Raw genomic sequence first — 72,089 nt, forward strand, 5'->3', positions numbered from 1 at the left:
CTCACGTATAATGACTGTAGTGTGACACTATATTGGGGACTGACCCAAAGCCCATGGTAGGCAATAAGAAGACTCCCAGTGACTTCAGTAGGCTTTGGATCAGGCCCTTAACCCGCCATCTTCCATTCAAACTGGATCATCTCAAAATACAAACATCCATCTTTAAATGACTGTGGAGATACAATAGTGGTGGGCAGCAGTACAAACCCTAAGAGAGAATGGGTTGAAGCTATTGCCCAGGACCTGGCTGAAAGCACAGTGGCAAAGTACCAGAGCAGGGGTCATCTCTGTGATAGTGGAAGGAGGAAGCACCCCGTGGCAGAGGGGAGAGAAGGAACATGGTTTTCATATTAACTGATAACATTCAGCGCATCAATTAAGGAGTGAAGCTCGTCCCTCACATTCTCCAGAGAGTGGTGGATCTTCTGCGAGTTGTCCAGAAGCTCAATGCTGTGGGTGTACGGATCGTATTTCACCGAGAAGGGTCGCTTGATGCGTGCAGCATAGCTTCTGTAGGGAGAGGGTAAAAGCAAATGTAGTGAGTAGAAAGGGGCTGTGAGTGGGTTGAAAACAATGGGGGGGGATCGCGTATGCTGCCATGAAATATCTTCAAAACGCTCTCTCTGCTTTCAATCACTTTCCATTTTAACATTTTATCAACTTCAAAAAAAAAAAAATCTGCGCTTGTCCCAACATCAAGTTTATCCCCAATGACAGTGGCAGAGATGTAGTCTCGATATATCCCTAGTGTATTTCCATGTATTGGAGTCACACCCGGGATGAATTTGTTCCTGTGGACCATTTGTGGACCACGGGGGCAGAGAGGCTTTGTTCTCAGAGCTCTGCGGGCAAAGGGGAAGTTTGCATGGCTTCTCTGTACAGTGTCCTGACTCAAGTCAGTACTTCACTCTCAATTAGTAACCCTGCACCTGACTCAGCATTAACCCATTGACTTCAGTTGTAGGTGTAAACGCTCAGCACCTCTCAAAAATCAGGACCATAGCCATTTGGGATAAAGATCACAGGGTAAGTTAAAAAACAAAGGCCAAGATTGTCAGAACTGGGTGTCTGACATTAGGTTCCTACGACAATATTAAGCACCTAAATAAGTGACATGATTTTCCACTACTGAATAAATATGGACTTAGGATCCTGACATTAGACATCCAGATTTGAAAACCGAAAAAAGCTTACAAAGATGGGGGAACAAGTTTGTTCTACTAAAGAGAGTATTTTTGATGAACCCCAGTTACATGAGTCATTATTTCTGATGGCAATAATTGATACTAGTAAACAGGTAACAGCAGGTTCACGTGGATAGAGGTGGACAGGGGAATGACTGAGTGGGATGATGATCACCCAAAGCATAAGAGAACTAGAATAACCAACAGTGTTAAACAATATCCTGCACATTTCACCTTGCTGCCAATATTGGACAGATCTGTAATACCTGGTTCACCTGCATCCTTTACTGATAGTCTTTATAGTATCAAGTAACATTTGTCTTTCCTTAGGTTCTGGCACCCTCTTGTGGTCTTTAAAATGCCATTCACTTACAGTTAAAATAGGGAAATGTATGATCTTCCAGACCTGGTTGAAAATTTTTCTACAAATCCGTATTTTCCAACAAGAAATATCTGCCTGAATCAGAACAGTGACTTGAACCTGGGTGTCTCACCCTCCCAGTGACGGCCATAATCACTAAGCTATTGGTTACACTGGCATGGATGGTCTCTCTTGGGTTTTTTTTTTTTTTCACAAAAATATTTTTTCTCAAAAAAGTTCTAGTTTTGTTCCAACGTGGAACGCAACCATTTGTCGAAATTTTTCATGAAATGGAGTTCTTGTTTTCTGGCCAGATGTACTGCCTTCCTTTCCCTCCTAACTATGCCTCTATTGATCACTAAAACCACAAGGAGTCCGGTGACACCTTAAAGACTAACAGATTTATTTGGGCATAAGATTTCGTGGGTAAAAAAACTACTTCTTCAAATGCATGGAGTGAAGAAGTGAGGTTTTTTACCCGTGAAAGCTTATGCCCAAATAAATCTGTTAGTCTTTAAGGTGCCACCGGACTCCTTGTTGTTTTTGTGGATACAGACTAACACAGCTACCCCCTGATACTGTCTATTGATGACTGTTTTTCATTGTTACTCGGATTAGAATGAATAGCTCTTTGAATGGTGGCTCAAAAGATAAAAGAAGCTCTGACAGGGCACTGAAAGAGTTAACATTACTGACAATGGTGGTCTTATTGGAACTGCAGTGGTCTGCTGCAAATTGGGATGTGGAGAATCCTGGGGGAAAACATTAATAATTAGAAATGTGGGCCCTTTGAGGATCCATATCTCAGAACTCCTTGGAGATCTTGCTTCTCTTGGTGCATAGGAACACAACATCCCCTCTGTAGGTAGCTTCATGGATAACTAAATAAGTGCCAGATTGTAAGCTCCTGGGGGCAGGGACTAACTTTTAGTTCAGCACCTACCACAATGGGGTCCTACTCCATAACTGGTGTGGTGCTGGGGAGTTCATTTCAGGGCTGAGCTTCCCAGACAGTATGGACGGGGCACTGTGAAGCTCTTGTTATGCAAGGCTAGTTGGAACCGGCACATAATAAAGCAAATTTCTTGCAAACCTGATGCTTAGGCTCCTAAAAACCTTTGTGGACCTGGGCCTGAGCGATCCCTGAGCACCACAAGTGAGGCTCCTAGATGCTAAGGTAATAATAATACTAGTGAAGTAACCTCATGTTCAACTCTTGTGTAATTCCTAAATGGCCTTTAAATAGGATCAGGCCTTGGGGTATCTTCCATCAGTGAGAGACATTCTAAGCAATCCTCTGTCCACACATGCAGCACAGTGGGTTTCTCAAAACTGCAGATGGCTAATTAATTATCTGTCAGTAAGAAAAGAAGCTTCATTTCTTAAGGAGGGCAGCCTGAGAGTGCTTACATCTTGGTAATCGAGTCCCAAAGGCCTGGAAGTGATGCTAGTGAATTTTAACATATTCAGGGGTTCCCTAAAGATTCTGGTTTAAACATTGCAGGTTCTTAACACATTATTTAAAATGGAGCATTCCACCGTCAAGATGCCCTGGGCCTGTACATTGTGTGATATTAAAAAAAACACCTTTTCTTTGCTAATGGCTAAAGGAAGCATACATTATTTCCCCCTGACACTAGAGAGTAAAATGATTGCGTATAAGTGTGTTCTCCTGGGCACAGTTTTTTGCATGGTCCAATAGACTAATCAGAGCAGTCCCCTACAGAGAAAGGTATAAAGTAAACAAGTCCTGCAGCCATATTCTCCTGCCCATCATGAGTGCTCACTACTCACACAGTTGTATGTTAGAGCTGCCGGCCAACAGTGTGGTAAGGATAGGGGACATGAGCCTGGAGATCAAGGGGAAAATTGGGCCACAGACCTTGGGATCCCCAACCAGCCATGAGTCTGGTCTCTGCCATACTCTGCAATAACGGCATGGCTGGCAGATGTGCCATGTCACCACTAAGTGTGGAGCTGGGGTTCCACTCTGTGACCCTTCTGATAGGAGTCCAGTAGTAGAGATAGAAGTGTCCATTCCTTTAGCTCATTCAGTCTGCCCTCCAGCTCACTGCAATTGACAGGTCTAATGCCTATGAACGATTAAGGGTTGGACGGGTGGGCACTGTGGCCTAGTGCTTAGAGCAGAGGTTTAGGAGTGAGAATTCCTGAGGGTTGATCTTGGCCCTGCTGTGTGAGCTTTGCAGAGTTGCTTTAACCTCATCTTGCCTTAGTTTTCCTACCTAAAACTGAGGCTAATATGCTTACCTGCCTGTAGGGCCTTGTGAGCCTAATTAATTATGGTTTCTAATGTGCTTTGAGGTCATAAATGGGGACTTTCAGTTAAAGTGCCATATATACTCGTTCATAAGCCGAATTTTTTTAGTAAAAAAGGGAAGCACAAGAGAAGGGGGTCAGCTTATGAACGGGTATAGAGAGGGAGAGGTGGGACACAGCCCCTCCCCCCAACAAAGGGGGCAAGGAGAGGCAGCACAGCCAACAGAGACAGAAGGGAAGAGGTGGGGCCAGAGTCTCTCCACTTCTCCAGTCTCCAAAGCAGCTGCAGCTCCGGGGCTGGCAGGCTGCGGCCATGCCGTCCGGCCCTGCCTGCCCACTGGAGCATGCTGCAGCTACGCCGCCCAGCCCTGCCCGCCGGAGCACGCTGCGGCCACGCCACTCAGCCCCGCCTGCCGGAGCACGCTGCGGCCACGCCACTCAGCCTTGCCCACCAGAGCAGGCTGTGGCCGCGCCACCTGGCCCGCCAGAACATGCTGCGGCCGCACTGCCCAGTCTGGCCCGCCGGAGCAGGCTGCGGCCGCGCTGCCCAGCCTGCCGGAGCAGCTCCAGCCAGGCCAGAGACATCCTCCCCTGGCCCGCCCCAGATAAGGTGAAAAGGGATGGGATGGGGAGAGTGTGAGGGTCCTGGGCTAGGGGTGGGGTCATGTGGGGGGTGGTCACAGGGGTTACTCCCCTGACGTCCAGCTTCTCTCCCCGCAAAAAATTTCCCCACCAGTTGCTGTCTCGGCCCATCAGGGTAAACAGTTGGCATGCCGGGACACTTTGTTTACTTAGGTTTACCTCCGTGCCTGTGGATGCTCAAGGTAAACAAACCATCTCGGCCCACCAGCGACTTATCCTGATGGCCAAAAGTTTGCCGACCCCTGAATTATAGGGTCGGCTTATGAATGGGTCATACACATTTTCCATTTTTACTTATCCATCTTGGCTTATAAACGAACCGGCTTATGATCGAGTATATACGGTACCAAGTATTGTTTTGAATGATGCAAGGAGGAAGGCAGGCCATGATATAATTAACTGTCTGTATTTAGTTGCCCTGGTGGCATTTCCATTCTGGATCCTACCTGAGTTTGTCTTTGGCATCATTGAAGCTTTCGGATACAAAATACACTGGCTGGTAGTTCTGATCCTGGTAGGGCTGAACAGCGGCAGCATCTGGGTCAAAGTTCCGGACCTCCGGCTCGTCCGACAAGGAGTGCTGAGGAAAGTACGAATAAAAGCCAATACTTAAAGGAGGGGAAGGAAGTTTGTGTGCATGAGAGAGAGAAATGCGGAAAGTGGATTCGCTAAAGAAACTGGAGGTGTGCAGAGGGGAAAGGGGCCCTTTGCCTCAATGTGTCTGAGCAGAGAAGGACAAGGTAGGTCGAGACTTACTATTAGCTCCCCATAGGAGGATAGGAGCCCAGCTCCATAAGCTTTGATTATTCCATTCTGTTTGCAGAGCCCAAACTCCACTGTAAACCAATAAAGCTGTGAAGGGAAGAGAAAAACAAGCAAGGAGTCACTCCTCCTCCTCTTCATTTTCCTTTCACCTCCCCGCAGACCGTTCAGATCAGAGAACAGGCTTCCCGGGGCTGTTAGATGGGCTTGAAAGGAACCAGAGAGGTCACTGGCCACAAACCCAGATCAGATCACTCATATATGCTTTGGAACAACTTGCATCTCTCTAGCCTGTCTGCCTATACTGTGCCCATCACTGTCATATCTGACTTGCATTGACTAATTGAGACCTTCTCAAGAATAAATCCCTCCTTCGTAGCTGGTGATGAGCTGCCTCTTCCCTCCCTCCTCCCTTTGGAAGATCTGGGGGCATGGTGCTGTCTGGTTTCACTGCTGGAAGGAGTGAGACAGACAGCAAGTTAGTAGTTTTATTGGGGTCCCCAATAGCATGGGGCTCGAAGCATTTGCTTGTGTTGCAGGTGCTCAAGGCCAGCTAGTCCCAATGTGGTTCACGCATCTCTCTGGATAATGTACTAAATAATCTGGTTATATCACTGAGTATTCAGTGTCAACAAAATACCTTTGTGAATGGGCCTTGAAGCTGAACTTGGTTAGGCAGACTCAAAGGAAAGGGATATAACTTAATCCAGCTCCAAAGATTCCTTTCAATGCTATGCAGTAAATCCCACATCTTTGACAGCGTGATGCCAGATGATAAAGAACTGTGAGTGCCATTGTCCATGAAACTTAATGTGTGGCCGGGTGAGCTCTGCTCAACCTTAGTCTTTTGTAATTGACCTCTATCCCTGTGAGTGAGGTAGACTGTGTTCCCAGCATGCACTTCAACAGACGCTGCAGAGCCCCATGATGAGGCCCTGTGTTTCATTAGTGGTATGTGACGCTCTGGAGAAGGCCACCTAAGAAGGGAACCAGAACTCTGTGTTCTCCACTCACATGCTCCAGTGGTGTAATGCAGCATGCTGTGTGGGAAACAAGCCAACAGAGGTTCCCCAGTGACACATCTGCTGATTGGACAGAGAGAACGTGAGGGGAGAGACAATGAAGACATTTGGAGACAGGACATTAGTGACTGATCTTAATGCCTTTACTGAACCTGTATGTATGTAACTCAGGAAAAACTGCCCCATTTCCTAACTAAACCACATCCTCCTGAATCATCCCAGCCACTAATACCCAAGGAGGAGAAGGAGCTCACCAGTTCTGCTAGGGTAACAGGGATCCCTTCAGAGTAAAGGAAAACTTACCGTTGCAAGTTTCTCAATCTCTTCCTCAGTGGCTCCCAACGATGCCAGTCCAATATCCTAGGAAGAGAAGGAAGAAGGTTAACACATAAACACGGGTTGCACCCAGAGCCATTTCAATCCAGTCAGTTTTGCTAATGGGTTTGGCTTCTAGCCTGCTCAGATGTCACTCATTTTATGGACTTCTCACACCACCCCTTAGTTAGCATCCCAGAAACCAGCAGCCAGGCGGCACTATGCTAATTCTGAGCTTGGTGTGTAGCAGCTGCTTCGGTATCATTTCCTCTAACACCTTGTGCCACGGAGGCTGAAAGTGCAGGAGGAAGAAGGATGATCTTGTGGTTAAATCACCAGGCTGGGATTCAGGAGATCTGGTTCTATTTCTTGGTTTGCCACAGACTCCTTGGGCAAGTCACTTAATCTTTTGGTCCTCGGTCCCCCGTCTGTAAAAGAGGGATAATACTTCCTCTCTCTCTGTCTTGTCCATTCAGTCTATAAACAAAGAAATGATACCACACCTCACATTTAAGGCCCTTGATGGCCTATCTCCACCTCCCTATCATCTCTCATTCAGTATCAAGATGTCAATTTCTGCCTCCAATCAGCAAATGTCAGCCTGTGTCACTCGTCTGTTACATTTTCAAACAAGGACCTTCATGCTTTCTTCTAAGCTGACCCTCCTGCTCGGGAAGAGCTCCCCATAAACATCCATAAAGCTGCCTCATTATTTTCCTTGAAATCCCTCTTTAGAATTTTCCTTTTCCATGATGCCTACCAGAAACTTGAAAACAGTTTGGCTACTAGTGCACTGAGAACACAGCCTATGTTAGTCATGTCAATAGTAATAAAAATACTACTACACCTCTACCCCAATATAACATGAATTCAGATATAATGCGGTAAAGCAGCGCTCTGAGGGGGCGGGGCTGCGCACTCCGGTGGGTCAAAGCAAGTTCGATATAACGCGGTTTCACCTATAACGCGGTAAGATTTTTTGGCTCCCGAGGACAGCATTCTATCGGGGTAGAGGTGTATTACTAATGATGTAGGTGGGCAGTCACCCATCAGAAATGAACGAAGAGTAAAAAGCACAGCTCGAAGCAGAGAGGGCACAAACAACCTGTGGGCTGAAATACATACACACCATGTATTTGAGGAACAGTTACTAAGAATGACTACGTTCATAAAATGCAAAGTTTGATCTGTGGATAATTTGGGGGGGGAGGTGGGAAAGGCCTAAATCCATTGGATAAATTATTTGCTGTGGTTGATACTCTGTCCAGCTCTAGTCCATGATCCTATAGCATGCCATACAACAGGGGTCGGCAACCTTTCAGAAGTGGTGTGCCAAGTCTTCATTTATTCACTCTAATTTAAGGTTTTGCGTGCCGGTAATACATTTTAACGTTTTTAGATGGTCTCTTTCTATAAGTCTATAATATAGAACTAAACTATTGTTGTATGTAGATTAAATAAGGTTTTTAAAATATTTAGGAAGCTTCATTTAAAATTAAATTAAAATGCAGAGCCCCCCGGACCGGTGGCCAGGACCTGGGCAGTGTGAGTGCCACTGAAAATCAGCTCACGTGCCGCCTTCAGCACGCGTGCCATAGGTTGCCTACCCCTGCCCTACAATAACTCCTGCTAGGGCAGTGCTAGGAGTAAGCTCCCACACAGCTACTATTTCCATGCCATTCCCAACCATACTGCTGGGGAAAATTGGAAGTGAAGTTGCTTCCCTATAGCCAACATAACTACGCAGATCCCTAAGTAATCCCTGGTGGGATAAATTGGGATTGGAATTTGAGTTCTCACACCATTCCCTAAAATGGCTTCTGAGCATCAGGACCCATTGCTGGGCTTTCAGTGCAAGGACCAATCTGCCCCAATTACCTGGGAGAACTGTGCGAACGTCCTGTCAGCCAGCATTGGTACGTGCCCCAGAAGTTCGTGACAACAGTCCCTTCCATTGGAAAGAAAAGAGAAAGGATGGATTAGTCACTGCTAGAGGGTTGAATCCCATTTCCTGGTTTTACACTGTGTCAGGAGCAGTGTGAGGACAGAGAGGATTCTGCATTGTACCCGGCCATACTCACGGCTCTGGGGAGTGCATGGGTGAGGATGCATGGCGGATGTACTGCGTGCACTGGAATACCCTGAAGGCCAAGCTGGATAGGAAGTCACGTGCAGACAGCAGGCCAGCCACAGGTCGGAGCTGGAACCCAGTTCTCTCTGAAATAATCCAAACAACCACTTATCTATAGGGCCCTACCAAATTCATGGCCATGAAAAACTTGTCACGGACTGTGAAATCTGGTCTCCCACCGTGAAATCTGGTCTTTCTTGTGCTTTTACCCTATATTATACAGATTTCATGGGGGAGACCAGCATATCTCAAACTGGGGGTCCCAACCCAAAAGGGAGTTGCAGGGTGGGGTCACAAGGTTATTTGAGGGGGGTTGCGGTATTGCCACCCTTACTTCTGCGCTGCCTTCAGAGCTGGGTGGCTGGAGAGCAGCGACTGTTGGCTGGGCGCCCAGCTCTGAAGGCAGCAGCGCAGAAGTAAGGGTGGCAATACCATACCATGCCATCCTTACTTCTGCGCTGCTGCTGGTGGCAGCTCTGCCTTCAGAGCTGGGCTCCCGGCCAGCAGCCACCACTCTCCAGCTGCCCAGCTCTGAAGGCAGTGCCACCTCCTGCAGCAGTGCAGAAGTAAGGGTAGCAGTACCCCCACTCCCTAATAATCTTGTGACCCCTCCCCCCCACACACACAACACTCCTTTTTGGGTCAGGACCCCTACAATTACAATGCCATGAAATTTCAGATTTAAATAGCTGAAATCATGAAATTTACTATTTTTAAAATCCTATGACCATGAAATTGACCATGAATTTGGTAGGGCCCTACTTATATAGTGAAAGTCCTTTGAGCCGAGTCTCAGGGTGGGGTGTTCATTAGTCATGATAGTATTATCAGCACTTACAGCAAAAGCTATGGTACTGAAAGTGAATGTCTTCAGTTTTACCTTGGCAGACCTAGCATCTCTACTTGCAATAGACAATAAATTCCCTGCAAGCCAAGAGGACATGGTGACTGGGCAAATGCTGAAATTCACCACTAGGTACAATGGGGTCCATACACGAATATATCAGTGCTTGGGCTCTCCATCCCAGCCCACACACCTTCCACACTAGCCCCTACATTCCTTGAGTTGATTCTCACTCCTGTGCTTGGAACACACATTTCCACTCTAGACTGCCCCCCTCACCCAATCCTTCTTTGCACTTCTGACCTGGAAGCCCATGCTTCAATGCACTGACTCCTGCCACCACCCTGAATTCTCAGACTGGGGCCCAGAATGCTCGCTGGCTCCCTCCCTTTCTCTATAGTCACTCTCAGACTCCCCAGAGGAGTACACTCTTGCACGCGCCCCTCCCCCCCCGCCCACTTCCCTCCTGGAGCACACTAGACCTCTCCCTTGTTTGTACTACCCTACAATACAGTTCATGCTGTCGGCCCCCATAGCAAGCACTTCTTTACCCTAACCTCCAGTTCCCTCCTGCAGATTCACATTCTGCCTTGCAATGCACCCCAGCCATTCCACGGATTCACATGTCTACATGCTGATACCCACGACCCTGTAATCCCACTCCTGGCCCTGGAATGTGCCCACACCCACCTTTCAGGAAGCAGGAGACATCCTCCAGTTGAGGAATGTTGTTCTCGCTGTAGCCGCAGAATCTCTCTAGCAGGTGAAAGGCTTCCAGGTGCTCTTTGCAGGCATGAGTCGGGTACAGACTCTTCAGTGTGGTGTAAACCTCCCTCCTTCAGAGTGACAGATAGGAGAGAGGGTGTGAATTCAGGATCTAGCCCTGCCAGCCTTTGTTGTGCCTCTCATCAGGACAGACAACACCCAGTACGCTTCCTGCTGGAGTTCCTCTCCCTGTTTTTTTTATTTTATTTTATTTTTTAAACCATTGATTTTCGATCTGTTTACACATACATGCTCGAGCACATGTGCACACGCACACACTCTCCACCCAAATGCTTCTTGCTGACTGTGAGAGTGGAGAATTCAGAGGCCACCTTCACAGGGACAATTCGTGTATCTGGAGATAACTAACTCAAGGTCAAGGTGCATCAAGAGAGTTCATTCTAACTGGGAACAAAAATCCAGTCCCAGTGGCTTTATCTGTTAAAAAAGTCACACTAGTGAGAGATAATTAAGAGAGACAGCAGATGGATAATCCAGAAATACACCTCAGCAGCTCCCCTGATAAGTCATCTTCTCATTAGTGGTCCTACCCACCAAAGGTAAGTCTACACGGCAAACAGAAACCTGCAGGTGTGAGTCTCAGAGCCCAGGTCTACAGACTCAGGCTCATGGGGCTCACGTCATGGCTCAGGCTCTGAAGCCCGACCCTGTCCCTAGGCTTGGAGGCTCGCTGCTGTGGGTCTTAAAACAGTTTAGACGTACCCTAAGAGGAGCCTCTGGAGACAATAAGAAGTGGAACTGTAATGGACTTTAGATACAGCCCTTTATAGGGTGACCAGACAGCAAGTGTGAAAAATCGGGACGGGGGTGGGGGGTAATAGGAGCCTGTATAAGAAAAAGACCCAAAAATTGGGACTGTCCCTATAAAATCAGGACATCTGGTCACCCTAAGCGAGGAGGAGCAGCAGAAATTGATTTATGGTACTAAAGGGTCTCGGATGTGCCTTAGACCTTGTTAGGTGACTGAGCAGTTAGCAAGCAGAGTGGCAGTACAGGGTCAGATTTCCTCACATGCTGCACCTCTTTCTCTGAGTTACGAACATTAGCATCATCTGACATTCTTGTTCTTTAGGGATGGGTCTCCTGGACCCTCCCACTTAGAATTCCCTTAGCTCCCAAAAAGAATGAGGAGTACTTGTGGCACCTTAGAGACTAACAAATTTTAGTCTCTAAGGTGCCACAAGTACTTCTCATTCTTTTTGCTGATACAGACTAACGCGGCTACCACTCTGAAACTTAGCCCCCATGGAAACTCTTGCAAACAGTCAGAGCTCTTTACAGAGAGGCAATTAGGCAACATCCACACCTTCGTGATACATTTTTTAAGACACTCCACCACAACCATTCAGTTCTCAACTTCCAGTATTGGCCCCAGTATAAACCCACTACTGTTTTCTGATTTCTCTATTTGCCCAAGGCACACTCCCCCACAGCTGGTCAATGGGACAAAATCTTTTATTTCTTTCATGGTTCCTAATTCAGCTGGATGGAGTCAGAAAGGATTTTGCATTAAATCAACACTCACCATGTAGCTATCTCATCTGCCCGGTACTCCACTCTAGGGATTGGCTCCCCGCTGCAAGGCAAACATGGGGTTAGGGACGATAGGAGATGGGGAAACACAATAACAACATGCTATACACTCTGGGGCCCCAACCTTAAGAAAGCTCCCCCACCCTTTAAGAAAAGAGCACTACGTTTAACGATGCACAATATCAGCACAGTATAATATGGATCAGACAACTTTAAACCTAACACATGGCTAGCATATGGGGCACAGGGTTAGCACAGATCTAGTAGGAAACATATGGGTCATAAATAGAGTTGGGCCAAATTTTTTGATCAAAACTTCTTTTCGGCCAAAAATGCAGATTCAGTGACACCAAAACTTTTAGTGAATTTCTGTCAAGATTGTTCAGTTGTTTGGGTCAAAATGAAAGCTAAAAAAAAATCTAGAAAAATGGAAACTTTGTTTCAAAGGTTCCTTTCATTTTATTTATCATTTTTTGTAATATATTAAAAATGCTCAAAATCAAAACAAAAGGTTTTATGGTGCGCCCAACAAAACAATGTTTTACAAATATTTTGATTCACTGAACCTGTCAAAAAAACCCTTCATTTTTGTCCCTACCAGAAATTAATTTTTTCTTTAATTTTTCAGACTTGCCAGCAAAAACTGAAAATGCTATTAGTTGCCCAGCTCTGGTCATAAGGCTAATTAGACCCATGCTAGCCCCTTCTTCATATACTAGCTGTGTCTCTAACTGGAGACATTGGGCTTAGAACTGAACATAGGGTTAGGAGGGCTTTAAACTAGCAGCTATTGGGGTGAGTGCTAAAGAGTCAAACCCTGCACATATGCTCAAAACATGTAACTGAGACTCAACGTAGCTTGAAGGTAAAGAATCAAGGCATCAAGGGCCGTAAGGAGAAGCAATTCTTCTATTGCCTGTACACCAATGCTAGAAAGCTGGGAAATAAACAGGAGGAATTAGAATGCTCATTTTATAGAAAAAAAGTGATGACTGGTATTACTGAAACCTGGTGGGAGGAGTCACATGACTAGAATGTTAAAATCACTGGATAGCCTATATTTCCTTGATAGGGTATATGTCTACACTTTGAGCTAGGGGTGTGATTCCCAGCTTGTATACACATACTCACACTAGCTCGATGAGAGCTAGAGTATAAATACTATTGTAGCTGTGGTAATATGGACAATGGCAGCATGGCTAAGCTGTGCTGAGTACATGCCCACAGGGCTCAGATGGGTTTGATCTTGGCATAGCTAGGCTGTGCCTCCACTGTCACTGCCTATGCTCCCACAGCTACATTGCTATTTATACTCATGCTAATGCTCATCAAGCTAGTGTGAGTATGTGTATGTGAGCTGGGAATCACAACCCTAGCTCATAGGGTAGGCTTAGCAAGAAGGGAAGGGAGTGACACACTACATTAAAGATACTATTGCCTACTTTAGAGTTACTGACAATTCAGAAGGACAGGAACAGGAATGATTATGGATCAATGTTCTAAGTGATAAATCACAAGAATTATATACATAGACAGACAGACAAACACACACACACACACACACACACACACACTTGGTGCTTTAAGACGGACAGTTCCCCAAAGCTGACAATTGAGTAAAACTGAGTGGGAGGGGAGGAAAAATTTAAATATCAAAATGTGAGTGATCATTGACATATGTTTAATAATGCTTTATTCAATGACCCCAACAAACCCACAATTCCACAAGAAGTCTTTTTTTATTAAAAAAAACATCCTGGTAAAAAGGAAAAAGAAAAGTAGCCATATGTAGATATGTATATATGGCTATTTTTCTTTTATATATATATATACACACACACACACGGGGACAATGGAAAAGTTGATAGCAATGAATACAAATGGATAGTTAGGAAATGCAGATGATTGATAAGGGAAGCTCAAGGTATCAATGAAAAATGTATGGCCAGTAGAGGTAAATATTTCCTTCTTATTGTCCTTAAATATACTAAAACAAACAAAATCCTAACATTGGGATAGACCTGGTGATAGAGAAGGATGATAAAATTGTCAATTATGATGTAGAAAAGGCAGAAGTATTCCATAAATAACTTTGCTCTGTATTTGGAAAGAAGCAAGATGATGCATTCATGCCTTACAGAGATAATGAAATACTTTCTATTCCATCAGTAACTAGGGAGGATGTTAAACAGCAATTATTAAAGTTAAATGGTTAACCGATGGATCTAAAAGTAATTGTAAATGGGGAATCATCATCTTGTTAGGGGAAGTGGGATCCCCAAGGGATCTGTTCTTTGCCCCATGGTATTCAATATCTTTGTCAATGGTTTGGAAGAAAATACAAAATTATTGCTGATAAAATTTGTAGCTGACACAAAAATTGGAGGAGTGATAAAAAATAATGATGTGGTCAAGTCAGTTCTAAAGACCAGTCTGGATTGCTTGGTAAAATGAGCTCCAAGTGCAATACTATAACTAAGTGGGCGGGATGGGGTGGGGAAGGGAATGCATTCCTTGGATACATAAGCAGAGGAATATTAAGTAGGGACAGAGAAGGTGGTATTACATCTGTATCCAGCATTAGTGAGACCATTACTGGAAAACAAAAAGAACGTTGAAAAATTGGAAAAGGTTTAGAAAAGAACTACAAGAGTGATTTAAGGTCTGGTAAACATACCTTATAACGAACTAATTAAGAAGCTCAATCTATTTATCTTATCCAAGAGAAAGTTTAGAGGTGACCTGTTTGCAGTTTACAAGTACCTTTATGGGGAAGGGAATTCTGATAGTAGATGGTTCTTTAATCTAGCAGAAAAAGGTCTAACAAGATCCAGTGGTTGAAAGCTTATTTCTAGATTGAATTTGTTTAGCTTTAAACACACATTTTTAACAGTGAGAGTAATTAACCATTGGATCAATTTACCTAGGGATGGGGGTGGTTTCTCCATTTCTTGAAGTCTTTAAATCAAGACTGGCTATCTTTCTAACAGAGATGCTCTAGCTCAGACTAAAGTTATGGGCTTGATGCAGAAATTACTACATGAAGTTCTATGGCCTGTATTATGCAGCAAGTTTGTTCTGGCCTTAACATCTATGAATTAATGAACATGCAGATTTTTAAACATGGGAGGAAGCTGAAATGAGTGCAGGGAGCAGAGGACCTGAGAAAAGAAATTGGAAAGGGAGAATGGAAGGGCAAAATAATGAATAGAGAAGAAGATAAGTTGATAGAAGACAGATTTATGGAAGTAGCATAATGAGTTCCCAGCAGGTGGCACTGTGGTATGAAATTGCTCCTGCACATACGTTTGGAAAGTGTCTTACTGCTTATAGTGGAAGGCAATTTCTGCTATCATTTTCCTTCGCTGCCGGTATGCTTGGTCAGAGAATCCCTGTGACAAAAGGGAACAGAGAACAAGTGTTTAAGTTAGTTAACATTTCATACAGGAAAGTTTTCTCATTTCCCGCACCACCACACACACACTTAATATAGGCCCAATGGTGAGGGAGATATACACACCCACACATTAACAGCTAGCAACTGCCCCTCATTACAACAGAGGCCCCTCCTTTCATACCCATAGGTAACTCCATTCCCCATCTCAAAGTGAGAGCTTTGTATTCTCCTTCTAGGTGGAGGAATTGGGCCCTGCCCCAATCCAGTGTATGTCCTGTCTATTCATTTTCTGAGAAGCCAGGTCCATCAAGCCAAACACAAGACATCTCTACTCCATCTCTGGGAAACCAATTCTGAAACAGAACCAGTTAAAATTTAGGCTGGATAGCCATGAAAATTTCCTCAGAAGTGAGATCTTTTGGACTGAGGAATAATCTCCTTAGGAATGTAGTAGAAGCCCCATCTCTTGATCAAACTAGACTAGACAAAGCACTGAGGAATACAGTATCCTGCAAGAACTAAACCTGTACTGGCTACAGGGCGATAGACAAAGTGGGATTACAGGTAGAGCTAGGCCAGAAATGGTTTTCCCATCCTAGGAAAATGGTTGACGTTTTAAAAAGCTTTCCTTTCCCAATTTGGATGAAAAGTCAGAATCTCAAAAATATTCATGACCCTGACTATCCCACGAAAGTTTTGGTTCAAGTCTATCAAAACAGTTCCTTTTGATTTTGATCTTTTTGTATTTTAACATTTTTTTTAAATGAAAAATTAGTCCAAATGGACCCTTTCCTGAAAACAGTTATGGTTTTGCAGAATCAACATTTTCTGATGGAAAAACATTTTGTCAAAAAATTCCCAACCAGTTCCAATCACCGGTGCTTTCCATTTCCCTGTTTCTGTTGGAAGACACGAGGCTGGAAAGTGAGAATATGTCTGAACACACCAACTCACCGGATGATCCAAATCCAAGTCTGGGTCAAACTTGGTGACCAAGTGGTGACACTTGTCCAGTTCAGAGATTTTTCTTGGAAACCAGTAAACTGTAAAGAGAAATAAGACCATAGAAGTGAATGTTGAGCTAAGTATATCTCATGCCAAGTGGAGGAGATAAGGTCATAGCTCACACATGACCTGATGTGGCACATGCATAAACAATTCCAAATGATTTAATTGCACATGACACCACTGTGCTTCAATGGCTATGCTCCATGACTGCCCATGATCCCTTCCTATGGTACATCTATCCCACAGCCAGACATAATAAAGTGACCTCCATCACATGAGCAAACATGACTTCCCTTTCAACCTCCCAGCACAATGACATTTTCTGATACTAGGAAACCACTAGGAAAAAATGTGGCTTTCACTCATAGCAGCTTCACCCTCCCCAGGGTAAAATAATATATGATCACTGTAAGACACCTAGGATCCTGCATGACCCCCACACACCTCTCACCGCTTCTGTTGATGAAGCTTAGGTACATCAAGGATTAGGTGGTAAGGGAACAAATCCATTTTACCAGCCTTCCCAGGCTTGTATATACATAGGGAACCATCATCCAATGACTTGGACCAGGCTATTCACCTGCATCGCTAGGTCAGAGAGAGATGATGCAGCACTGATCAGCTAACACTGAAGGGACGGAATTACAAGGAATGCAGGGAGATAATAATGGCCCCAGATTAGCAGGGTGATACCCAGGACCCCAGGCACATGATCTTCGGATGCCAGGTATAGTAAGGAAAGCCCACATGACTGATCACTTTCCCATCATCCCCATCTTCTGCTCTCCTTTCTGTTTGTATCTGTTGGGCACATTTAGCCAGAGTTGTTCCCTATCTAGCCCAAATATTGCCTCAGCCTTTATATCATGTTTAAATCACTTGCCAATTCTTGGAGTGCTGGCATCTCGCCAGGAAAAAATTAAAGCTCTTATTGACTTTTTCTGATGAACCTCCACCCTTACCCTTACCACCCACCTAATGGCTGCTCCAGGAATCAAAATGGGAGGAAGAGAGAAATCCTCTGACCTTAGTGATGTATCAAAGTAGAATTCTTGCTCAACTAACATTCATGTTACTAATCCGTAGAGACAAGCAATTGGTCACTGGTGTCTCACTGGTGTAGAAAGAGCACCCTCCAAACACATGTGGGGTTACTGACACATGGGTAGAAAGGTCAGAAATGTAAAACAGACAACTGGCTAGAATAAGCAGGGTGGAAGCTGTACAGTACTAGGTATTGGGCATTACATTTCTAATCCTGTTGCTATTTGGACCTGGAAGAAGGAATCTGACACTTCTTGAAAGGGGAGAAGGTGAGAGAGAAAAGATGGGATCTGAGGAGCTTGCTGGGAGGAGTAGTCTAGTCTAGTCTAGTCTATTCAGATTCCTGGCATGTGAGTGCTGAAATCCCCGTGCCACAGTTTCTAAAGTTCAATCTTTATGTTAGACTTGGGGGGAAAAAAAACAGCTGCAAGTTCCTTACACTTGTCTTCCTTAGTGCTCCTCACATCTTCTGACACCCTTCTGATGGAGCTCATGAGAGTGCTGACATCGGAGCTATGGACTTCACACCGTACAAAATATTCCAGCTCAGTGGTCCCTGCCCGAGGTTTCCTGCTGGGCCTTGTCTCCAGGTGGTGAATTTTAGCTTCAAATGTCTTTAGAGGGTGGAAGAGGGGAAAGATATAATATAAAAATACAGGCTCTGATAACATTGCATTGCAAACTTTCCAACGGGTGAAATTAAAGTGGAGAAAGTCCAGAAACACAAACTCTTTCCAGGATGTCTGCAGGGTAGGAGCATGGGTATTTCTGATCCTGAGCTAGGAACGCCTGAAATCAGAACAGGACACTTTCCTGTTAATTCCATCCCTTTCGTATACTGTAACGTGAGTAGGTTGAAATTCTATGACTGAAACATTTTCCCATTACAAAATGCCACTAAATCATAATGGACATTTTCTGCAAGATTAAACCACATTTTGTAATGTCAAAAATTTTGCGCAAGAAAATGTGAACCATGGTGACATATTTTTCAATTCTTCAATTGGGAAAATCAAAATGAGAAATTATTTTGAAACAAAATGTCTCATTTTGAAATGGTGATTTGAAAAAATTTTGCTTCAATTTAAAATGTCAAAAATTAGCATTTCCTACTTGAAATTTTCAGAATTTTTTAAATAACTTTTTCTCTATTTTGGCTTTTCACTCTGACTCGGGTAAAAAGTAATTTCTAAATGGCGGCATTTCCTGTACATGGAATATTGCCCTCCTCAAACTGTTCTAATTGTTATCGAAGTGATGAGGCACCAGCTCTCAGCTCAGAGTGTGCAAACAAATGGCTGCAATTTGTTGTAGTTGCAGAACCTTATTACTTATGTTGAACAGCTGCAGTACACACAAGGAAGTGACATTCCACCAATACACTTAATATCTCTCAAATGCCTATTATGGGTGTGGATTTCAGCCACTATTACCCCAAAGGAAGCAAAATGCGAAGTGAGGAGCTAGCTTTCATCTACCAGGCAGTGTCAGTCCTGTGCACTGGCCAAGGTGCTGAAATAAAGACAGTGAAGAAACTGTCAATGCTATACATCATTTATGAGTCGTCTTTTCTCTCTGAAGGAGCTACAGGATCAAACACGCAGAGTTGCTCTCTCTTTCCAACACACAGACAGTTTTTCATGCATTACACCCATCTCCTCTGAATTCCTTAAGGATCTTATACCACAGCTACTATATCTCAGTCAAGGAAATTCCTTCACAGACTCTTGTCAAAAAAGCTATCGGCATCTCTAAAAAATAATATTAAGATCCACCACCTCTGTCCTTTCTCACCAGCCATATGAACCAGCAGGTCTGCATGCTACTTCCCCTGTCTTCCCATCCCCTCTTAGCCTGGAAGCAATATTCTCACTCTAATCTCCAGCATGTTAACAGGTTGTGATACTGCTTGGCCATTGGGCTGGCTCACAGAGCATTGTGATTGGTTTAGCTTCCCTTCCAATACCTTGACTCCTGATACATGGTAGAACTAATAAGTAACTTCCTTCAGCTCCATTTGGAATTAATTACTAGACACTTATGAAATCATAAATAACTGGAAAGGTTCCTCCTTTGTCTCCTGTTATCTTTATTACGCAACAAAGGGAAGGCAGCAGCATCATGGGAGATCAGCCAGTGTTCATGCTGCCATTGGAACATCTTGCTTCTTGAGAAGAATTGGAACTTGGCCTCATGCCCTACCCTCCAATCTCAGTGACAGAGCTAGGTGTGCTGCTGGGAACATCTTTTAGTGTATTGGAGAATCCCAAAGCACCCACTATGAGATCCCCAACAACAGGTATCAACTGGCATAACTCCATTGAAGCTAAATGGAACTAAGATGAGTTACACTAGGTGCGGATCTGTCCCATCATTCTAATTCTTTTATTAAACATGAAAGAGAGACCCCAAAAGTCAGACATCTTAATAGAGTTTAACTAGCTTATAAATTAGTCTGTTTCTCACTAGCAGCACTCGAGTGGCCCATTTTCTCTGCTGTCTCCAGACTAACTGAATGCAGGTGCAAGCTAGACTTTTAACTCAAGCTATCACATTTTTTTGCTTATTCCCCAGGCATTTGGCTATAGGAAAACAGGCTTCATTTTAGCACATGAACTGAAATGATTGATTTAGATGGAATAAAGGAACCCAAAGAGTTAAAGGTGTTAACATGACCCTGGAACTCTCCAACATTAAACAGTTTAAAACAGTTTGGTATACAGAGACCTCACCATGACAAACACTTTATTAATTTTAAAAAACATTTTATTAAAGATACAGAAAAGAAAGAGAAAGAGGTAAACCATCAGAAATTTTAAGTGTTAAGTAAGGCTTTTATTCTAACATTCATTGTTCCGTTTCCCTTTAGAAGTAGGGAGTCTTTAGAAGGGGGAAAAAAAGCCTTCTGTGACAGTCGTTTAGATGCTATTATAGGTGGCAATATCTGTCCTTCTGAGGAAAAGAGCAGAAGTTGGTTGGGCTCTAGCTGTTATTGCTTCGGTTGTCAAAGTCTGATCCTGCTTCCTTTCAGACATAACAAAATGAACACAAGTAAAAGGGGGGGAGAAAAAAGAACAGCAAAGATAGAAAATGCAGCTTCTATCTCTGGTGTTTAATCTTACTTGTGTCCTCTCTGAGTTTTAAAAAAAAACAAAAAACAAAAAACAAGCACAGCACATGGTCTTATTAGCCACTTCAAGACCCGGGAAACTTATACCAACATCTGGCTGTCCAAGGCATTGCTTTTAGCTGCCTTTCTGATCACAGGCTTACAGCAGTGGCACAAAAAAGACCAAGTTGGACCAGCTAAACCAGTCTCTGATTAGACAGAAGGAAAAAGGAGGGAAAAATAGATATGCCTATGTCCCACTCCATGACAAAATCTGGAAGCAGATGGGGTGGCTCTGGGGAGGCTGGTGCCATGAGCAAGATTTCACCTCTAGGTCACAGGATTGAGTCAAGCCTCAGGTTGGTAACAACTGAGAGTTAATCTGATTGCTGTTGAATGACCTATGTGAAATGGGTTTGGTGGCCTCAGTCCTGGGGACAGATGTTGATGTCATCAAGCTCACTTCCACAACTGGCATCTCAGTGGGGAATGACGACTGAAATTATATCAGTCCTAGAGGTGGTCCCTCCAGCTAGGGCAAAGGGAAAGGATAGAGGCATGCTATGGGAAGCTTGCTCTGCAGCTGCCTATGCTGTACCTGAGCACTGCTTGGTCTTCAGGGATATCAATTTGGCATCTTTCACCAACACTTAATTCACTCAGAGATAAAGAGTGGAGAAGGGGGATTGGCCCTTTGCATCCACAGGAGGGTTCTGACTGCTTCCTGGATATTTTCCCTGGTACATGGAAATCTGGCCCTTGCAAACCCATTTCTCTGGGTGATGACCCAGTCTTTTCCGAATCTCTGAGTTCTTCAGTAGAGGAAAGGGTGTGATTTTTAGTTAATCAGAGGCAGAACAAGAAGAAGGAACGGAGGCAATGTCATGGATAAATTCAATTTAGGACCATGTTTTTAAATGTACCTACCCACCTCTCTATTACATTGTCCCCCAATAATCAATACCTTAGCATTAATCTGACAGCTCTGATTGCATTACCTATGTGTTGGCTGCATGCAACGCATACAGCAGAGTGAAACCAGCCTCCCTGCAGCCTGTTTCATGATGAGGCAAATGTCATTACACCCGTCTGTTTTCATATCTTGTACCTGCATTGCCAGAGGGATCTGAGAAATGAATCTTCCCCTGTTGTAACTTGACACGCTTGTGGCTTTTTTAAAAAAAAACCTTCTCTATGTCAAGCTGAGAGAGCGCTTCCGCTGAGAGAGCTCCTCATGCAGTGAGTAAATTGCCCCAAGAGGAATCAGGTGCCATTTGAATAAAAGCCACCCTGAGTTCTTGCTGGACTTTTTAAATTGTTCTCTGCTGCCTTGGAATATATTTTATACATAAACACACACACACACACAGTGTAAAATAAATATCACCCACATCTACTAAGTGCAGGACCCTGTAAAATTCACGGGATGAGAATCACTTTGCATTTCATACCAGAGAAGTAGTAAATTGCATTTGAAATCTGTTGTTGATGCGCTTCTGAGCCTTTTCTGACAGCCGCAAACTTCCTGGAAAGAGACAGCAACTGTGACCAAGACCAGCAGGGCTCTCAAATGCTTGCCTTATGGAGCACTTCTGGTCCACTGATCCCACTGCAAAGGCAATATGCTACAGGAACGCAGTGTTAAATACTGTAAATTGGTACATTTCTATCCTGCTTCCACCCATCCTTTCACAAGAGATACAAGGCCACTTGCAGTCCTTAAAGATCCCAAGCGGCTTTCCATAAGATTAGAGGAGGTGTCCTGATCAAATTTCAGTGTGGGTAATTACAACTAAACTCCCCCCTCACACATACACACAAATTCAACTGAATATTTTTTCTTTTCTACCTGTCCTCAGCTGTTTTGCAGTGTTGCTGTGTATTGGTCAGGTTTCACCCCCAGAAGTGGCTGCATTTCACTGGGGACTAAGGTGTTACGCACACACATACATGCACATACGACAGAATTCTCCTCTCATTCACACCACAGAAGACGATGGAATTAAACCAATATAAATGAAGAGACTCAGGCTCATGATTTGTAATCTGCTTTTGAAAATTTCTGCATGAAAAGTACTATATAAATTCAAGTCATTATCTTTGACGACTGGCTAAATAAGCAGCACTTACCTAGGTGAGCTTCTATCCATGGTACCAATATCATAGATAATGCTACTTTTGACTGGGAAAGCCCAATTATTTATCATCTCCCTATGCAATTGTATACAGTGGTAAGAAATGCTTCTTGTCACGGGCATATTCAGGATGCAGTAATGAAGGAAATCAATGCAACTTTTGAAAGTTTATGGACCAAACTCATCCCTGGGATAAGTAAGTATCATTGACATTAATGGGCACTATGCTGATTTATGTCTATGCTGAAGCTGGTCCAGTCACTTTGGCTGAAGTTCAGTGGGGATATGATTCAGAGATGGGCAGAGCCTTGAGCAAGGGGGTGACTGAGGCTATGTGAGGGAGCTGCATGGTTCATCTGCAATCTGTCCAAACTCTGCAGTCTCTGAAGTGTTTCAGGGATTGCCATAAAGGTGGACAACAGTGCAGAGTGCGGGTCATTAGAGGGCACCATGAGAATCAGAGGTGAATACAAATCCACAGTTTAGTTGTGCTGGGTACTGGCTCACTCTGGGCAATGTTCAAGCAAAGGCAATTCCAGAGCCTGGAATTACAACCACAGCATTGTCAGGCAAGGGGTCTGTCTCATTCGTATTGGTCTCCCTGGGAAAGAGTGTGATAGAGACACCAGTAAATGAATAGAGTGTACTACTTAAGTTAATGTAACCATCAATATTTGAATTCATCCAGTTAAGCCCCGAAGAATTAAATCAATAATTCATACTAGGGAGGCTTTAAACTAGACCCTTATCCAATTGAATTTTGGTGAGTTGGCAATGTTCCCCCATGCTACAGTAACAGACCTTCCACCCACATCAAATGCAGTTTTCATTGAGTGCAGTACAGGAGGTTAGCCACTCACCTCAAACACTTTAAGTGCATGGGATAGCGATGAAGTCTTCGCTCCCTTAAGCATGAAGAAAAGGTTCAACATGGCCTTCCCATCCTTCTCCTCAAAGACAATTGTTTCTGTGGACTCTGCAGCATCAGTGGCGGCTGCTGCTGCAGCAGCTTCTCTCTCCTTCCTGGCATCTTCGATGAGGCTCTGCCGTCTACCAATGAACCGTGGAGACTGGAAGGAGAGCAGAGTTAAAAAGCAGCAATCTTCTCCTTAAGACAACCGAGGAACAATGGGACTCCCACCACCTGATCCCCATTGTAACATTCCTTGAAGGACTAGCAGAGCAACTAGAGCAATCTGGCTCTGCAAACCTCAGTCTGGGTCCACGTTCTTTTCAAGGTTCTGAATTTGGCAGTAAGTGTAGTCAGGTACTGGAACTGTTCCACTGCAAAACATGATCCAAATAATTCAGGTGGCAGAGTAGTCATAGACATTTTTGTAAGTATGGCCTGATCTCTTGCCCATTGATGTCAATGGAAAGTCGCCCATTGACTGATTCAAGCCCCTAGTGAGTCACTCCTTTTCTTCTGGATGCAGATTGAGGCAAGTCACCTTTGCAGTTCAGATTCCCCAGTTTAGACTCCGTACCATAGCTAACCAAAAGAGTGTATTTCTTGTATTACTAAGGTTGAGCCTGGATTTTTGCTATGGGCACTATGGATTCTATTGTTTTCGTGTGTTGTTTCATGATAAAGAAGCTTCTTCTAGAGCTTTGAGACACACTGATTTAAACCCTGGCCTCTACTGGAGGCAGGAGTCCGGATCTCACAAGTGCCTACTTCAAGGAGCTGACTACCTTCAACTCGCATTGGTTTCAATGGGAATCACAGGTTCCCAATGCCTTACTGGGTTAGTCCTCTCATGCTGTGGTAGGTTCCAGTGCAGAGCGAATATGCCAACCCAACCACCTTTTACTTATGATCCTTTTATTCACTGCCACCAAAAACAGATCTTGGGCCCCATTCTCTGTTGATGTAATTGGGCTAGATCCATTTACACCAGTAGAGAAATTGATCTATCTGTTTTGTGTGTGTGTGTCTTATGCGCATTCCCAAACACTGAGGCAGGGGTATGTCTGTGGAGGTTTTGGGCCTGCAAATAGCATCTTTTATAGGCTCCCTTGGGTTTTTTGTTTTTTTTTAACACCACTCTTATCAGAGATAATAGTTTCAAATCCATCTGAAATGGCCCTAAACTGGATTATAAGAGAGCGAGATGGTCCATCTGTAAACTCCCACCAAGCCTGTGTCTACTAGTCATTATGGGATCATACATTCATGATGTTTTGTTTGGTCTGACCAGAAATGCTGTAAATCCATCCCAGCCATGACTAGTCAGACTGGCCTCAGCACACTGCTGGTAATATACCTCCTTCCCAGGGCAAGACTTAGCAACAGAGTACGAATAGGCTAAGCAATAAAATAAAACCAAACTGAATCTTCACCCCACATTTGAAATTCTCTTTATTTCTGAGCTCCCTGATTGCAGGGAAGAGTAGAAGAAGAAAAGTTATTTCAGCTATTCTGGCCAGGCTGGAAACAGGAAGCATTGTGAGCTCCTGAGAAAACCTGTTCCCAGCCCAAGTTTGCAGGCATAACAGGTTTGTCTAGTTCAGATAAGATGGTGACAATAACCCAAACTTTTGGGTGCTTTTCCAAATGGAAACTTTTATTTGTATGACCGTAGCACATAGAGGCTCCAACTCAGCTCAGGACCCAATTTAGCTAGACATTTTACAAGCACAGTAAGAAAGTCCCTACCCTAAAAAAGCTTCCAATCTAGATGGACAAGGCAGACAAAGATTGGGAGAAGTGAAATATTATCCCCATTTTAGAGATCCGGAACTGAGGCACAGCGAGCTTAAGTAGCTTGCCCAAGTTTGCACAGGAAATCTGTCACAGAGCAAGAACTGAAGCCAGTTCTTCTGAGTCCCAATTCAGGACCTCAAACACAAGCCCTTCTTTCCTCTTGTATTGAAAAATCTCTGAACTTTTTGAGGTTTGCCCACCCATAGTTCTCCAGATGTGTTGAATATGCCAACAGGAGGACTAGTAAAGATTAGTCCTGCGTACAATAAACAGTCACTGAATATTTTGCTCCCCTACAGATGGGTATATGTGAGCTTCCTTAGGTGGGTGGTAATACACTAAAGTCTGGTTTTAAAGCTTTATAAAATCTCTCACTTCCTTTTTCTCCCCACCTACTCAAGTGCCTTCATTTAATTAGTAGAGCTAGGTGCAAACCTCACTCACCTGTTGAAAAAAGAGTTCTTAACAAATTTGAAAGCATTTACCTTCCATTTGTTTTCATAATAGAGAAATTTTCTCTCTCATTGATAATTTGTGTTTTTTCCTTCAAAAAAATTGAACATTTTCTACATCACAATCGGAAGTTTTCAAAATAAAAAAAACCCTTTAAACTGTCAAAAGAATCCTACCATATAACTCATCCTAACCACTCCCCCAAACCTGATGATGAATGATGACAACTGAGCCTGACAAAAAGAAGACATGACTTATGAAGAAACACAAAGAAGACTAACACCAAGAGACTAAAACCCAGATGGCTACATTTTTCAGTTAATTTCCATTGAAAATATTTCAAAAATGTCCATAACTCTCCCAAAAGGTTTTGGGGGGAAATTAAAAAAAAAAAATCTTGCAAAATTTAAACCAGCTCTACCATTTAGCCTTTTTTGTATTTTTAATTTCCTCCACTTACCCAGGTGTATTTTCTTTTAAAATCATGCATGCATCTTTTATGCAGCCAGTCTCAAAGCTTTCCTCTCACATTTTAAACACATTCCTCTGATGAAGTGGGTATTCACCCACGAAAGCTTATGCTCCAATATGTCTGTTAGTCTATAAGGTGCCACAGGACTCTTTGTTGCTTTTTACAGATCCAGACTAACACAGCTACCCCTCTGATATTTTAAACACAAGCACTTATATAATTTTCTGTGCTGCATATTTTTATACATCAACCCATGCACCTACCCCCAGTACTTTTTATTATAGATTCCCTTATATGATGATATTTGAAGCTCGTCACACGTTTGTTCCTTGCAGTATAAACACGTTTGAACAAATCATCACAGGTTATCTGCATGATCAGGTCCTCAATGGGTATGGAGGACTGGGTATGTGTTCATGTCCAAACAGAAAACTCATCTAACAAATATATTACGTCTCAATTGAAGAAAGCATCCCCATTTTGGAAGCAGTTAAGCACCGGTTTAAATCCCATCAGAAGTGTTTAAAGTTAATCAAATTAATTTAAACTTCCCACGATAGATGGAACAAACACCCCTGTGCAACACCCACCATCTGTAACAAATCACCTCCTCAATGGTCCAAGTCAAGCAATGCTTTAACAAAAAGCTGCATCTTGCCCTGTTCCCTGAAGTTCAACAAACTTTAGCTTTGGCTGAGTAGAGAAAAAGAGAAAGAAGGAAAGAACCACACATGAGAGATATAAATCACAGAGTCTAATGGACAACTGGAAAGGGCTCTGAAAGCATGATCATGTGTTGTATGAAAATCAGACTAGAATAAGCAGATCAGATCATTGATAAACATCCACTTGACACAAGTTGCTTCCATTCGGTGAGTTATGCTGGCGTTCAGTCCCCAACATAATCAGACATTGACACTGCAGCTTTGCTAAAACTTATTACATGACACCTCCTCCTCTGCATGATTAAGGCTGGCTTCACGGATGTGCAGCAGACTGCACTGGATCGAAAGGGAATCCGTTTTGTTTCCCTTCCTCCTCTACATCTGGCTACTAGAAAGAACTGTAGAATCATCCTAGCAGCTGGCAGGCAGTCACCTGAACGTTCACCTAGTATGTCTGGGTAAGTTAACAAGATACTAGATTTTGTTTGGAAGGGTCTGGGGGAGGTAATATTTGCCTGCTATCTCCATGGCTTACTCTATTCCGTCTGTTTGCTAGCTTTCCATCACACTGGTCTCTCTCTCTTTACCCTCCTCTTTGCTATTTTTTTAGATTGTTATTTACTCCCAAAGAGGTTAAGTTGTGACTCAATACAGTTGCAGAGGGTTTTCATTACCAATTGCAAATTAGATACACACAAACAAAATTGATTCCTCTTTCCACACTGACTGTTCTCCCAGTAATGCTTGTTTTTTTTAGAAGTCATTGTTGAAAGGTGTGTTTTGAATCAGCTTGCAGATTAGTTCATCTCGTGTATTTTAGAATTCTTACTACAGTAAAAACATTTCTTTTGTTCTGTTAAGCATCAGGTTGCTTATTCTGGACTAGATTGTGAATCCATGATTGACATTTTGTGGTACTTTACTCCTCCAACAGCCCCTTTGAAATTGTGGCAACTCAGCGGGATGACTTGGTGTGAGTAAAGATGCCAGAGTATGGCCTTCTGAGTTTGAGTAACCACAGCAACTTAGCTTTCTCCCTGCTTATAATTTTCAAGAATCTAGGAAACAGAGAGGATTTTACTTGTTAAGAACATTTACTGTAGCCTAGCATACTGATCTATATTGTGTCATTATTTCCTTTTGCCAGTATAGCTTATTTTGTTCAGAAACTGATATAAACAATACTAGCAAAAGCACTTTTTTGCTGGTATAAGCTGCATCTCCTGTAAGAGAGTTTGACGGTACAGTTATATCGTCAAACCCTTTTTAGTGTAGACAAGGCTTAGATCCTCAATGCTTTGAGACAAGCACTGTCTTTTCGTTCTGTTTTTGTACAGCGCCAAGCACAGTAGGGTCCTGTTGCATGATCATCATCATAATAAAGGAAATGCAACAGCTCCTTTAGAACAGAGTGCGTATGTGGGACAGGGAACAGATCACTGACAGGATGTTAAAAAACTGAAACAAGATGACAGCTTGTCCCAGACACACAGGTCCAGATTTTTAAAACTATATAGATGTTGCTGCGGTCAGCATCACAACACCTAAATGATTTAGGAATCTAAATCTCACTTTCAAAAGGGATTTAGGCACATAGGAGTCTAAATCCATTAGTTGTCTCTGAGAGTGTGTTGGGGGAGGGATAGCTCAGTGGTTTGAGCATTGACTTGCTAAACCCAGGGTTGTGAGTTCAATCCTTGAAGGGGGCTACTTAGGGATCTGGAGCAAAATCAGTACTTGGTCCTGCTAGTGAAGGCAGGGGGCTGGACTTGATGACCTTTCAAGGTCCCTTCCAGTTCTAGGAGATAGGATATCTCCATTAATTAAAATTATTATTATTTAGACTCTTAAGTGCCTAAATCCCTTTTGAAAAAGAGATTTAGATGCCTAAATCAGTTAGATGTTGCGATGCTAAGCACAGCAACATCGAAATAGCTTTAAAAATCTGGGCCCACTCAATAAATAGCAAAAATGCAGGGGCAGAGCCTCAGTTGATATAAATCTGATTAATGAATAATGGGAATGTGGAAACCTTCTGCTAAAGGTGCAGTAAAAAGGATAAACTGAAAAAGAAAAGACAGTCTTAAATGTGCATTTCAGATTTGCCATCTGTTATTAAAGCTTAACAATTTCGTTCTGAGCTTTTCCAAGTCCCTTTCCCTTCGAAGGCAACGGTGTTTTGAAATAACTTGAAGTCTGATATAAGCTTCTCAGTGCTGAAAATGGAGTGAAAAAGGTGTGTGTGTGGGGGAGGGGTCTATCATAATCCAGGAGCAGCAGCTTTGGCAAAACAGTACTTAAAGTGCTCCCCTCAGCAGTCCGGCTCAATTTTTAAATTAGCCATTTGGGCGGAGGGAGAGAGTCACTAAAAGGGACAAAAGGAGACAATCTAACACAATTTCATTGTTAGCTTTTCTATGCTCTCTTCCCAGGGTGCCATGAAGGAGACAGTATTGCTATCACTAATACACCTGATAAACAAGACCATTCAATGTCACGTTTGTCATTTAAAGACTAAATACCCACATGAATTGTATTACAGCACCAAATAAACGCCCCTTCATTGTCAGCTCCTGCTGTGACCATAGACAGAGGGGTGTTCTTCTAAGCATTCATTTGACTGGCAATCTGGAAAGTGCCAGTGTTCTAAGAGTTCACTACTACGCCAGCCAAAGCACTCTTTTGCTGGTACAAGTTGCATCTCTACTAAAAGGGTTCTAAGAGTTAACTACCTTGTAGTTCCCTATGTGCCAGTTGGAAAATGCCAAAGTGAGATGTGGAAACTCCCATGGTTTTCTATGATTGTGTATTACAGAAATCATGCTTACCTCTTCATTTCCTAACTCTCCTTCCTTTCTTTCCTAGCATGCTACAGTGTCTAGGAAACTTTTTTGTTGTTTGCACAGTAGTTGATTTTACAAAATACATAGCATTGCATAGAGCAGAGGCAAGAGTGGGTCAGCAAAGTACCGAGAGCAGAGAATGGAAAGCTCCATCCCCTGCAAATAACATATCAGAAGTCAAATCCAGTTTTACACACAATATTAAACAACAATTATGTATTGGATAGATGACCTCATCTCTCTTTCTTTTCTTTCCATGTCAAATATCGGTGATTCTAGAAATGTCTTTTCTATCCATGTCTAATATATGTGGTTCTGGAAAGTGGTAGGAAAGAGGGGAGCTTTAATTTGGGGGGTGAAGTTTATGTGGGGAAGCTCTCATGTGACTCGGCTAGGGAAAAGATGGTACAGTCACTGCTAGGAAAAGCCAAGGGATATTAAAACACATATATACTCTACGGTATAGACAAACTCTAAACTTATCTGAAATCCAGATTTTCAATACGTACTCTTTGCACCCAGTAAGATCCATTTTAAAAAAAACTTTACAATCTCCTACCTACTGGTATTTGGGACAAACTATAGAAGGCACTAAATTGAGTTTGCCAAATGCAGGTGCTAATCAAAGCTATCACTTGAGATCCTATAGTGCCCTAACTGTGGGGCATTTGGAAGTTGTTCCATACAGTTGATTGCCCACTGTAACAGTCAGCCATCTAGCAGAGGGGGAGACTACCACGAAAAGGGACAAACTATGCATTCAAGGTTTGATCTTACAGGATGCTGCATGCCTTATCGTCTCATTGGCTATAATGTCTCCTAGAGACATCAGTTGGCGCTAGATGACAAAACTGTTTTTAACTAAAATGCCCTGCATGGCCCTAGTGCCAGGCCAACTGAATCAGTGTATCTGAAACTCACCTGGATTCAAATTTTAAAGGTAGTTTAAGACTCAGCATGAACTATTATTTTCCCCTCATTTATAGTTATATTGCATGCGGGGTCCTAAATCTCTGTGGGTGGAAGCAGACCCTGCAGTAATTACATAGTAACAGTTAGCAAGTTTGCCTGAATTCCCACCACCTTGTAGCTTCACTGGAAAAAAGACAGACATGCGTTTTCATTCAATTGGCAAAGAAGAATGCTCTTTGGCTTAGTGCCGTGAAATTAATAAAATCCTAGAGAGTGTTTAGATTTTCAAAGTGCATTTTTACCCTGGGGATTCCTTGTTAGTCTTGTTTTCGCTCTATTAGTTATTCCAGTTTAAGAGGGCGGTTTTATTATATTATTAGTTAGGATTATTTGTTTTCTAATATTTATATTTATTGTATATTAGTTTGTGCACATGAATTATTTAGGCTGGATTTTATTTATGATTTGCCTACTCTGAGTGCCTAGATGCCTGGGTGCAGTGATGCTTTAGAAATAAAGTTATCATTCTGTTAGTCCATCTAGCTATAGTTGCAGTCCCTTGTGCAGCTTTAGCCATTCTGGAGATTACTGGGGGGTGGTGGTGGGGTGGGAGGGTTCTTACCATGATGGCCTCGGCTTGCTTGGAGTCCAGCTCTGACACCGCCCTGCGGAAGCCTTTGGCTGAAGAAGTGGAGGAGTTGGGGGTTGGCATCCTTGCTGTCGTACTGGCTCTGCTCTCAGCTTTGCCTCTCCTTGCCAGGCTTTTATAGGGCAGGTCTGACGTCAAAGACCCTTTCACATCCCCCCCTCCCCTTCCCCACCTCCCTCCCTTTAGCCTGAGGGGGAGAGAAGAGGAGGAGGAGGGGATGTGGAGGAGAAAAACGCTTCTGTCCCATTAAATCTAATTGCTACAAAGATTGCAGACACCCTGCCTCTGCAAACCAGCCATCAGCCCTTCTCCTCCTGCACCCAAAAGCTTTCGCTCTCTGTTTCTCTTTCTCTGCCTGCTTGCAATGGAGTTCACGCCTTGGTCCTGTGTGTTTTATTCTCCCCCACTTTCTTCTCCAGTTTGGGCTACGCTGAGCTGAAGTGCTTTAATGCTGTAAAAGAATAAAACCAAGGGAGAAAAAGAGTCAGACCATTCTATCCTTTTTAGTCTGCAGCCGTACAATAATGTAGACAACAAAATAATAATGAATAATAGAAATGAAATAGGATGTGGCATGCCCACTTTGGACCTGATTCTGAGCTCACATCCACCCCTGCTGGTGTAAATCAGGAATAATTCTGCTGAAGTCAAAAGGGTCAGATCTCCAGATGCAGTAAATAGGCACCGCTCTCTTGACTTCAGCACTGATTAACACCAGCTGAAGATCTGGCCCAAAGGGGTCAGACTGGTGTAAAACCAGCATAAATAAGACTAGAATCCTTGGGAGGAAAGGGGGAAGATTTTAAATTAAGAAATCTAATTGGAACAATATGAGAAGGATTCAGGGTTTTGCTCCGTTATTAGTCCAAACCCAATGACTCGAAGTTCCATGGAGCTATGACAATTCACGCCAGCTGAGGGGCTGCCTCAGGGATTTGGTGCTGCTACAACTGCCTTTTTCTCTTGGGCAAGACTTATTGGAAACAACTTCTGATCATTTTAAAAAATGGTGTTAATGCTGTGTGCTGGCTTGCAAGCCTTAAGACAGAGGGCCAGCTAGTGTGAATGGTCATAGCACCATTGAAGTCAATGGTGTTATGCCAATTTGCATTAGCTGAGGATGTGTCCCAGAAACCCTCTCTTGTTAATTACACGGGCCGCAGCAATGTAAGACTCATGTTATCTCCCTAACGGGCTCCCAACTCTGGCTGGGAGGGACTGTCTTCAGTGGAGAGATGATAGTCTAGTTTTGATGGCCTATCCGGTCCATAGCCTCTCTACTAAACTGCCAAGTTGGTTTCAATGGCACTGGTGTTTGCTGTGTTGTGGGTACTCCCACACTGAGATCTAGACTTAATAAGCCCCGTTTGTAAAGTGCCTGACGTCTCTTGACGTCTCTTGACTGTTACAGTTTTGTTGTTTGTCATCTACCATAGTTAAATTGGAAAGTACAAACAGCATGACAAAACTGTATCAGTGCACAAAGATATTTTTGACCAGCACATCGGCGGGTGTACGGCAGCTTAGCTTCCTTGACATCAGAGTTATACCAGTTTACACTAGCTGAGGATCTGTCCCAATACTGAATACAAATAAATTTCAGCTGAATTTGGTCATTTTGGATTCCACTTGCCAGCACTAAACACATGCAAATACCATTGTTAGAGGGTGAATTGGCCCCTTTATGGGGGAGCAGGGTCCAGTGCACCTGTGACTCAATAGCTGCCTCTCAATTGGGTTTAAATAAACACACCTGGGCCAGAGAAGTGGGGAAGTCAGGAAGGGATAGATGACAGCTGCCTGGGGGCAGAGGAGAGAGAGAAGGAGACAGCTAGTTGTCTGAGGGGAATGAGTACCAGGAAACCAGGAGGAGAGCAATAACCATGAGCTGATGATGATGAGTATGAAGCTAGAGCTGAGGAACCCTGCAGGAAGGCTTGTGAAGTGGTCCCAAGGAAGAGTGAAAGAACCAGTATGGTCAATGTAAGCTGGCCCCAGAAGCAAGCAGTTGATCCTAGAGGGAGGTCCCAGGGAGCAGAGGTAGGACTCACAGCAAGGAAGCCTGGGGAGCATAACACTGCAGAGAGACCTGAGTGGAGTGCTGTGGGAAGAACCCGAGAACCAGGGGTTGGTCCTGGAGGGAGGTTCTTCTGAGCAGGGATAGGAATCAAAGGTGAGGAATCCTGGGGCAATGAAACACTCTGAGGAGACCCTCTTTCAGCAGACCTGACTTGGGGCTATGGGAAAAGACTTGTGGGAGACAAGTGGGTCTTGGAACTCTCAGGTAGGAGGCCTGGAGAGTGGGGCCTTGGCTCAGGACAAAGGAACTGGGGTAGACTAGTTAATGACTCTTGAGTGGGTGACCTGGGAATGGTGACCTTTGTATGGGATCGGAGAGCTGCTGCGTGGTAACCCTTGTTTTACTTAGGCGGTTTTGAGAGGAACTGGTTTTACTATGAGGGATCTGTGGACCGGGGCACTTTATATGAATAAAAGCATTTGAATTTGCCTTTTAGAAAGACAATATTCCTTTGAATGTGTGGAGAAAAGGGAAACTGAGGAAGACGTATGGTTATGCCATGGCCTGCTGCAGGAGAGTGGCCCTAGAAGGTGCTGCCTCAAAACAGCCATTCTTTAGAAGTAAAAAAACTGAAGCAATGTGCAAAGTAACAGCCAGGGAGTCTGCTATCCCAGCTCTCCTCAGCTCTCAGCCACCTCTGCCTCCCTGATTTTCACGTGCCCCTTCTCTCACGTTTTGAACACTAAGTTCTTTCCATGCCTTTAATTTCATCCCTAATCCCCTCTGTGCCTCTCAAACCTACTGTTCTCCCTCTGCTAAACGCTGGCTGCTTGAAATGTGAGATGAAAAATAGTCTCACTTACCAAACTGAAGTGCAGGACAGCACTCGGAACCTTCCTACATCACCTTCCTGAAGTCCGATTGTGTTTATCATAGAACCAAAGCAGTCCACTCTCCCGCTCAGTGCCTATGTGCTACTCCCATTGATAGTTCTAGGCAGTGTATGAAGGGGAGAGCAGACTGAGGTATACGCTATAGACGCCATAAAATATTTTGGAAAAAGAAGCAAGGAGTGGTGTGTGGCCAAAGTGCTCCTGAGCTCCGGTGACCTTTGGCTGCTGGAATGGCACTTTGGGGCTACTGGGAGTGAGAAACAAATTAGAGTATCCCTGAGGCTGATTTAGTTTGTGCCAATGGCTGAAGTGATCCCTGGTGAGCAGCTAGACTGGGGTTTGAGGAGGAAGGGGAGCAGTGTGTGTCAGGCGGCTTAGAGATACCTTTGTTCGTTTCTTTCCTCACTGGATCAAGCACTGAACACAGGATGTACAGTCCTGCGGGTTGAGCTCAGTATTTGAGTTATTGTCTAAGTATAAACTTTTCCAGCATTTGCACTGAATATACATTTGCTTGACCCCCACTTTGGTTAAAGTTAGGGTGACCAGATGTCCCGATTTTATAGGGACAGTCCTGATATTTGCGTCTTTTTCTTATATAGGTGCCTATTACCCCCCACGCCCTGTCCCGATTTTTCACACTTGCTCTCTGGTCACCCTAGTTAAAGTTCTGACCAAGAAAACATTTAACCTGAAAAATGAAGGGAGATTCCTACAGTCCTTCACCCTTTTTTCTAGGAGTGTGCGCATACCCACCCACCCCATGGATTTATCACAAGCTAAGGGGAAGAAACATTTTGTTGAAATTACTCATTTAGGGCCCAGTGCAACTCCCATTGAAGTCAATCCTTATTGATTATGTCTAAAAAGAATCTCTAGGATAGGAATGATGCCTCTGAGTTGTCTGGACAGATTCAATTACAGGGAAATATCGAGGTACATTGTCAGTATCAAGAAACTATTCCATCAACACGGGTCAGAGAACTGAATATGAGCAGCCCCTAAGGTGGAATTAACACTCCCTTCTATAAATGCTTCCTGAACTTACCAGCTTGGTGCAGTAGAACTTTGTGATGGTGAATTGTAAGTTAAAAGAAAGTCGGAGAATTGAGATCAATTATCTTAATATAACCCATGAGGACCTGTGGTAAGAACAGCCATTGAATGGAACCAACTTTTTAAAGAGGTGATGGAATCAAAAGTCACTTGAATCCTTCACGTTATAATTTGTTGAACCGATACGGGATATGGTCTTGATGTATTAGGATACTGCTAAATGACAGCACAAGAGAATGGACTATATGTCTCTTTCAGCTGTAACAATTCTGAGATTCTTTTTCTGACCAACTTATCGTATGCATTCTTATGATACCATGGTATGACTCTTATTTCTAGGGAAGTTTAACTAAGGAAGCCATAGTTAGACTGAGAACTGGAGAGGTATCTGTAATTAGAGCTGGCTGGAGAAACTTTGAACCATATTCTGACAGAATATGCAGTTCTGTCAAAATTGAAATGTTTCATGAAATTGGGTTCATTTTGCTGGAATTTCATTTAGGAAGAAATGGTGGGGAGGGAAGACTTGACAATGTCAAAACATCCAGTTTCATTTTTGGAATGAAATATTTTGGTTTTTTTGTTCGGAAACATCTTTCCATTTAAATATTTTTATTCTGCATTATATTATACGTTACAATGTGTACTACTGTGAATGAACCAAACATCCTTTTAAAAACTCTCCTGCATATGGAGAATTTTGTAATTTTGGGGTTTCACTCAGATTTGGAATGAAGCCAAATTTTGAAAAACCCAAATCCTTTGTGAAAAGGGGATTTCCATCCTCCACACAAGTCTAATATGTGCCTTTAAATAAGGAAGACTTAGCCCACTTTCATGTTGGCAACTTAGCACTACCACACACTTGGAAAAGCAGAGCTTTTCTTGGAGTAGCTTTTAGTAGGAAATGGTGGGCATAAACCAGCCACCAAAAACAACTCCAGTTGATGGTATATTTTTAAACTACCAGTTCAAGTGGACAGAGGATATTGGCTTTTAATAAATTCACTGGGAGCACAAAGTGTCATTTAAATGTCTCTCTAGCAGACAAATGTAAAGCAATCAAAGATTATATATAAAGAATGCTCTGAAAAGTACTGGCTTTAAAACCACATCACCCTACCAGAAAAGCTTTCAAGAATATTGTACTGATCAAATGAGCCTGTTGGGTTATATTTTCTGTATTCCTTTTGCCTCATTCTTGATCACTTGCATCCACGTGCAAACAAAGACTTCACTGAAGTTCATCCATTCTTCCTACTTGTTCCACTATCCCTTTCAAAGTCCAATCCTTCCTGCTATGGGGATGCATAAAGGAGGTCACTCACTGCTAGAGCGCTTCCATGTGGCCAGCTGTGGCATAGCAGCTCTCTCCCCAATTGGTACCCCCTGCTGACCATTGCTCCGACCCTGCAGATCCATAACTTGGCCCTCTGGCCAGATCACAGTTTAAGTCCACTCCTTTCAAGTTACCAGAAAAGTCCAACAAACAAAGTCCAAGACCTTGTAGCAGATCTTAGCCCCCAACTCTGGGCTTTGGGATCCTCACTCCCATTTCTCAGGGCTCTCTGTTATCCTTGTCTGCTTCTTAGAGCCTTCAAACCACCTTTCCCAGTGACAGGATCTGGGCTGTCCTACTATACTGGGTTCCAGCCCAGAGACCCTATAACCAGCAGCCAAGGTCTGCTACTTCAAACTACTTGCTTCTTCCTACCTTCACCTTACTCTGGCCTTCTCCCTCACAACCTCTCTAGGCTCACCCTTCTATCAGGGCCAAGATTCATAAGGCTTTCCCCTGGAATCTCCAACAAAATCCCAAGCAAACAGTATAACCTTAAACACCCTACAACCCTCCTCGGGCTTTTTCTGGTCCCAGAGGGTGACTGCAGAGTTCCTGTCTCTTTCCCTACAGATCCTTTACTACTGTCAAGTTCCTTTCTTGATATTAACCCACAGCTTGGATTGATCAATAATTGGGGCTGGCCCACCCACCAGCTGAGGCCAGGTACCTTGAGCTCAGTAGTTCTAGTTGTCTGTTTCATGACAGTGTGGAATACATTCCCCATCACAGGATGATATTCTTAGTCATATGAAAAAACAATCCTTTTTTGAACTCTAAGCTCTTAACCTCCATGTTATCTTGTGGCAATGAGTTCCACAGACTAATTATTCATTTTGTGAAAAAGTTATCTAGGATTTCCTTAGAGGCATCTGCTGGGAGAAATAGTGTGAAACTAGGGTAAAATCCGGGACCCATTGAAATCAGTGGCAAAATTCCCATCAACTTCAATATAGATCAGGATTTCACCCATAGTCAATAAAAAGATTTCCAGGTCTGAATGCTCATGGAGATGGAATTTAATATTTCTGTCCAGGAGAGGCCAGTCCCTCAAACTGAAATGACTCACCTCTTCCTTTCTCCTTTCTTTCTTCTATCCCCTTTTCAATTGACCACAATTTGGCCTCTTTTTTTTTTTTTTAACTGTATCCTTTCTAAAAGTCTCTGCCCCCACTCCCCAGGAGTCTTCCACTCCTTCTAGTGCTGAATGGGTGTTTCTAAAAGCAATGCATTCAGGCAGCTGCCTGGGAGAGAGAGAAGTGTCAGGGACGTGCTACTTGGGGATAGAGACAAAATGGCAAGTTCTTTAACACCCACCTTTCCTCTGGCATTCAGCTGAAACCCTCCTATTTGTGCCCCCATGCAATAAAAATGTATTGGGGTGGTGCTGCCTTTTGGTACCTCATCATCTTCTTAGTAATGCCATGGGAAGAGCTGGAGACACAGCCTGTAGGAGCGGAAAGCTGATGAAGATTTCACCATGAGTGAGTCTCCTTCTGGACAAGGAGGGTTGGGGTGCAGCTCCTTTTGGAGACAGTTAGTGCTGTTCAGTGCATCTGCCAGGAGGAGTGGGTCATGGCTGCACTGCAACACAAGTTATAAATTCCTGGCAAGATCTGGTGCACGCTCTCTGCAGCACACCCAGCCCCTTCCTCATGGAGCTGAATCCCCCAGTTGGGCTTCCCACCATAGTGGTGGGTTGCACAGTTGCTGTGGCCCATCAGTACAGCTCCCCTGCTTCCCAAATTGTGCTTCTTAAGCAGTTATTACTGATACCTCAACTTTAGTTCAAGTTTGGACTAGAGATGAGCAGGAGTCTAAGTATGGCTTCATTTAGCATTTATTATTTGCATTACAGTACTGCCTAGAAGCTGTAACTGAGACCAGGGCCCCCTGGTGCTAGGTGCTGCACAAGCATACAGTGAGCGTCAGTCCCTGAACCAAACAGCTTACAATATAAATGGACAAGACAGACAAAAGAATCACTACTCCCATTCTCATACATGGGAAACTGAGGCACAGAGACATTCAGCGACTTACCAAGGTCACACAAAGAGCTGGGAACTGAAGCTGGAGCTCCCAAGCCTCAGGTGAGTTTCTTAATCACAAGATCAGCTTCTTCTACCGTCCATTCTCTCAGGGTGGGTCAGACCCCTCTCCAGTTCAGAGAGGAGCGGGACAGCCCATCCAAACAAGAAGTGCACTAATGAAAACCAACCCCCACCTGCTAGAAGACCACCTACCGCTCTGACATTTCCATCCCTTGGTGTCTCTGTGTCTCAGTTAATCATCTATTCCATTGGGTGTACAATTAGTGCTAATGTCAAATGTAATTTTTGTGTGTGTGCCTAGCTAAACATTGGCCCCACCAGAGCCTTGCCTGCCTGCGGTTTCTACCACTATTTGACTAAATAATGAGCCTGTTTGGGAAGAAAGAGGAGCACTTCTTTAGAAAGCATTTGAAAGGGATTCAAGATGAAGCAAGAGCGCTCGTTCTCTAGCGCTATGTTTCTGATGTTCAGGCCACAGATTTCTCTCTGCATGTGTATAGGCATCATGTTCATACAGGGACGGTGCATGTGTATAAAGGGATTTATCGGATCTTATTCCTGAAGCAGAAGTGGAAACTGCTAACACCTTTGGAGGCAGCTTATCTGAACTGGTCCAAAAAAGGGAAAGCAACTCTGACTGTGCCTTACTAAAGGGTAAGCCAGAGCTGAGAGAGATTAAGGAAATGGCATTATCATACACAACACTGTTGGTCTGTCTTTTGGATGTTCATTTCACCTGCTGTTGGATCCTAGTGTTGATGATACAGAAGAAATAGCAGGGAAGTGTCTGTTACTTCAGGCATTTCGGGTGGATTAATTTGGTTGTTCGTACATCTTAAATAAATGTTTGTAATAAATGCCCTTACTAAGTGTCCTGGATGCAGGGACAAATCTGCTTGTCTAGTGTACGCTTGTCTAAACTGCCCAGGGGGCACTCAGCTGAAAAGACCACACTCCTAATACTTTATGGCCCTAATCTAAAGCACATGATGGTCGATGGAAAGACACCCATTGACTTCCATTGGCTTTGGATCGGGCCCTAGCTGAGCAAGGATATTAGTATGTATTTATTTGTATTGCCATAGCACCTCGGAGCCCCAATCATGGAGCAGGATCCCATTGTGCTAGGCGCTGTACAAACATAGAACAAAAAGGCAGTCCCTACTGACATGCCACTTGGTATCTGAAGACTGTGGGTTCCACTTCAGGGCAGACTATTCAATAACAAGGAAGATAGCCCAGTGCCAGCTGTGACTTTGACTCTTCAAATACACCAGCTAACCACACTGGTTGTTAACTCTGTAGACTTTTTGCCAGCCTTCATATAGAATTTAAACAGTCTCCTTGGAAACCCCAGTCCCTCTTGGCTCTAAGTAAGTGGACCCCTGTGATATTAGGCCCCTTTCACTGTAATATAGCAGAAAATCCAATTTTCTCTGTTCCCAAAGGACTAGAAACATGTCACAGGTCAGTTCTTAGTTAGATTTCCCTCCTTTATCCAATAAGGCAATGCTCAGTCTGATCCTGTAATAAACTTATTTAGGCTTTATTAATTAAATGAAAATGAAGCAAGAGATATTTGCACAATGCTAAGAATACTAAACACTCAGACAGACCAAGCCAAACTTAGGTTATTATCTTATAAAACTTCTGTTCAAAGTAACAAAGTCTCATAGGTTCAGCTTCTGAGGCTTATCCCAGCTATGGAAGCTAGGGGTCCTTTATCTGGCACACAAAGTCCTTCCCTCTTAAGTTCCAGTCTGGTAAAAAGAATCTGATTTCCTTCTCCTAGGCAGATTTTATCTGAAAACCCTGCCATGTGCCTGTTCAGAACCTAGGCTCACAGATGAACAAGGTGATGGGGAGGAGTCCATGAGGTAATTCTTCAGTGAAGTCATCCTGAATGACTCATCCCTGGGTGGGAGTTTCCTCTTCTCTGTTGTCCTGTACACTGGTTTCTACCTATTGTATTGAGAACATGTTGCTTTTTAATGTGTATCAATTGACCATTCTTCCCCTAAGAGGTATAGTCGTTTCTATGGGTGAAACTCAGCAATGATTAATGGCTCTTGTTCTTGTGGGGTCTGTCCCAGCCATGTGAGAGTTATGTAAAATGCATGCACAGATGTTACTCTTCCCATGAGAAATACAGAGATTAACATATGCATATTACAGTTATCAGATCACCAGCATTTAGGAAAGTCCAAACACTACATATTTTACTTTACTTCAATTTTAACAACTTAATTTTAATAACATTCCACCAGCGTTTTGCCTGACGCTTTCAGCTGATACATAGGCCTACAATTGGCCTAAGTCTCCAGCATCACACCTATCCAAAGAGCTTACCTTCTGGGCAGTGCCCTGAGAGTCATGCAAGCAGTTAGTGTTTTACTTGGTATCTCTTAATGCCCCCCAAATCATGTATATAACAGCATAGCTATATTACTTCTTCTACAGCCCATCAAGCCTTCTTAGAAACCCCACCCAGAAGCGGAAGAGCTTTTATGCCCATGGCCTTAGGCAGCAGGTGCAAAGGCCCAAGGTACTACTAAAGCACCAGCGGCCTAAGCCACTGTTGATTGAAGTGGATGGAGAGATTCCGACTGACTTCAGTGGGCTTTGGATCAGGTCTCAAATGCATCACATTCTCCTATAGCTACTGGTGGCACCGTTAGATTGCTCATCACTAACCACCGAGGCTCCTAGCTGAATCAGAGCCCCTGTGAAAGATCACCTCCTGTCAGTGCCCGAAAGGGTGTGCTGGCTCAGTGGGGCCAGAGGCGTAACGTAAAGACTCAGGAATTGACCTCAAAGGCAGAACTCATTTGATATTTCAGAAGCGGGATGGTAGGGAGTGCACTTTTGTGGGTGTTACCATTCACCAACTGGTCTAAACATGACTGTAGAATATCCAAACTATTAGTAACCGGTACATTCCTCCTCACTGTACCACAGACTGAATTTGGGATTACATGGCCCCTTCACTGAAAAACAAATGCTCTCAAGACACCAAAGCAAGAAAAAAGGGGGGGAAATACTTCCATTCCAACAGAAGCCATTTAAACCATCCATTGAAGAGGCTGTGTGTCCTCTGCTTGAGACCAGGACCTCTGACTCTGACTATTCCTTTGCAGTGGTGGTGTTTTTAATTATTTGTATTACAGTAGCACCTCGAGGCCCCAACTGAGATCAGAGCCAAATTTTGCTAGGTTCTTTGCATACACATGAGGGAGAAACAGTCCTTGCCAAAAAGAGCATGCAGTCTAAATAGAGAAGATAGACACAGGGGAAACAGAGGTGAAGTGATTTGCCCAAGATCACACAGTGGATCAGTGGCAGAGCTGGGAATAGAATCAGGTCATCTGAGTCCCAATCCAGTGCCATATCCCTTAGACCACACTGTCCCTCTAGTTCTGTGGCATAGTCCCTACACTGGAGTTTCACTGGCGCCCCTCCGCCTCTTTGGGAGTTGCTGTGGCATCAGAGCAAGCCACAGATCATTCTGTTTTTCTTTTTGGAAAAGGTGTGTCCACCTGAAGGGGACTGGATTTGGCCTTCCTTGATGCATCATTAGGGTCATTAGGATGACATGTTGCTGAGTCTATTAGTGTTAATATGCTGAACAGTGGGAACCTGCTTATATGTGTAGAGAAGCCTAGAGGGCCTGGGAGTTGGGAAAGCTGTCCCTCCTAGGAAAATGTTGTCGTCTGTCCTCTAATAAAGCAGTTGGCATTGTGTTAGGAGCCCACATGTAAACCAAAGCTCTGCTTCCCGCTCAAATATCACAAAGTCCCATTCCCCAATAGGATTCAGGCAGGATGTTTGCCATTCTTGGAAGTCAAAAATAAATCAGACACCCTCATCCTGGGGTACAACCTGGAACTGGTTGCTAGTGACAAGCAGCAAACCTCTCCAAGCACTGAATCACTCAGTACAACAGCACATGGAGCCCCACACCCAGCTAAATTGCATGAAAGCTCCCTGCACCACTCATGAATCACCCAGAAAAAGTCCCCAGCAAATCTCCCAAGCCCCCAGCCTTGTACCCCAGAACTGTACCATCTTGTCCTAATCAGAAGCCTGACCAGTGTAAGTTCATTACCCAGTCCACCCCTCCCTCAATGTGGAGAGGACCCACACTAGCCTATGAAAACTGAGTACTTTAACCAAAACACACTGTTTTAGGTAAAATATAAAACAGATTTATTAACTACAGAAAGAGGGATTTTATGTGATTATAAGTGAAAGGCACAAAAGGTCAGAGATGGTTACCAAAGAAAATAAAAGGTAAGCATGCAGTCTTAATCCTAAACCTTATTAAACTAGGCAGTATTTGGATCAAGCAGTTTTTCTCACCCCACTGGATGTTGCAGGTAGGTTACAGTCCTCAATACATAGGCTTTCTCTTTAAGCCTGGGACCAGTCTCCTCAGTTCAAGTCTGTGTCTTCCCGTTGTTCTTGTTGCTTCCACCATAGGTTAGCGAGGAGAAAGATAATCGCATGATGTCACTGTCTCTTATTTTATACCCTCAGTCCATGTACCTGAAAAATGGAACATACTAGCCCAGACGTCCTGGTGGGCTTTGCTGAGTCCCTGAGTTGGGTAATCCCCATTGTGGTGCTTGCACAACTCTCTTACAGAACTATAAACCTCTTGTTTACAATATCCCTGCTGATTAATGGTTGTTTAACACCTGTCTGGGTGTGGATCACCTCCTTTGTTGTCACTGGAGAACTAGCAGTGGACGACTCCCAAACTGATAACATATTTCAATAACAATACAGCAACATGTCATAACTTCATACACACTAACGATATACATATTTTGACAGAATAATGGGTTTCAGGAGATCATGACCTTTCATATGATATCTTCCATGGCATGCTTTGTATGAAATAGCACACCTATATATGAATGATGCTACTTTGAGATACGGTGTGTCACATTCTCCTAATAAAAATTCTCTTGGCAACCTTGAGTGCCCTTGTCATGGGAGAGGTAGAGCACTGGGAACACAGCAGCACTCATTTAAGCTCTTGGCACCACCTTTCCCCCAGCCTCAGCTCCTATGTTGCGTGCAGCCCAACAAGATCCAAGGAACTAGCCCTATATGCTTTAAAGCGCTGATATATACTACTGTGAAAGTGACCAGTACCTATTGATCATTCAATGGGATGAAATCTCATATGACCAACAGTGCACAATACAGTGTTCTACTGATGACCATGTTTGGACTTCAGTTCCCCATGTGGTTCTCTCTCTCCCCCCTCCTTCCATAGTCTTGAATAATTATAGTCTGCCACTTTAAGCAATTACAACAGAGTTTTGCCAGCTCTATCAAATCGTGCTTTTTCCATTCACAGCTCCATTCAACTTCACTGAATGCCACAAAACAGTTTAATAGCCCATAATGATACCTCACAGCTCAGCGTCATTGGCAACCTCCCTGGGACTGGAGGAACAGGAAAAGAATATAATTAAAATCCACATCTACATTGACTTTACAGCCACCTATTATTTAGCAAACCATGACTTTTAGCACTTGTCCCCTTGCGCTCTGAGTGGTTTTGTTAGAAGCAAAGCTTTTTCTAACTTCTGAGGCTCCTCTGAGGCCAAACCACTACACCCTGGACAAGTTGGTTTTGACAGGCAGGTGTGTGAATCCAACATGAAGAGCTGCTCTCCTGTGCACTAGGTCACTAGGATGCTGATGGGCAGATCTTACCATGCTCAGAGGTGGGGAGGTAGAATTTGGCCCTAGCATTTGCTGTCAATGGATCATACTGTGTTCAGAGACTGGGAACTCATTAAGTGTACAAGGCTCTGGCAGGGAAACAGATTCACAATTCATATACTGCCAGAGAGGCAAGGATGTTGGCCACATGCTAGATGTGTAGTACATAGAAGGGAGAAAGAAAGGGTCTTTTTGCATACTCCTTGGCTTTGTAATGCTCCCATGTACTCTTTATCCTCCTTCCGTGCTACTGGCTATCTGACCTTCTTTCACCACCTTTTAAATGCTGCTTTGGGCCTCCTCCATTCGTCCCAACTCCATCAAGGATCCCTAGAATTTTGAGGCTCTATCCACTGCTCACCACTGATGACTTGTCTCTGCTGTCCCACATCTCCAGTGTCCTATTAAGTCTCAGATTCAAGCTTCTGACTTTTGCCTCCAGTAGACTGAGATCCATATGAAGCCAAAGCATTTTTTTCTTCACAGCCTTGTTCTCGTGGACAATGGGAGGGGAAGGTGAACCATTGCAAAGCCAAATCACTATGCTGTCTGCCTAAAAAGAAACACAAGGTCAATGGTTTGAGGTGGAGAGATAGATAAGCAGGACTGTGCAAAATGGATCAAAAAATCTGCTGGTCTAGATCAGTGTAGCGTCACTAAAGTCAAGTGGATTTACACAAGCTGAGGAACTGATTCAATATCTTAGGGTATGTCTACACTACAAAATTAGGTCGATTTTATACAGTTGATTGCGTATGTCCACATTAAGAGCTATCCCACAGTTCCCGCAGTCTCCACCGCCTATTGGAATTCTGGATTAATTTCCCAATGCCTGATGGGGAAAAAACATTGTCACAGGTGGTTTTGGGTGCCTGTCGTCAGTCGCCTCTCCCTCCGTGAAAGCAACGGCAGACAATCGTTTCGCGCCAGACACCAGGGCGATTAGAAGAGCACAGCAAGGCGCGCTACACATCAGAGAGGCTTTGAAAACCAGTTTAATGACTGGCCAGACTTTGGTGTGACAGTTGTGTGTGTTTCTCCTTGATGCAAACCAGCCCCCTTTGTTGATTTTAATTCCCTGTAAGCCAACCACCCTCCCCCCTTCAAAATAAAGTAACTATTGTTTTGAAACCATGCATTCTTTCTTTATTAATTAAAAAAATGAGATAACGGACAAGGTAGCCCGGGTGGGGTCGGGGAGGAGGGAAGGACAAGGCCACATTGCTTATTGTAGCCACACTAAAAATCAAACTGTTTGAATGACAGCCTTCTGTTGCTTGGGCGATCCTCTGGAGTGGAGTGGCTGGGTGCCCGGAGCCTCCCCCACGTTCTTGGGCGTCTGGGTGAGGAGGCTATGGAACATGGGGAGGAGGGTAGGCAGTTATACAGTGGATGCAGTGGGGGTCTATGCTCTTGTTGGCTTTCCTGCAGCTCCAACAGACGCTTCATCATGTCCGTTTGCTCCCCCATTAGCCTCCGCATAGCATCCTACCTCTGCTCTTCAAGCTCACTTAATTCTTTCCTGGCCTCTGCCACTGAATGCTTACATACATTCAGCTGTGCCCTATCAGTGCGGGAGGACTGCATGAGCTCGGAAAACATGTCATCGCAAGTGCGTTTTTTTTCACCTTCTAATCTCCGATAACCTCAGGGACGGAGATGATAGGGGGAACATAGAAACATTCTACACTCTATGATTCTGGGGGGACTGTATGGTCACTTGTGCTGCTGAATTCGCCACGCTGACCAAATAGGAAATGAAATTAAAAAGTTCCCGGGGCTTTTCCTGTGTACCTGGCTAGTGCATTGGAGTTCAAAGTGCTGTCCAGAGCGATCACAATGGAGCACTCTGGGATAGGTCCCTGAGGCCAATACCATTGATTTGCGTCCACACTACCCCAAATTCGACGCAGCAAAGTCAATTTTAGCGCTACTCCCTTCGCCGGGAAGGAGTACAGAAGTCGATTTTAAGAGCCCTTTAGGTCGACGGAACGGGGTTGGTTGTGTGGACACAGTCATTTTTAAATTGACCTAACGTGGCTAAATTTGACCTAACCCCGTAGTGTAGACCAGTATCTGAAAACCTCATAATTTGAGGTTTTACAATTTGTGAAACTGATTCAATTTTATGATAAATTTCTACAATTTTTCCCCTTCTCAAAGATGGGACATTTTGGAATAAAAATGGGCCTGGTTTTACTCATGTATGATCCTGTTTTCAAGCACAGCTCTTGGTGGTATTAAAATTCAAAATTTTGTTCTCACAAAGCTTAGTTTTTGCACTGAAACAAGCCAAATATTGAAACCACACATGGTTCAATGGGCAATTGCCATTTTGTGAAAATTTCACACCAGTCAACTGTTGGGAGGATAATAACATGGCTCTGAGCAAAAGAGTGAACTTTTCCCCCCAAGAACACATGCAAAATCAGTGTTTTCACATGACCCTATAGCTTAGAACTCAGTCTTGACGTCTCAGAAAAAAAACAACAATCTCTCACTTTCTGCCTCAGAGGGAGAAATGCTGCAGCAATTAACATTAACAAGAGCCAGGAAATGGCCAAGGAGCATCTGAGCGAGAATTCAGAAACATCATATTGATGATTCGACCGTCACTGCAGAATCCAAAACAACGGTCTCCTCTTGGATCAATGGGGAAGCACTTAAGTGTCATTTGGTCTTTGGAAATATGGGCAGCGAACAGACAGGCAGCTGGCAGGAGGCAAAATAAAGTGTACCTTCCCTTGGAACCTTTCAGAATTGTAAAGCTAATTGGTCACCTTCTCACCCCCACACAGCAAATGTAGATATTTCCCCAAAATGCCGCTTGTAAGGACACTGATACAGCAAAAAAATTAATTAATTAAATAAATAGTAGTGGAGATAGTTTTGCTCCCTGATGACATCAGAATGCTGTGAGATCTCTGGAGAGTTCATAAGTTTGCCCATATTTCCATCAATCCTCTCTGCTGCCTTCCAGTGTCCTGTGATAGTCCACCTCATAGGAGCCATTAACAAAAAACGCACATCTATAAACACCAAATTCTTAGTTGATTCTGATTTGTCACCTGTGTAGGACAGCAGGTATTTCAGACAGAGTAAAATTCAACCCGGTGTAGAGTCAGCACAAGGCCTATGCACCTCTTACTTCCCCTTATAGAGATCAGCCCCTCTATGATTCTCATGATAGCTAATGTTTTACTGCAAGTTCCAGCTCCTGGAGTCAGGTGATTGCATCTGACGAAGTGGGTATTCACCCACGAAAGCTTATGCTCCAATACATCTGTTAGTCTATAAGGTGCCACAGGACTCTTTGTAGGTGATTGCATGAGAACCTCAGCTTTCAAGTTTCTAGCTCTAATGGCTGTGGAGCAAAGCCTGAAAATGTGATCCAAGTATAGCCAAAAGGAAACCAGAAGGCAAATAAGAAGAGCCCAAATTACTATTATTATTTTATTTTATTTGTAAATCTCATGATTTTTAAGCCCAACTGATGAATTTGGGTAGCTTGACTCAGGATTCTTAAACATTTGGAGTTGGCAATACTATCTCTCATCTGTAAAAACAGTTACACGGTTATCCTTATACCAAAAGCTGAGAGGGCAAAATATCAGAAGCAATCTGAAATAAAAAAAAAATCAATTGTCCAGGGCTGATTACATCTACAGAGCAGCTACATGAACAAGTGGAGCAAACATGGGGCTGTCTTTCTCAACTGCCTCACTATGGGGCCATGGGCAAGTCATATAACTCTCTGCCTTAATATCCCCCTCTGTAGATTAGGTTAATAGTTTTCATGGCTTCTTACTTCTTAGTGCCGTTGTAAGGAATAATTGGTTAATGTCTCTCCAGAGCTTTGTAAATGAAGAAAGCAACATAAGCACTTTAGTATTTGGCTGGATTCTTCTTTCACAAGGCTTCTATCGAGGGGCAAATCCTATTGGTCATGAAAGGGAGACAAACTCAAAAGTAATGCATCCTCACAGTGCTTTGCAAATGCATCTCCACTCTTTCTCCTGTGGCCCTCCCAGCAGACTGTTCCCTAATACTGTGTGCAAGCAAAAAAATCACACTTCACTTTATTTTGTACCTATTCTAGCTGTAAGCCTCAGAACTAGGAGGTTTGCAGGGAACAGATGCTCTCTGGCCCCATCTATAGGTGAAATTTGAGTGTGTGTTCCTAAATGCTGCCAGATTCATTAGCATATTAAGCTCTCTGGCTCCCCCTATAGATAAAAAGGAAAAGTTGAGAGGTTCTTACCTGCTACCAGGCATAAACCGAATGTGCTGCAGTGGACTTTCAAAAAGGGTGAAAGTAATTCTTTATGCGCTAAATGTGAATGCAGCTCTGGGCTGAAACTAGAGTAGACTGAGTTTCCAACACTTTTCTTCAGGATAGGCAAAAAGTGCAAGAATGGATGGTGCAATGAACAGTACATTTAAAGAAAGCAGGGAGTTTCCCTCTGCACAGGAACCCCTCAGGATCCACCAGGTGTAGCAAACCTTACACTACATGGACTATGCATTTGTGTCTGGAGAAAATGCGTAATTTTTGATACAAAGCAGTGGCTAAGATTTCCAAAAAGGACTAGTGAGTTTGGGAACCCAGCGTGTGACACCTTAGAGGGGCCTGATTTTCAGAAAGTGCTGAGCCCTCACCCTCTGAAAATCATTGTCTTTCAATGAGACTTAGGCTCTCGTACTTAGTGCATAAGTCACCTAGTGCAGGCACCTAAATCATTTAGGCACCTTTGAAATTTTTACCCTTGGCCACTGTTTCCAAGCCTTCTATAGCAGGAAATAATTTATATAATTTGTGCCAGCAGCAGAAGGGGGAGTGGAAAGCCAGTATCAAAGCTCACAAACCAGTTTCCATCTCCCTTTCACTGTTCACTATTTACAGCAAACGATTTCGGGTGAAATCCTTGCCCCATCGAAGTTGATGCCAAAATCCCATGCACTTCAAGGGGGCCAGGATTTCACCCCTTCATTTATAGATGCCCTTTCCCTCAGAGCTTCCCAGCAACTCATTTTGGGATCTGACTGCAGATGAAAATGGAAAGTGGCAACCGCGGAAAAAGCCATGGGTTTCCATCACAGGCAGTGTTTTTGTCAGTGTTTGCTGAATGCTCTTCCTTGTCAATAACATGTAATTTCTGTTAAATATATATGTTCCCTCCCCCTCAATCCTTCCACCCCTTTTTCTCATTTTTTTTGAATGGCAGCTCCATGTCAGCCAAGAAGACAATAGGAGCAGATGACAGTAAAGTGCAGCTCAGTACTACTTCTGAGTGCACAGAAAATAACCCACTTCTTACCCGCTTTGGTAGGTCTCTCCTCAGGCATCAGAGAATGAAAATGATCCATCTGTCAAACAAAAGGTCTGATATAATTTTAGGATCAAGGGCTATGCTAGGAGTCCCAGATCATATGGAAATAGCACCATATTGACTTCATACAGATGTTTATTTATATGGTAATAGAAAGATGTTTTACATACAGCATTGAATGGATGAGATTTATTATGTAGACTCAACTAATTCTGAATCAAAATTTGCCAACGGTATTTCACAATGAAGTCCATGCAAGCTACATTGATTCACACCAGCTGAATCATGAGTTATTTTCATGAGTTAAATAAAAGGGAAAGAGCATGAGAAAACATTATTGTGTTCCTCTTTATCTGTAAAAAGAGGGACATATGTCTACCAGTGACAAGCCTCATTCAACCCACTCAAGGTTAGGGATAGTTCATTTTTAATCCAAACTTTGGGCCCATTTTTTGTGCCTTCGGGATATATTAAAAGTGACTTGCTGATCCAAGTTCCTGGGCGTTAAGGACCAAAAAGACTTGGGCATGGTTCACCATTGCATTACTGCAGTTTTATACTGGTGTATCATGGTTGATTTCAGTGGACTTATATCAATGTAAAATTGGAGTAACACAATGGTGAATCTGATTCTTATTAGGTTATATGTTCTATGACCTTTGCTGTTACAGGAGTGTTCCCTACACGAACAGAGAAAGGCATTAACAAGAACCAATGGCTAGTAGTTAAAGCCAGATAAATTCAGATTAGAAATAAGACACAAATGTTTAATAGTGAGGTTGATTAACCTTTGGAACAAGCCACCAAGGCAAGTGGTGGGATCCCTATTTCTTGAAGTCTTCAACTAAAGATTGAATGCCTTTCTGGGAGATATAACATAAGTTACTGGGCTCAATATGGGAGCAACTGGACAAAATTCTATGCTGTGTGTCATACAGGGGGTCAGACTAGATGATCTAATGGATCTTTCTGGCCTCAAAATCTATGACTCTCCAGTACTTTGTCCAATCTAGTAATGAGTCAGTGTAGAAACAGAATGGATATACCAGTAGGTCCAAGGAAGGTGTAGAACTAGGAACATCGCCACAAGTAATGCAGCTACAGAATGCAGAGAGACACCTACAACCTATATTTTGAAATACTTCCTGCCTTGTGGTATGTGTGATGGCTCAGCCATCAGGGTCTTTTGGAAGTACGAAGGCGCGTTTGTACAAAACATTCTCCAGAACTCACTATGATTTCATGTTCCTCCCTCCCCTTTCAATTTCAGCTGTCCCCAAAACCTACCTGGGAGCCTTAGGCAAAAATGGGGTCCAATTCTGGTCTCATCCACACTGATGCAAAATAGGAGTAACTCCATTGAAGTTAACAGAGATGCCCCTGTGTAAAACAAGTGGAAGCAAGATCGAGATTGAGACCCATTATGGCTCAACGCCAAAAGAAAGGTACCTCTTTAATAAGGGAGACTCTCCCCAAGCAATATTACCAAAAATGCAGACAAAATAAAAATAAAACAAAAGATGATTTGGGTGGCCATTGAAATGGGACTTTGTTTTCAGTTATTAGCTTCCTGAATTCTCCATGGTGCCTTATAGGAAGTTTTTGGGGTGACTGTACTTTGGGGCTATTTCAAAGTGACTAGGCAATGTAATTTGATCCAGTATGTGTGCCCCATTGCTACAAAACCACCAAGCAGGAGCCATCTCAGAGGTCTTAACACAAGAAGACCACTACCCTTAAATGACTCATTCAGCTGTGTACCAGCTGGCTATGCCCAGGAGTGAAAAGAGCCCAGCTAGTAAATAAATACCTTCCTCACAGTGCCTAGCAATGTCTTCTCATCTTGCTGAGAGCTGGCCTTGGGAGTTTGATTTGGTGACAATCAACCCCAGCCCTCCATGGGTATGTTTAACAGGAATGGGCAGTCTTGAGATTTTTGACACCCCAACCTCCAGCAAGAGGAGTTAGTAGAGATGCTCCCACCTACTTAATACAGTACCATGCTAAATTGCAATCTGAGAGTGTCTCTGTTGTCAGAGAAGGACATTAGGAGTACCAGAGAAAGAGATGATGCAGAAGAAAAATTGGCTTTGTTGGAACTCTCTTCCTTTCCCTCAACCCCCACCTTTAAAATAGCTCTAAAAGCAACCGGATGCTGGAAGCAGCCTCCGCTAGTCCATCCCTCCTTTATCTGGAGTTAGCCCATGATCTCCCTCATCTGCCATCTCTTTCCCACTTTCTTCCTTTGTCTCCTTCCCTGCCTCCATTTCTCTCTCTTCTTCCCCTATTCTCCTGCCTTCTTTGTGCTTCCTCCCTCCCCCATCTTTTTCTCTGTCCATCTCACACGCACACACACACACACACACACACACACACACACCAACCTTGCAGTAGCCTGAAGGGAATTGTCTTGTACCTAAACTGGGATCCTGTTCAATTTGCCTTATCAGCCACTGCTAGGGCCATGTGTTTTGTCTCCACTTCCTCTTCCCACTGCTATGGATGTGCAGGTGGGGGCAATGAAGGTCAAGGGGTCGTCATAAGTGACTTATGATAATTGCAGGCTAGCAACTGCTCTGAAAATCTAAATTCCTCCCTGACATTTCCAGCCTAAGGCTCCCACTGACTCAGCTGCCGCTTGTGATATTTAAACAAGGATTATCTCCTTTTTGATTCTTTTCTTTTTGATAATAGAATGGCGGAAGCTTAGTTTAACACTTTCCTATGATGTATTTTGCTGTTGCAGATGCAGCTGATTTCAGGCCCCCTGCCCAAACTCTGACTTCCCAAGTCACTCATTTGGTATGAGGGGGATGGGATGGGCTCCCAAAGTAAAAACTAGGGATCCTTCCCCTGAGACCCTGTATATTTTCTTGCAGAATCCTCCCCCAATGCTCGGTGAAGGTGTAATGAGACATGCATCTCTCTGGTGTAAACTGACATAGCTCCATTGTTTTCACCAGCGCTGAGTGATTTCTAATAGCTGAGGACCTGGCCCATTCAGTCTGGGGCAGTCCGCTCAATAATAAAAACGGATTTTGTGTCATGGGGATGAAGCATAGGACCTCCCTGAAGAGAAAGAAAGCTCAGGATGGTTTTTAATCCTTGCAAGAGTCAGAAGTGGATCAGGATTAGGGAGATACATAGACTAACCAAATCTTTAATATGTTCTTTTACATTGCTCTAAAAACCTGGCAAATGTCACTGTCACCCTGACACCAAACACCTCAAAATTATGACTGCCTGAGTGAGATGAGGGGAAAAGGGTGGAGCAGCTAAGGAACAGCCCCTGGGATCCTCTATTCCCTCCACTAGGCAGGAGCAGCTTTTAATGACCACGACTCCTTTGGTGGGGACCCTCCCCTGTCTAACCACTCCCACTCTTTTTTTCCCCTATGAAACTTTTCTAGAGCTTAAATGCTATCAGTGGCTTTGCTTTTTATCATCCTAAACCACTATCTTTACAATAAACATAAAAGAGCTGATCATTTGCTAGAGGCAACAAGGCAGTTCTGTCCTTCCTGGGCTCGGTGTTGGAAGTGGCACTGTCAATCTCCCTGTGATCCTCCAAGTAAAGGGGCAAGTTGACTCAACTTGAGACATGCAAGCAAGAACAGCTGGGGGGGAAAAAATAGGCTAAAGCACCCTGGCGAAGGGGCAGCAGATGCCCTTCACTTCCTCCCCCACTCTGAGCAAAGCAGGTCTGATTAGTTAATGTTTTCCCTACCTCAGAGACCAGCCAGTTCCAGGTCTCCCACGAGAAGGTGTTGAGGGGAGATTCTACTTTAGACTGGTAAATTGGCTCTGGATTCCAGTCGTAGGCAATCTATCCAGAGATAGAGAAACAGAAGAAAAGTCTGACATTGTCAGTTTCTCACATAATCACCTCCACCTGAAGTGACTAGTGATTAAAACTGGTCAGGAAATTTTCAATGAAGTGGTTTTTCATTAAAAAATGCTGCTTCATTGAAAAGATTTCCTCGGGTCCAGGATGGAATTTCTGGTCAGGCAGAGAGAGGCCTACCCCAGAATAGCTAAGTGATTAGGGCACTTGCCTGGGATGTAGAAGACCCAGGTGAAAGTTTCTGCTCTGAATCAGACAGAGCAGGGATTTGAACTTGTGTCTTCCACATCCCAAGTGAACACCCTTCCCACTGGAAATAGGTTATTCTGGGATCTCTCTTTCTTGTTTTTTCAAGAAATGTTTTGAAAGGTCTAGTTTTTCTTCCAAAGCACAAAGAAAATAAATGTCTAAACCTTAACATTTTTCACCAAACATTAATCTCGTTTTCTGGACAGCCCTACCAGTGATTTTTGGGTGCCTGAATTTCTGGATGCTCAATGTTAGACACACTGTAGGATCCTGCTTCTCAGAAGGTGAGTGCTTAATTCTTTCTGAAAATCAGGCCCATTTGAGGGTCTGAAGTTGGACATCTAAAATCACCAGTCACTTTTGGGAAATCTCAGACCTTGTTGGTTTGGTTCAAATAAGCACCCAACAGTTAGCCAGACTTTTATGAACCATAAAGATCTAGTGATGGGCCCAGTATCAAGTTTGGGACTAAGGTTTGGTTCTTACATTAGCCAGCTGCTTTGCCTATAGCTTAAGATTTCAAGCTCTGTCATATTTTGGAATACATGGGTTTGCTTTTTGTTTTTTCATTTTTCACCTTCTTTATAACCTAGTAGTTTAACGTAATTAAAATTATTGCCAGCAGATGTCAGCTTTTGCGGGCAAGGATTGTCCTTTATTATGTGTTTGCACATTTCTTAGCACAATGCCGGCCAGTCTGGTTGCAACTGGTAGGCCCCACTGCAATATACATGTTAATAAGAATGTTCTTGAGGCAGAAGAGCTTAGACTGGAAGCTCTTTGGGGAAAAGTCTGTCTTTTTGTTCTGTGTTTGTACAGCACCTAGCACAGTGGGGTTCAAGTCCAGGATGGTGTCTCCAAAGTGCTACTGCAATACAAACAATAATAATCAGCACAAATTCTAGACTCACCTCTTCCCAAATTATCTTTACACCTGTCCAGTGCATGCTCCAAAAGGGTTATTACCCCAGAGCATGCTGGTCCCTTTGAGATGCTGGAGGATTAGCACTTCTTTGCGGAGTTTTTTCACTAGTGCTTAGTAATGTGAGAGGGATTGTTGTGCCTGATAACCTGTCATTAGGACACCCACTAAGTTGCCTCCTTCTCTGCCTACCAAATCATCCCTTCAAGTGGTCTTCCATTAGGGAGAGAATGGGAGCCATTTATTCCTGAAATTGGCTGAGAAATAACCTCGCAGGGGTGATGAGCAGGGCGTTCCTGACAGGAACGTGGTGTAATTGCAGCACCATCAACAATATCAGCATCCGTGCCTGGCGCTTGTTTTTTTGCAAATTACCAAGTGAAATCCAATCATTCCTCTTGGTTTTTCAAAGGAAATGAAGGGATTGGGATGCAAGAAGGGGGGTTTCCTATCTATGATGGAGACACAAGAAGGGACAGGCTAAGTATGTCTGTATGTGTGTGTGCATGTGCAAAGAGAGAGATGGGGGGAGGAATGCAGGGGTTTATCGATGAGTGCCAGCTGTGTACTACTTCTGAGAAAAGGGCATTGTGTGTTGTGCAACAGACAAGGCACAGCAGAACCTCCTGGGTCCAGGTTCTCCTCTCCATTACAGTGGTGCAACTCCCTGGAAGCCAACCCCTCTAGAAGCAGAGAAAAGACTGATTAGATCTGGTTTGGGGTGGCATTCACAGATGGGTTTCTGTGCTGGCCTGATGTTTCAGAGGTGGAATTTTCTTTATTTCAGATTGCTCTTCTATCAGGCTGATGCCATTCCACACTAGGGCACATACAGAATCGCTAGGCAGCAAAGTCCCGGCTAAGGAGGGGGCCTACATGCACACAAGACACGTTGGCATTTGTTTTTATGGTACATGTTGCTTCGCTGACTTTAAGGAAACCCATGCTCAGGCAGCAAGAATGAGATGATTCTTAGAGCCCCCATCTTACATGGCACGCAGACCAGGTTCTGTCTGTGCAGAGTCAAGTGCACACGCACACAGCTCTGACGTAAGGGGCTGGAGGGGAACATGTGTCTCATCACAGCCCCTATCACATTTCCACAGTTGGGCAAAGCAAACACTGCCCTAAATGGAGAAGCTCTTGCTGCTCTGCAGATAAGCAGCTCAGGGCAAATGCAGAGACAGCTGCCTGTTGTTCCCTGCCACCCGTGACGCAGTCCCTCCTTTCAGCCTGGGCAATGAGTGGAGAAGGTCTCAATTAAGCCCCTGTTTGATCAGAATCAGTGTTATTTGGACTGCATTATAACCGAGGCATAAAAGGAAAGGGCCAATGAGGCCAGCAGCGAAGGTCGCCTCAGATTAACAAGCACCAGCTGGTGTAGCCCTGCCACCCCTCTCATTACTCTTGTAATGTTCCCCATCTTGTTACGGTCATAAAAGTACCATGCTGGGGAGCATGGAGGGCCAAAGAGGCAAGCCCCGGAAATGTTCCAGGATACGTGGGCTGCAGTCACATACACAATCTAAGACTGGATTTTTCCTGTCTATGCAATGAAATAGTGACTCTCCTGCTCCCACTCACGCCTCTGACTCCTGTGTTCGGAAAGCATGGGACCCCTCTTGCAGATCTTGCTTTTTCCAACTCAGCATCTATGCTCTCCTTCTGCAGTGCAAAACCCAGAAACGTGAGCGGCTGAGAACAAAACATGAAACACTATTCAGAGTTTGGTCCATTAAAAAAAGGAAAAAGAAAGAGTATTATTGATTCATAACACATCTTACCAGAGGTAAAGGCTGGGAGCATAAACTATCCTGGTGTAAGTGCGATATAATCTACCATTGCTATTTAGAGAACCAATCGTTGTTGAATCTAGGAGGCACCAAAAATACAGTCAAACAAGAGTGGTACAAGCATATAATTAAAAGTGGGTTTTCCCTTTAGAGCTTGCCTTTCTCACTACTTCCTCATTTCTCCATGATCATGTGGCCAAAATCGCAGCTCCTGTAAGGTGAGCCCATGTTCCACACTACATATCATTAGAGATTCAAGCAGTGGCTATAGGAGATCATTGCACCCTCTAAGGAAAATAGGGAGAGAATAAAATATACTGTAGAGAATAAGAATATTCTATTTGCGATACCTTCTACCTGATCAATAGATTGTGCTTACATTAGGCAACAGTGTTCAGTTAGTTACCTTGCTCTCGTAAGCACACATTCCCATCACCATGGCGCACAAAATAGATTATCCTAAAGTGAGCAATGGAAAAATAAAAATCTAGTCACCATCCTCTATTAACATAGGCAGTTCTAACCCCCCACTGGAAAAAACTGAGCTTTTGTGTAAAACACTAGGGCCAGATCCTGAGCCCAAACTAAGTCCCCCTTTGCACTGCTCTTAAAGCTGCCCTTGATAGAGCAGCTGGGAACTCCCCCTGCACTCTCGAAGAAGCAAGGGGTCTCAGGTTTCCATTAAATTCTATTCTTTCACTACTGCATCAATTCCATAACAAATGAAACGTGAGTCAGACTCTTGCTGAGAGAATCCCTAAACTCAGTCTGTCTTCCTGTCTCTCTCTAGTTTGTTTCCTGTTAGATATCTTCTGTGTCCATAAGAATGGCACTGCACGCACCTTTACGCTATCCACTCCCCATCACTTCAATGAAAGGGACAGGCCAGGAACAGCAAGGTATGCAGCAGAAACACATTCTACGCCAGAAATTCTGGGCCAGCAGAATAGTCCCTAAGGGACTATTATAGCTGGCATAAATTAGAATAGTCCTGTAGCTGCTCTAACTTGTGCCAAGGGACAGTTCAGCCCATGACCAGCCTTAGGATCGGGGAGGTAGAGAGCTGGCTTGGAATGCCCTTTGCCGCCTCCTCATTCTCAGGGCTCTACTGGGCTTGAGTTTGGCATGGCTGAGAATGAAGAATGATCCCTAGGACTGGAATCCAGAGCCACTTTACCAGTCTAAAGTAGAATCCAGACCAGGCCACCTCCAGCTATCTCGTACATGCACAGCCAGAATCCAGTCCACTTCACCTGCCCCCCAATCCCAGAGTCAAAATCCAGCCCTTCATCATGAACTGTCCATGTAATCCCAAGGCCAGTTTGCTATCAATCCCTAGCCTACATTCAGAATCTAGAATGGGTTATCACCAGATGGGCCCACCAGTCCAGAGTCAGAGTTTGGCGTAGCTCCCCATCCAGTCATATTGTGAACCAGGTCTTTGCCAGCTGGCTTTGCCCATCTCTCTATAAAAAGAATCCTTAACTTATTTTCTGAAACCAGGCTTTAGTTTTTAACCTCCTTCCAATGTTCATTCTAAGTGCAAAGCGGTATGAATTCTAAAAGGTGAATTACAGTAATATTAATAACAGTTCTGTTTTTTTTAAAGGATCATCTTGAAAATGTCACACACACACACACACACACAACCCTGACCACAGTCAGTAGCCTTTGATGCACTTTTTTGTGTACTGAATCTTTAAACAAAGACCATGTTGTTGCTATTGCCGATAACACAACTTCTCTCTTCTTTTTTTAATTGCCGTTAGTCACTAGCGCTGTTAATGGATCAGCAATTATGGCTCTCCACAAATGGGCTCTCACTGAGCTCTGTAATTTCCCCTTCTTGCTTCTGCCACGCAGGTATTTATTTCTGTGACATGAAACACTTGACAATCCTCTGCAGGAAATGTCCATCTCTAGAGAAGGCCAGACACAACCTGGTGGGGAATAGAAGAAAAACTAAGCAATCCAAGCTCCCGCACCGGACACTAAAGTGTCCAGTGCAAGTAAGGCAGAAAGCTGCTTGGATGAAGCTATGGTATAGAGCAGAGGTTTCAAACTGGAGGGGGAGGGGGACACAGAATCTATTCTGGCGGGACGGGGGAGCGAGAGAAGCTTTAGAAAATAAAAAACTTACATTTAATTGGAAGCATTGACCACAATCACAGTTTTGTTTTTGCTTTTATTACAATGGATCATCGGCTCATTCGTGCACCAGGGGAAAAAAACAACGAAGGCGAAACTGATTCCAGTGAAGCACTGTCGCTGTATATATCGGTATATCTACTTGTATGGTGGGGGGAGGGTGTCGTAAACTACTACAGACCCACAGATGAGGGGCACGATCAAAAATTTGAGAACCACTGGTATAAAGAAAGGAGTATGAGGTTGGGAGTCAGGTGCTAAGTCTATTGCTGACTTACTGTGTGACCTGGTGCAGGTCGCTCATTCAAGGGTCTGTAAAATATGGGTAATTATATTTATCCATCATTGTAATGAGCCTTGAAATCTAAGGCTGGAAAGCTACATAAGTGCTCAGTATTACTGTTAGTGCTAATATTTATTTATTATAATATCTGGGACCCCTGACAATAGCAATGGTAAAAAGAATCTTATGGCCCCACATGCAAGTGCTACTGCCCCATCCTTTTCCAAAGAATTGTTTCCCCTTTAGGAGTCTGGCTCCATGCAAACAAAACTGGCAGAGTCTCCCACTAGCCCCTCGATGAGTTTTGTTTAATAAGCCTCACACAGAATAGTTTCTGAACAAGAAACCCCTTGACATCCAAGCTTCCCCCTCAGGCTTGCCTCACTGGTCGTTCCAAACCCTCTATAGAGACTGCCATAGACCCGACTCCTTCCCCAATCTCTTATCCTCACTAGAGAGATGAACAAACAGTTCGTGCTCCCTCAAAATCTTTCCCCACACTAACCAAAGGAGGATGCGTTTTGTCCCTGCCCCCTTTCCCTGCATGCGTCACTGCAAGGCCTACAGTTCTCATGTGCTCTGGGAACTACTAGCCCCGGGAGGCCTCTGTTCTTGGTGAAAAACCAGGAACAGGCAGTACTGGACCTGGAACCTTCCTTAAAGGGCCAGCATGCCTTCTAATAGGCTCCTGTAGCTAATCAGAAAACTGCCATGCCTTCAACCAGGCATAAATTAGATTTAAAGTACCAGGGTCCACAGTCAAGTCCATAGAACCATGTGGTCTACTGTATCAAAGATTGCTGCCCAATTTAAAAGAAACCAATCAGGCATTGTAGCAGTGTGGGACTCATCCCTGCGGCGCCTCCTGCTGGTCATCTCCGGGAATTAGCTCTCCAGCCATTGGAGCGCCCTCTGCAGGCCAGTGTCCCGCTACCGCTTGGCCCCCGTGTCCCTCCCTGGACTCCGGTGCCCTGTTCTCTGGGGTGCTGCCCCCTGGCAGTAACTCCTCTTTCTCTCAGGGTCTCCCTACCCAGGGTAATTCCCAACCCTCTATCCCCACCTTGCCTCAATTGTGGGCTACTGCCAGTCACCAACTAGCCCCCGCGCCCTGGGGCAGACTTCATTGTAAAAGCCACTCATCATAGGCAAGGTTGGGTTTGGACCTGCTGCTTTTGCCTACCCCTGGGCTGCCCTCTGCAACCCCCAGTACCTTTTAGCCCAATGCTAGGCCGCAGCCTGGGGCTTTCCAGGCTGGAGCTCCTCAGCTCCTCTGCCTTTCCCCAGCCCTGCTCCACTCAGGTACCCTGTCTCTAGCTCCCTGCAGCCAAGCCCATCTCCCTCTACAAACAGAGAGAGACTGAGTCCTTACTCCTGGCTCCCAGCCTTTATAGGGCCAGCTGGGCCCTGTTTGGGGCGTGGCCCAGCTGCGGCTGCTTCCCCAATCAGCCCACGTCTTTCTTTCATAGCCTGCCAGCCCTCTGCCAGCCCTCTCCCAGGTCCCCACCCCGCTACAGGCATACATCAGTGAGCAAGGGAAACCCATACAATGCTATTAACTTCACTCTCCAGAATTTCATTGCTTATAAGGTGTGAGGTCTTTTGAGAATGTTGTTATTTCAGATCTCTCATCCTAAAGGTAACCATCCTTACAACAACTCTCCCATTCCTTCAGAAATCTTAACTCTACCCCATCACCTGAAACTAACTCTCAACCGGGACTTGAATTGGAGGAAGAAAACAATAGTGGCATTTTCATAAGCTCCACCCTACAAGCCAAGCTCCGCCTCCTTGAATCACCAGAATGAGGTTGTGTGCAAATGTTCAGCATATGATCATACCAGTTTCTGCTGGGCTATACTAGCTTCCTCTGGTTTGGCTCCTCCTCAGTGGGGTTCAGACACACCAGGGGCTCAGTTTGCCACCTCTTTCACTAGTCATTGACATCGGGATAGTTTCTAAAGAAAGAAATGGCTTCCTGAAGCAACAGGGGCTTGGCTCCAGTCCCTTTCTTTTCAGTAAATGATAATTTGCTTAATAGAGAGGGGGGGGGCTGGGGAGGCTGTAGCCATTTTCAGGTCATCTTGTTCCTTCGTCAAATTTACAGGAAATTCAGCACATTGACCGAGGCTGGATGCCGAGTCTGAGCCCAGCGAGGCATCCTGTCCCTTGTCTGCTAATGACAACACATTCTCTTTTTCCATTTCATTTGGCTGCTGTCTGGCCCCAGGCGGCTCTCTGTAAACTCTGCTAGTGAGTACCTGCCTCTCCCTATCCATTTCCATCTCGTCCACCTGCAGCCCTGGAATATGTCACAGAGGGTGGCGGGCAACAGCTCACAGTCTAAATGTGCCCATTCACCTCCCCCTCCTCCCTAAGGCATAGCAGGGCTGTTGCAATGCCTGTGATGCCCCCTCCCCATCAGATCACCTCTTATCAGTATTGTTCAATGCAGCTGACACAGCCCCCAGTGCAGCGACAGAGGTTGTTTCATCAGTGTTCCTGTCCTTCTAGCCCTCTCTCTCGCTCTCCTTTTCTCTATAATCTGTCCCTCTGGGGCATGGTATTTTCTGCACTTCTGACCTTTCCTATTGTGTATGTGTGTGTACGAAGCAGCACACCAGCTCAAATACCTGCTGCCTTCTGCACTCATGCCCTTTAACAAACCAGGGATTGTGTGCAGCATGGTGGAAGGCTGGGGGGGAGGAGGGAGAGAAGCAGTGGCTGGGGAGGCAAAGATTGGGTAGAAAATAAACTCTCTCTCTGTTTGTCTGAACCAAAAAATTGGAAAATACGTACTAGGGGTTAAAAGCAGCCAGTGACAGCAAATTGGACAACAGATGGATAGGAGTAATGCTAACTTCGGTGGCATAGAATAGACATAAGGGAGTACCTTCTCACCTGCATCCAAACTCTGCTTGGCTTAGGACGTAGAGGGGGATCAAGGGACAGATTACAGCTACCTGATCCCAGAGGCTGGTCTGGGCCAGTCCCAGCGTAAATTAGGGCAGCGTAAAGGCTGCTGTATAGCATGGGAGTCACTATAGTATGTACTGCAACATCTTCATTCATGATTAGAAATGGAATGCCAGTAGAACGGAAAGCGCCAGTGGAACCTGAGTTAATTTCTAGTGATAAAAACGAATAGGTTACTGTAAAACAAAATGTGTAAATCGTGAACTGCAATCTGACTGTTTCTTAAAATAGACACTCAACAGGTAAAATTCCAATAACAAAAGAATTCTTTAAATGTATTATGAATGGCCTCCTAATTGTGGGTGCTGAGCACTTTTAAAAAGCTGGTCCTCCGAGGAATAAAACTGAAAACAACTCATCCAGTTTTTCACTATTTATGCTGGGTGTTTACTTTTTGTTTTGCACTGTCCTCCTGTTGGACGGTGAAACTAGACTAGACAGTTTCCCTTTGGGTTTATAGTTAGTGTCACTTTTTGCCTCACAAGTTGCAATGTTTGGAAACAATGAATTCTCTCCCAAAGCCTTAGGACTATATATTCAAAATAGGGTGCCCAAAATTAGGCTCCGGAGTCCATATTTAGGCATCTATATAATTGACTCAGCATTTTTGAAAATCAGGCCACTAAACTAGGGGTTTCAATTTCAGCACTCAAGTTTTGAAAATCTTGTGGCTGATTTTCAGAAGAGCTAAAGCCCCAACTGCTCAATCAGATCAGCTGTTTTAATTAGAAACTCTTTATAAAAGGCCATGAAATTCTTTCTGTTCCTATTATATACAATAAAACCATCGCTATTTTTTCTTTTGCAAAACCTATTATTTTAGGGCAGTGTCTCTTTAACTACCCTGAATAGAACCTAGTTAAGAATGACCTTCCAAAGGGAACCAGGAATGTTATGGTACTTTATAGTCTTTTATTAGGTATCAGTCCACATAGAAATGCTGAAGAGAGCTTAACTGGTGAAATTGTCAGGAGGCGAGGAGCGGGGAAGGAAGTGTAATTGAGCTTTTAGACAGTGCTTCACTGTACAATGCATCTGCCATCAAAATCAGGCTGGTCTATTGATTTGTTTCTCAAGTGGTCTGTATTTCATATTAGCTATTTGGTGGGTGATGCACACATGGCATTGAAGAAGTATGGATTTTTGGTAGTACTTTGTAACGACATAGGAGGCTTCTGGAATCTGTCCAGCCTAGAAGCAATAGGAGGATGAGATTTCTCTACAGGAAAGATACAGTATTGCTGCTGTTGTCACAGAGAACAAGCTCAGAGCTATCATCCCACTTTGAACCATCGGGGACTCTGAAACCTGCCCAGGAACAACATGATCTTCATCTTTTCAAACGAATAGAAAATATCCAGCTGCTTCAGGAGTAGTAGACTAGTTACAGGATGGGAGAACAAATGCATATCATATGGTGAAATGACATCTCATCATTTTGTGTAATGGGACAAGGCATGGCGAAGAGAACAGGGACAAGGGACTACATGGACTTGAAAGGAGCTCATGTTCGTAAGCAGCCCTATAGACAGCTAAACCACTCTATGTGTGTGTGCACACATGTGCATATGCACAGAAGATGGTGCTGTGTAGGTGAATATCTCTTTTGCCCCAATCCACACCCATAAACTCCACTATGGAGTGCTGAGAATGGAATGGAAACTGGAAGATCTATTCCATTTCCCCAGGATTCTGGCTAGGAGAGAGGAAGCCAGTGCTAAAGTCTTCTTTGTCTCCAGAAGTGAAGGGAGAAACTAAGGTGAATGGCTCGTCCGGTTTATCCTTTTTTTCTGGTAGAAGAAAGATTGTAGATAGGAGAATCCCAGCATGGACAATTCTTCTTCTCTCCCATCAGGTGTTTATGCTGCTACCCAGTCAGACAATAGCTCTTCTTGATACCCCCACTTCATAATTTGGAGCAAGAGTTTTAAAAGAATTAGCTGAGGCATTGTCTGAGCCACTGAAGTTGATATTTAACAAATCTTGGGACACTGGGAAAGTCCATAAACCTGGTAAAAAGCTGATGTAGTGCCAATATTTTAAAAGGGTAAACAAGATGACTTGGGTAAATATAGGCTGCTTAGCCTGACACTGATGCCAAGCAAAATCACGGAATGGCTGATACAGGATCAGTAAAGAATTAAAGGATGGTAACTTGATTAATGCCAGTCAATATGTATCTATGCAAAATAGGTCTTGTCAAACACATTTGATATTGTTTTTCTGATGAGATTACAAGTTTGGTTGACTATGGTACCTTGGGCAAAATGCTTAAATTTCTGTCCCTCCGTTTCCTATCTGTGAAATGGGGGTACTAGCACTTCCCTACCTCACAAAGGTGTTGCGAGGATAAATCTATTAAAGACTGTGAGGTTTTTCCGATACTACGGTGATGGGAGCCATATAAGTATGATAGATAGATAGTGACTGTTGACAGAATATATTTAGACTTTTGTAAGCCATTTGACTTAGGATCACACAACAGTGATTAAAAATAGCAGTATATAAAATCAGTGTAGCAAATATTAAATTGATTAAAAACTGGCTAACAGGTAGATCTGGAAAATGGAGAATCATCATTTTTAGTGAGGTACCACAGGTGCTTGGCCCAGTGCTATTCAATATCTTTATCAATGGTTTGGAAAAAATTCTAAAAATCATTGCTGGGGAAGCTTGCAGATGACACAAAAATGGATGTGGTGATAAATAATTATAAGGACAGGTCAGTTCTACAAAGTGATCTGGATTGTATGTTAAGCTGTGCTCACTAGAACATGTGTTTTTAATACAGCTAAATGTAGGGTCCTACATCTAGGAACAAAGAATGTAGGTCACACTTACAAGATTGGAGGCAGTATACAGGAAGGTAATGACACCAAAAGGTTCTTAGCAGTCATGGTGGATAACCAATTGAATATGAGCTGTTAGTGCAATGTGGTAGCTAAGGGTATGTCTACACTGCAATGTTAGCTCATTCTTGAGCCTGGGATCAAGACTAATTGCCCTTGCATCTACATTGCAATTGTGGTAACTCAGGGCTTGGACACAGGGTTCCAGGAGGGCTGGAGGGTCCGAGTACAAGTCAAGCCTGGACCCAGGGTCTGAGTCCTATTGCTTTGCAGTATAGCTGCAGCCCCGCTTGATTCAGGTCCCAGGAGTCATCCAGAAGTATCCCACAATTCCATAGGACAAATTCCTTAGTCCTCTCTAGCCCAACAATCTGCAATCTATACTATTGAAAATGGAAACCACCCTCCTTTTGCAAACGGCAGCAGCTCGGATCAGCATTAACCCATTCTGTTCCGACCACCGATCTGCAAGCACACTATCAGAGAGCCTCATGGGTGTGCAATGGAAAGAGAACCCCTTAAGCCTTTCGCAAAGCGAGCTGCTTCCTGGTAACATGCTGGGCAGGCAGTAAAGTTTTTCCATGGAACACCATGGTCTTAGGGCTAGAGTGGCCACATTTCAGGGTGCCTGAGGGCATTATGGACTCTGGGATATGGTTATTTTGACTAGGGTCTGCACACTGCAGTGTGGATGCCAGAGCCCTAGATTCGAGCACGGGTTAGAAAATTCTTAACCTAGGGTTAAAATACAATGTAGACGCTCAAGCCCAGGGTTCCCTAACATGGGTCAGCTGACTTGAGTCCACTAACCCTGGGCTTACATTTCAGTGTAGACATACCTTAAGACAACAAAGGTAATTCTTGGATGTATAAACAGGGAGCTATCTAGTAGCAGTGTGTGTGTGTCGGGGGTGGTGATGGTTATTACTGATGTATACAGCATTAATGAGACCATTACTGGAAAACTGTGTCCGGTTCTGGTCTCCACACTTCAAAAATGATGTCAAATTGGAAAGGATTCAGAAAAGAGCTACAAGAATTATTGAGGGACTGGCAAATTTGCCTTATAGGGAGAGATTTTAAAAGCTCATTCTATTTAGCTTGGCCAATAAATGGTTACTAGGTGACTTGATCACTGTCTACAAGCCCCTGCATGGGGAAAAGATTTCTGATAGTCAATGGTTCTTTAATTAATCAGACAAAGGAATAATTCAATGTCAGGAAGATGAAGCTAGACAAATTCAGTCTAGAAATAAGGCACAAATGATTAATATTGACTGCAATTAACAATTGAAACAGTTTATGGAGGGATGGGGTGGTTTCTCCATCACTTGAACTCTTTAAATCAAGACTGGGTGTCTTTCTAAAACAGATGCTGTAGCTCAGCCAGAAGTGGTAGGCATGATGCAGGCATAACTGGGTGAAATTTTAGTGTCTCTGTTATGCAGTAGGTCAGGCTACATGATCATTATGGTCTCCTTGGCCTTGCAATCTATATTCTCCTGTGTGGTGTCTCTTCAGGTCACCAGTCTGTGATAAGGCAGGAGGAAGTGGAGTCCTAGGGAGCTCCCCCAATCTCAGGAGACGGAGAGGAAGATGAACTTCATTCCCACACACTTTAACACCTGGTCAGCTACTCCAGGTTGCTCACTGATGTTCACTCACAGGCCACTGTGAGGGTACTAGCCAAGCGACTGCATTTTGCTGGTCTGATGTAGAGACTCAGCTTGCTGTGAGCTCGGTACCTCTGGCTTGCTAGTCTGAGGTCAGGGTAGAGAACTCTTTGAGGTTACTGACTGAACCTCTTGCTTCCTGGACCAATGTCAAGGCATGGGTCTCTGTGAGCTCACTGGCTCAGCATCTCTAGTTTGCAAGCCAGATGTGACGACTCAGGTCTCTGTGAGGTTGTTGGCTCAGCAGCTGTATTATGCTAGGCTGATGTCAAGGCTCAAACCACTCTGAGGGTGACTGGCTCAGCTGCTGTAATTGGCTGGGCTGATAGCAAGAATGAGGCCATTGTAAGTGTCACCAACTCAGCCCTTCAGCGTGTAGTTGCGATATGAAGGCAGGTATATCTTTGAGGTCTGTGGTTTTGCCTTAGATGGGATGATGTCAAGGTAGAGGCTGCTGTGAGGTCACTGGCTCAGCACCTTTAACTTGCTGGGCTTGTGTGAAAACCCATGTTACTGTGAAGCATCTGTCTCAGCTCATCTGCCCTGCTGGGAGGGTGCCAAAACATGTATTTGCAATGTTCCTGGCTCAGCAGCGCTAGTAGTTAAGCAGCAGGGGGAGCTCTCACCCTACTGGGGAGAGTAATTAACCAGGGGCTTCTTCATCACTGACCATTTGTAAATCCAGATTGGATGTTTTTCTCAAAGATCTGCTCTAGGAATTATTTTGGAGAAGTTCTATGGCCTGTGCGATACAGGAGGTCAGCCTAGATGATCACAGTGGTCCCTTCTGGCCTTTGGATCTATGAAAATCTAGGAGGAGGGGGAGCTGTTGCTTATACCAGCCAGGGGGAGGAGGGTGACCCACTCCCCGTTTCTTTACCCCTTAGCAGCCCTCACTTGCTGGGCGGATATGAAAGCACAGGTCTCTGTGAGGTTTGTGCTCAGCCCTTTCATGCTTTGCAGTGCTCTGGGGTGGAGTGAGTCACATACTTGCCCCTGTGGTTCCTCTCTAGCTCATGGCAGCTGAAGTGTCACTCATGACGAGCAGGGATGCAGGCAGTGAGCAAGGGATCCCCTTCAGCTCTTCCTCCAGCTACTAGAGGTTATGCCTGGAGATTCTGAGAGAGAGGGAATAAGAGGGAAAGAAATGCCACAGGGGCAAATAGGGGAAGGATGCTGCTGTGGCTACCATGCAGGACGGGGAGTCGGGACTCCTGGGTTCCATTCCGAGCTTTGCCACTGACTTGCAGTGGGACCCTGGGGAAATCATGTCACTGCTCCATGCCTCAATTTCTCTCTCTGTAACGCTGACCTACCTTGCAGTGACGTGAAAGAACCTTAAGGTCCTCTGACTAAAGTGTTGGCATTTATTTATTGTTACTAGATAGGAGAAGTCGGGCTGAAACAGAAAAAAATGAGCTGCGCTCACAATCCACAAAAATGTCCCTGAAGTACCTGCTTTGAAATTGGCAGCAATATGTGCAAGGGACTTTAGATCAAGGAAAAGCCCCATTCCTCTTTGCCTGGTGCTTCTAAAAGTACACAGAGATCTCCTCCATGCTCATGTGATAAGAGCCCCTGTCTTGTTTAACCACTTCTTAGATCCAACCCAGACCAGACCAAACATCTAAACACTTCAGAATCATTCGGATCCAGACTCAGATCTGAATTTTGCAGCCTGGGGCCATCTCTACGGGAAACAAAGGCCCAGATCCTCAAAGGTATTTAGATGCCATAGGGGTTCGGTTTCTAAATACCATGGAGGATCTGGGCCAAAGAGCCCAGCATCTCAGAATAGCTACGTTGGAAAAGTTAGAAATGAAAATAATGTCGATGTTACAGGATATACTGAGAAAGAACAAGATTTTAAAAGCCTAGGCTGCTCATCAGAAATCTGGCAAATGTTGCCTTGTCCCTGAAACCTTAAACATTTTAAAACTGACAATTTGAGTGAAATCTTGGTCCCATCAAAGTCAACGGAAAAATTCTTATTGACTTCCATAGGGCCAGCATTTCACCCCGGGTATCTAAATTTGGTTGATGGCACAAGCAAGGATAGCAAATTTCCAAAACCACAGGGGCAATGAAGACAAACTGCCACACGATGGAGCTGTTAGGACAGTTTTTACTCAACAAAAGTTCAGGGCTGCCCAGGCCAATACTGCTTTGAAATTGCTTGTTCTGAAGCCCAGACTGATGGGAATCTACCACAAAGTTTGGTACCTTTTTAATTCTCCTTTGACCCTGCTCTTTCTCCTTTTCTGTGCCAGCGAAGACAGGCTGAGGAGAGCCCTTAAAAAAAGCTCTATGTGATTTTGAAGCAAAATTTAAAAAAAACTTTCCCCCATTATCTGCTTTAATAATAAAAGCTAAGGGCCTGATCCACTGAAGTCAGTTGGCTTTGGATCAGGCCTTAGTTGCTTTGGCCTTTGCCGTTCTTTTCATCTGAGGAACTGCAAGTGCCTCACAACATGAATTAAGACTCATCACATTCCTATGAGGTAGATAAATGTTAATGTCCCTGTTTACAGATGGGGAAACTGAGGCACAGACCGGGTAAGCGATTTATCCAAAGTCCCACAGTGAGCCAGTAGGTGAGCCAGGAATAGAAACCCAGGAGTCTTGACTACCAGTTCCCTGCTCCAACCACTAAATACTCAGCATTATAGAGAAATGCATCTGGGATAAAGATTAAAAAAAAAATTAAAACAAGTTATCAGGCACTGCAGAGACCACAATAGGACAAAGAAATGTACCTTATGAAAAAATTATAAATCAGCAAGAGGGAAGCAAAGTCGGGGGTAATAGAAGTGGCACAGGGAGCAAGGAAACACATCCCACTAATATTAAAATATAGAAGAGCTAAGCCCAACCTGCTCTTCCTTTATTACATCTGTCGCTCCATCAAGATCCTCTTTCTGCCCCAATCCTCTCCCAGTTTTCAGTAACCAAAAATGCCCTTGGAAGAAGGGTAGGAGGTTGCTGTCCAGAAGCTGAAACACACAGAAAGAGTCAGGAAATGCACCGTAAAAGGCAAGGACTATGGCACCATGAAGCTCATTATGGGTAGGTAAGGGCAGGTTGCACCTTACCTTCCTCTGTAGAGCACCTTACCTTCCTCTGTAGAGCACTCTGAGACCTGGGGAAAGAAAGTGCCTTAGAAGGGCTACAGTTATTATGATTAAAGCACGCCATATTCCAGCCAATACTTAAGAAACTGTCACTCTGTGCAACTGACTTTTCCATCTACCTCCCGATTCTTCATCTCCCATTCCTGAGTGACCAAATGGAGAAGCTCACCAAGCATATCCTCCAACTCTACCTAGACGCTGCCGATATCTTGATCCCTTCCCAATCAGGCTGGAACCTGACAGAGATGGTAGTGGAGGTACTACTGGATAATCTCCCATTGGCCATGGATGAGTGCCTGCTCCAAAGAGTTTACAGCCTCTGTGATAAGAATAATTTCCAAAGTAATGATAGTTCTTAGTTATTTAATGTATTACTTGCCCCACAGTGTGGCACTGTTCAGTAATCTCAACAAAAACCCTAAAACATTACATGAAAAGTAAAATAAAACCCCCACCATCTTAAAATGTCAACAAAATACAACATCTCAGGGAAGGAGAGGTCAGATAGAGCAAAATCAAATAGGGAGAAAGAATAGGGAGAAAGGGGTAATAAATATGGAGCTAACAACAGTGTTGCTAAAAAGCACAAGGGGAGCAAAGTTTAATGTGTTAAACATGGAGAGATATGAACTTAGGTAGCTGTCTAGTGGAAATGAGTCCTAAAACACCAAAAGCATGACCTCAGGCCAGGTTCTGATAGCTGAATAATACCTTCCATGGGACTACACCCATCTAACCAACAAGGCCAATTTTATGCTTGTATATTCTGTTTCTTATCATGGATTCATTACTCTTCAGCTGTACCACCTGAAGGTGTGGAGCAGACACCACTGTGGGCAAGGGAAGAAAAGACTAATCGTAACCCCAGAATCCAGGTGTGTAAAGGTTTATTTAATTGGTTTCAGACTTTTTGTTGTGGCCAGCTATCTACTAACTTTTGGAATGCTGTTGTCAGCAAGGAAACTGAGGCAGAAATGCTTTTAGATTCTAGAAAGGTACTTCACAATGTCACACTTTCTAAGGAGTTACAATTATTGAGCATCATGATCATTGGACTTGTGTTGTGGTCAGGGCCGGCTCCAGGCACCAGCGCATCAAGCAGGTGCTTGGGGCGGCCAACGGAAAGGGGGCGACACGTCCAGCTCTTCGGCAGCAATTCGGTGGCGGATCCCTCAGTCCCTCTCAGAGGGGAGGACCCGCCGCTGAATTGCTGTCAAAGAATAAAGCGGCACGGTAGAGCTGCCGCCGAAGTGCCACCAATTGCAGGGGGTTTTTTTCTTTTTTTTTTTTTGCTGCTTGGGGCGGCAAAAACACTGAAGCCAGCCCTGGTTGTGGTGCTCATATTGAACACTTGTGCCTTGTCTGCATTATTATCAAAAATTCTACCATTTCCATCTATTAATGAACCAATATCATTGGTCCTAATATATTTTAAAAACTCCTTTTAGTGTCCTTTCCTCAGCTGGCCTTGTGTCCCTTTGCTTCCCCTGTCAATTTTCAACAGTTCCTAACTTCTGATTCATATTCATTACTATCACCTTCCCCTTTTTCCCATCGGTTATACATTTTATTTTTATAAATAAGTGCTGCCTTCACTTCCCCTCTAAAACCGTTTAGTTTTTTAACCAGCATGGCCTTCATCCTCAATTGTGGGATAGTGGCTGTTGGGGCATTCAGTAAGGTGTTCTTAAATTATTCCCAATTATCATTCACATTTTCTGATTAAATTCTTCCTCCCAGGTGATCTGGCTCATAATTATTTTCAGCTTTGTGAAATTGGACCTATTAAAGCACCAAATATATATTTTACTGGTCTGATCTTTATTCTGCTTGTACATTATAAATGTGATCAAGTCATGATCACCTGTACCTAAGCTACCAGTAACTTTAAGTTCTGTGACCAGTTCCTCTTTATCTGTTAGGACAAGATCTGATAAACATGTGACATCATCCTCTCCACAGCAAAATCTGCGACACCACAAACGTAGGAAGAGATATAACTACTGGTGAGGAATAAACAGTAGTGGCAGATAAACTCCTAAGCAACAAAGATTCTGTTTTCATGCACAAAGGCTTAGTAATAATACACAGGGAAGGAACATAGCTCCATAAAAGGATGATACTCCATAGAATTAGAGATGAGCCTGAATCATGAAGTGTGGGTCTAAATTACCCCAAAGTTTGGAGAGCATTAGGACCAGGATATTGGAATTATTAGTATTATTATTATTACTGCTGTTGTTTTTATTACAGTAGGGCTCAGGGACCCCAAGCATGACAAGGGACCCATTGTGGTAGGTGCCACACAAACTTATATTATTGGAAGATAATTCTTAAATTGAGATATGAGATCATCACCTTTTGTCTTTAACCACAATGGTAGAAACACTGCAGAGAATATTGTGTACCTTGAGGGCTGATTTCTGTAGCCCCGGGAATCAGTTTCTCATCTGAAGACACCTGTGTAGACAGTACAAGGAAAGGAAAGCGTTCTACCTAGCTCTTCTGGTATCCCAGGACCACTCTACTCAGGTCTACACCAGAG

General features: G+C 43.9%; 1 protein-coding gene across 1 annotated transcript; it reads right to left on the reverse strand.

Annotated features, from left to right (window-relative positions):
* Nucleotides 1–350: 350 nt before the first annotated feature.
* TH (tyrosine hydroxylase) lies at nucleotides 351–31,314 on the reverse strand. The gene is made up of 13 exons (XM_024208882.2): nucleotides 31,225–31,314; nucleotides 23,411–23,620; nucleotides 17,746–17,920; nucleotides 16,209–16,297; nucleotides 15,182–15,249; nucleotides 11,850–11,900; nucleotides 10,229–10,374; nucleotides 8,645–8,780; nucleotides 8,442–8,511; nucleotides 6,552–6,608; nucleotides 5,221–5,316; nucleotides 4,911–5,044; nucleotides 351–510 (listed from the first exon to the last, which is right to left on the reverse strand). Exons 1-13 carry the CDS (start codon nucleotides 31,312–31,314, stop codon nucleotides 351–353), a joined length of 1,482 nt encoding a protein of 493 aa, XP_024064650.2.
* Between the last annotated feature and the right edge of the window lie 40,775 nt (nucleotides 31,315–72,089).

Source organism: Terrapene carolina, unplaced genomic scaffold, assembly GCF_002925995.2.
Source record: "Terrapene carolina triunguis isolate 2854851 unplaced genomic scaffold, T_m_triunguis-2.0 Scaffold171, whole genome shotgun sequence".
NCBI lineage: Eukaryota > Metazoa > Chordata > Testudines > Emydidae > Terrapene > Terrapene triunguis.

What these genes read in the sequence shown, in the direction of transcription:
- TH (XM_024208882.2), bottom strand. Translation starts at nt 31,314, where the DNA reads ATGCCAACCCCCAACTCCTCCACTTCTTCAGCCAAAGGCTTCCGCAGG. An exon ending in AGCAAGCCGAGGCCATCATG is followed by an intron (nt 23,621 to 31,224) that starts GTAAGAACCCTC and finishes CTCTCCTTCCAG; the next exon opens with TCTCCACGGTTCATTGGTAG. An exon ending in ATTGCCTTCCACTATAAGCA is followed by an intron (nt 11,901 to 15,181) that starts GTAAGACACTTT and finishes TTTGCCTTGCAG; the next exon opens with CGGGGAGCCAATCCCTAGAG.